Source organism: Malania oleifera, chromosome 6 (genome assembly GCF_029873635.1).
Source record: "Malania oleifera isolate guangnan ecotype guangnan chromosome 6, ASM2987363v1, whole genome shotgun sequence".
NCBI lineage: Eukaryota > Viridiplantae > Streptophyta > Magnoliopsida > Santalales > Ximeniaceae > Malania > Malania oleifera.
Genome location: NC_080422.1, coordinates 5687295 through 5759383, shown reverse-complemented (window position 1 = coordinate 5759383; position 72089 = coordinate 5687295). Strand labels below are relative to the sequence as shown.

The 72089-nt window shown below is 36.7% G+C and overlaps 2 protein-coding genes across 4 annotated transcripts; both read left to right on the top strand.

Moving 5' to 3' along the window:
• The first annotated feature begins 12311 nt into the window (after positions 1–12311).
• On the top strand, positions 12312–50079 carry LOC131157751 (uncharacterized). Of its 3 annotated transcripts, none has more exons than XM_058112108.1 (5): positions 12312–12665; positions 12813–12954; positions 13050–13476; positions 48531–48658; positions 49261–50079. In XM_058112108.1, the coding sequence occupies exons 2-5, from the start codon at positions 12874–12876 to the stop codon at positions 49729–49731; spliced, it is 1107 nt and encodes a 368-aa protein (XP_057968091.1). In that variant the 5' UTR covers positions 12312–12665; positions 12813–12873; the 3' UTR covers positions 49732–50079. The 3 variants fall into 3 exon arrangements, with proteins under 3 accessions (XP_057968091.1, XP_057968090.1, XP_057968092.1); XM_058112107.1 differs by having other exon boundaries at positions 12352–12665; positions 48513–48658; XM_058112109.1 differs by lacking the exon at positions 12312–12665 and having other exon boundaries at positions 12849–12954; positions 13036–13476; positions 48513–48658.
• On the top strand, positions 35185–36372 carry LOC131157752 (uncharacterized). The gene is made up of 3 exons (XM_058112111.1): positions 35185–35333; positions 35419–35678; positions 35822–36372. Exons 2-3 carry the CDS (start codon positions 35421–35423, stop codon positions 35966–35968), a joined length of 405 nt encoding a protein of 134 aa, XP_057968094.1. The 5' UTR covers positions 35185–35333; positions 35419–35420; the 3' UTR covers positions 35969–36372.
• Positions 50080–72089: the final 22010 nt, after the last annotated feature.

Genomic DNA, 72089 nt, shown 5'->3' with positions numbered 1-72089 from the left:
GTCACTTGCCGTCTTAGCCTCACCCGGTGTCAAAGTGAACACCCTGGCTAGCCGTATTCCTCTGCTGGACCCCACGTGGTGCCTGATAACCTCACCGATATGGTTTAGGAGCTAGAACTGCATTTGGTGGGGTAGGGTAGTCTCGTACCATATGCCCCGATTTACCGTAGCAATAACACACTGGAACTGCATCTGATGGGGTAGGACAGTCTCGCACCATGTGCCCCGATCTACCATAGTGGTAGCACACTATACCGCCAGCTCGACACTCCCCCCAGTGCCTCCTACCACAAATCTGACAGATTGGAGGACCCGACCCTGTCTACACCTCACGTCCTCCCGTCTCCTGACTCCGTCCTCTGCCATGATTACCTCTCCTCCACTGGCCCGGTCTATGACCCTGCTGGTAACCAGTAGATGTAGATCTCTTCTTCTGTCCCTGCTCCTCTGCATCAAGACGCTCCCCAATCTCTGCCAAAGCCACCCAGTCGACTAACTCAGCAAAGTCCTGGATCCGTAGCACCACCACCTGCTTGAATATACACTGCCTCAAACCTCTCTCAAACTGTATCGCCTTCCTCACCTCATCGGGAACAATATACGGGCCGAAACGAGAGAGCTCGATAAAACGTGCTGCATACTGTTGGACGGATAACTGTCCCTCCTTCAGACTCAGGAACTCTTCTACCTTAGCCTCCCTGACAGTAGCTGGAAAATATCTGTCAAAGAACATATCTTTAAACCGGTCTCATGTCATAGCTATCGGAGTCACCCTCTGCTGCTCCAATAGTCTCACTGCAATCCACCACCTCTCGGCCTCTCCTGTGAGTCTATAGGTGGCAAAGAGGACCCTCTGTTCCTCAGTACACTGTAGTACAACCAAGATCTTCTCAATCTCCTGCATCCAGTTCTTGGCGGCTACAGGATCAACTCCGTCTGAGAACGCGGGAGGATTCATCTTCGTAAACTTCTCTATGGTGCACCCCTGGCCTGCAGATGGACCACTCTACTCCTTCAAACTCCTAGCAATCTTAGCATAACCTGTTGAGCCACGCTACGTAATACCGCGTCAGAGTTGGTCCCAGCTGCACCTGATGGTCCTGTTCCATCACTGCCACTGGCATGGACACTATTTCCTTTCGGATCCATCCTGAAACAATGAACACAACTCAGAAATCCTATCCTTATAATTTACCCACCTATTCTCACCACTTATCTTAACATCTCCAACTCAATCTTAACATCTCCAACTCATTCCTAATCCTCAGTCCTACGTTCTAGGAACACAACCCGACAATAGCTTACTATGGTTTTCCTGAAATCGTCACTTTAGGAAAAACACAGAAACTACTATGGAAGTCCTGCCTCTAGACTGTAGAAAAAATCCTCAAATATTTTCCTAAACTCTGGTATTGTTTTTGCTGCACTCTAAAGTCTACAGAACCTAACAACCTAGGCTCTGATACCAAGCTGTAACGACCTGCATATTTTCCACATAAATTTTTTTTTCTATTAATAAAAATCGACATCACACATCTCATATTCCACATTCTAGCTCAGCAGGTCACAATCCACCTGACCCCGTGGGTACCAGAGATTTATCAGAACATACAGCAGAAGCCTACGCAGCAGAAAGTATAAAATCATATACATCTCATCATAATGTGCATAACACATACCAGAGTACTACAATCACTATCTCTCCGTATATACATCCCAAAAATGGAATCTAGGGACAATTCCCACAAAAACCTAACTGTCCCTATAAAAAACTTACCCTTCGCAGAGGGCAGATAAACAACACTAATTTTGCGGGGCTTTTCCCGCTCTCCTATCCGGGACTCCTGAAAATTTAATAAGATTTAGGGGTGAGACACCTCTCAGTAAGGGAAATAAACAAATACTAGTGTGTGGCAACATGAGTATTTCGTGTTCAACATATATCATATATAACACATTTAGTATTGTTTCATCAAATCTGGGAAAACATATATATAAATCAACATTGCAGAACATACTGCATTTTCATGACATATCTCATCTCATATCATAATAATAATAACATAAAACAATCCTAGTAGGTTAGCTAGTTGTTGTCATGTATTACCCCCACACGACTGGCTTGTGTGACCCGAAGGTGGGACCTAACAATGGTTGGCTGACTACTGTCAAGTCAATAGTCTAGTCTGTAGGTCCGATGGGTATACCCAGACTAGTCCGTACACCAGGGGCGATAACAGCACACTTCTTGAACATAACCACATCGACCATCCAATCTCACACCACTCCGTACAGTGGCGTTAACACAGATATCATGATCATAAGGACCATGGACACATAGCAACGATACCATGCAAGTGCTAGCCTAAACCATGCCGATCAGGTTCTGATACCATATACATATACTAAAATCGTGATACATAGATATCTTATATCATTCATTTTCACATCAATCATATCATTTCACACATATACGTGTATCATGAAAATCATCGGCCTGTACGCCGGTATTACACATTTTATCATAGTACGGCCCGTACGCCGACAAATCACATAGCACAGCCCGTACGCTGGCAAACCACATAGCACGGCCCGTACGCCGGCAAATCACACACACACACACACACACACACACATATAAACATCTCGGCCCGTACGCTAGTTTTTCATCATAAAAATCCATATAATCCACATTCCAAGAAAACAGCATTTCACAACATTTTTACTCATGCCACACAGTAGATTTTCCACATATTCAACATACGATCATTTTCATAGTATTTTGCAAATATAAATCATATATATTTATAAACATATACATTTTCCATAAATCAAATGATAAATATATATATATAAAAGCATTTTCCAAAACAGTACTAGCTTAATTTATCCCCTTACCTGATTCCTGCAAATCCCATAATAAAATTGCCCCACACCCGCAAGGTTCCAAACTCAACACCCTGAAAATGAAATTCACCAGAACTAAAGTTCAGTATTTTCATACGTACAACATTTTCTATAACTATCACTAAGTCAAATTAAGCTTAAAAGCCTTACCTCAACTTAGGGAGGATTCCCAACGTTCCCAATCAACACCCCTGGAAACGAAAACTTTCAATATTAAACTTTAATATTTTAACGTGTACAACACTTCTTTCAACTGTCACAAATCCAAAATTTGAGTAAAAAGCCTTACCCTGGGTTTGAAATGGAATCCAACTTCGTTTCCTTGATGATCCGCCCCGACAGACTTGTAGAGAACTCCGTCAAGATAGTCGTGGTAGCTTCGGATCGTTGATCCGATGACTGGTGGGGCCGAAAATGAAGAGAGAAGGGAGAAAGAGTCGTAGAGAGAGAGAGAGAGAGAGAGAGAGAGAGAGAGAGAGAGAGAGAGAGAGGAGAGAGAGAGGTTCTTAAAAATGAAATAATTCCCCGATTTTTGTATATATAAAACAGGGGATTTCGTCGACGAGCCCGTTCTTCATTGACGAGTTCTTCACAAATTTCATCGACGAGACCCTATGTTCGTCGATGAATCCCCTGTATTCGTCGACGAAGCCCTACTGACCCCCTTTCCTTTAGTCCTTCCAAAGTTCAATGTCGTCGATGAACGCAAAGTCGACAACCTCTTTCTGTTTCCGGCTTCCATATCCCTTTTCTTTTATTATTTAACTACCATTTTATTCAGGTCGTTACAACATTAGCCAATTTTCTAGCACTGAGGTTTTCTACCTCATTAAGCCTATTATTTACCTTCTCTTGGATCTTTGATACTTCATCTTCTTTTCATTTTTCTTTGAGTAATAACTTATTCAACCTATCCTGAGCTTTCTGAATATTTTCTGTCATGTTTGACAAAACTTTCGTCTCATTAATGTCTCCGAGGGCACTTTGAACCTCCTGTTCTTGTGCATCCTCATAGTCCTTTGCAATATATCTTCCTGATATACTGCTTCTGACTTGAGACGATTGATGCTCTTCTCCTTTACTGAGAGCTTGTATTTTGTTTTCATAACTGTTGACCCTATGGGTCATTCCCGATTTTAATAATGACAAATACTTTGGTATTTGATGACTTTCAAGTTTTAGTGCAGGATCATACTAAACTGGATCACATTGATAGCATGCAGTAACTTGAAGAAAAGGAAGACTCTGACATATTTATCTGTTGTAATTTCTGTTTGGGTCTATAATCTTAATTAAGAAAAGGTCTGTAATAATCTGCATATCATGCATGTAGGACTATAAGCTCAAGACCTTACAGACCGACGCCTAAAAAACACCATAGGACTAAAAAACACCTAGACTGACCTTAAGTCTCCCATACATGCATAAATGAGTGCCCTATTAAAATTAAGTTAATCATCATATGAATAGGGAAAGCATTTTAAAAATAAAAGGATCAAAAATGCCGAAATTGGCATGTTCGGTCGATCGAACTCAGTTATACTGAGATCTTCGGTTGACCGAACTCCAACCGGGTCAACAAATTGACCGCTTGGTCAACCGACCAAAAATATATAGGCAACGCCCCGATTGACCGAACCCTCACGTGGGAATTGCCAACCGCCCGATCGACCTAACCTCGTAGTTGAAATTGACCTGGTCGACCGAACCACGCGGATTTGGAAAATCACCTTTGAACCACTCATGTACGGTCGACCATCCTTCTAGTTCAAAATGCTCCCGGTTAACCAAACCCAGACACTCGGTCAACCGACCTTAAGTACGGTTGACCAGTACTCTCAGGTTGGCGAAAATTATTGAGGTTAAAATACTATTATTTTTTAATTAGCCTCATTTAAACATTTCAAAAAATGACAAACAGGTCCCAAATGGTCAAAAATTCAGGGGTGTCTATATATACCCCCTCATTTGCAAAAATTAGAAATGGATTAGCAAAATCATTAAGCCAAAATTCTTTCAAAATTTCCAAAACCTATTTGGCTCATACTACTCCCATTCGCTCCCATACACTTATTCCTTGATTGTCCAAGTATTGTGAGAGTTTCTAGATTGCTTGTCCTCCATTCTAAAAGTCCAAGACTCTCATTTGAAGTTTGTATTGTTTGATTTTTATCTTGAAAGCTAGGTTAGAGTTGTTCCCACTGATTTTAACAAATAAATCTTGTGTGGGAAAATTCAGTAGCTTGAGGGTCTTTGCATTGATATTGCAAGATTCCTTAGACTTATATTTTGTGTGAAAAAAAAATAATTTTTACAAGCTCGTTTTCAAACAACTCTTGTGCTTGCTACATTAAAGAAAATATTTTTGAATTTGTTTGAATATTATTGCTAGCATCTTTGAAACACTGATCTCACATTGAGATTTGGTATACTTGGTTTTCAAAGAATAGTCTACTTAAACACTCTAGTGCTTGCTTGAGAATAATCATTAGATTGAGTGTTGATTGCACACGTAGAACGCCGAACTTATAATTCTTACATGTTTGGTGTGCATTGTTTAGTGCTTGTTCTTAGTGGTACAAATCTACTTGTATAAGAAGCACATTTCCGGATACGTAAATTTATATTTGTTGTATTCCAGGCGTGAGCCTGAAGAGAGAGATTAGCCATGTTGAATAGTCCCGGATTAGTTTAAACCCGATTAGGAAAGTTATGTGCACCATCTTGGTAAGGTGTAGGTTAAGGTTAGTCCCGCTAATTGACCTGATTGTAACCAATGCCGCTCCACCCGTTAAGTGAACATTAGTGGAATTCTCGGGCTTGCGAGCTAGAGGCGAGGAACGTAAGCAGTATTTGCCGAATCCTGATAACATATCGTGTGTCTGTTTATATTTTCACAGTTTATATTCCTTCACGTGTATGTTATAGTGTGAATGATGCGTATGATTTAAATTTCCGCATATTATATTTATCTGTGTATTTGGAATTGTCTAGAAAGACCTTAGGTTGTGAAATACTACTAATATCTGGTTTAACCTAGGAATAAGTTTTAAAATTCTAATTCACTCTCCTTTTGGGAATATATCAAAGTTAACAATAACTTCTCAATACCTTTTTTATTCTATGAGAGATAGATTTTCCTTTACTCATTTTTCTAGACAGATAAGATCCTGGCCGTCAGATTCGTTTCCTAAGGTCTTGTGGAGTGCTTGTAACTGTCTGATCCTTGACTGATAGAGCTTGATCTGCTCCTCTTCAATCTTTGCAAGGAGTCTTTCTACCCCTGCTTTAGTTTTTCTTAGTTCAACTATCTAAGGATTTAAATCAAAATTAGCTCTTAAAGAAGGCAATTGATGATACATCTCTCGAGTCAAATCTTGCTAATTGCTCTCTCGTACAACTTTTATTACAGATAGAAGTTTGATGCGTAAAGTAAAAAGATTTAATTCTAAATATAAGTTGTAAGTCAATAAAATTTTCACTGAATAGACCATACCTCATATATATAACTTTTTTTTTCTTTTAAATTAAAAAAGTAAAATATGATTAGGTTATGAAGATCTTCATGTGGATCCGTGTGTAAATTTGGTCAAGGTCGCTTTTATAATTCTATCTATAAATAAAATTACTACACTTCTCTACATCCACAACTGTAAAATCAAATCATTTCATGAGAATTTAAAGAAAAGAAATTAAAATAGAAATCAAATCATAAAATTTTAGAACTACCCGCCTTGGACTTTATGACGCACTGCAATAATTAGCACACTGGCTAGCTGGCTGATAATTAATTAGTTAATTATTGCATCCATTTGTGGATGAGTTTTTTCTTAATTAATTAATTAATTCCATGTATATATTGGTCAAATATTTCATTTTCAGAACACTCATACCGAAAAAACGAAAGCAAGAAAAGGTCAATAGGTACAAATTAGGATCGATCGTACTTGGGTGTACAACTCTCATTAAAACCCCAACATTCAGGTAATTAAGTTGACTTCTCCGTGTGCATGCATGGCCACATGTGGCCGACGTCCACCGCCGCTCGCCCCCACTGCAATTTCTACCTGCTGCATGGATTCTGTCCATTCATTTCAGTCTTTCATATAGCTCAGATTTGTTGTTTATGGACTTTCTTTTATGACTGTGTTTGGATTAAAGAGGAAAGGAAAAGAAAGGAAAGGAACGGGAAGGAAAAGGAAATGGGGAAATTCATTTTTTATATGAAAAAGTTGAATATTAGTGATGTATAGAATTAAAATATTGTTTAAATTTGGTGTAATTTTTTTTTTCTTGATAATTAAACATAAAAATATGAATTTCTTGATATTTTCCTATGCTTTTCTTAGTGTTTTTTGAGTTTCAAACAAAGTTTCGGAGATTCATTAATTGAGTGACTCATTCGCACTAGAATTAAATCAAATAACATTTTTTTAATATATCCTTATGAAATTATTAAGGTTCGAGTCTTGGGGGCTATAATTTTTTATTTGAAATAATATCTTGGTGTTTAGGTGGAGAAATATAGAGGGATGAGCATATTACTTTGATGAATTAGTCCACTGTCCAAATGGTCTTGGATGTTTTCAAAATATATATATATATATATATATATATATATATATATATTTTTTCATTCTAAAGTCTATCTTTTTGTGACTAGCTCACGAGCTCACGACATGTTTAGCTTATAGAATGGAATGGGCTTTTGAGAAATAACTTCACTTTGCAATTTTTTTTGAAAGTTTGGTTTCATTGTTGTGAGATCCAAATAGGTTCTTAATTTTATCCACATACAACTAGAAATCAAGCAAAACATTTGAACACTTTGTGTTATATTGCGATGTTCATTTCATATATATATATATATATATATATATATATATGAGTAGGAGTTGGATTGAAATGGTGGTTAGATTGCTGCAAGTAAGTGTCTGAAAGTGGATGTTTGGACTTATGATACGCTTAAGATCATTATAAGAGCTTCCAAAATTTATTCTATGATAATTAATGAACGTTTGTATGTTTGTGCAATTAGTAGAGAAAATGAAGTTAATATGTTAGGTTTATGAAGTTGAGAAATACCATTTTCTTATCTAATCGTAGAGAAAAACTTATATGGGATTAGCTTTTTGGGAATTTTCCAAACTAACAATTTCAAAAAAATCTTTCAACTTCTTATTTTTACTATGTTCAACTTCATGTATTCCTCTATTCATAGAGTATATCGAATCTACAAAAAATGGCTTTAATATATTTTTTATTATTCATATTAACAGCTACTCTACGAGGTATATTTTTATGGAGTGTTAACGGTTTAATAACTTCGCAGTTCCATAACGTTTTAAAATTATTTTTTCCAAGAGATTTTTTTCCCTATTCAAGTGTCTAACAAATCAATTTTGTTCTATGGTAGCTTTTTGAATTTAGACTCTAAAATTATATATTTGACTCATCTTTTATTATTTAAAAAAAAAATTATTTTCCAACACTAGTTTGAATAGTATGTAATTTAGGTTTACATTACACATTTGGTCAATCATACTTTGGGTTTGTATTTATTTGTTTTGATTTAAAAACTTTTATATTTATTTATCCATGTATGTACGTGCAACTAGTAATTTAAAACATAAAATACTTAAATAATTGATGGACGGACCCAAGTAGGTGTTGATGGGCTTAGGGTTGGCTCGATGCCTAGCAAAGTAAGCTTCTTTTTTTCCATCTTGACCTTGGATCATTTGGAACCACTTATTGAAAATATTTTTAAAATTATTTATTTGAAAAAAAAAGTACTTATATAAAAGTAGTCTGAGGTTATTTATTATGAGTTTTTTTTTTCAAATAAATAAATTTTTAGAAAAAAAATAATCTTTTAAAAGATTCTTATTTTTCTTAAAATGAATTGTTAGAAAATTATTTCTTGCAATAAGTACTTATTTAAGTATTAAACCAAACACTCCTTATTAACAATGACAAACCAACAAAGACACTACTCATTAACACAAAAACTTACTTTAAATATTCTTTTATAATAAATACTTAAAAAAAAAAAAAATCCAAACAGGGCTAAAAAGGAAGAGCACTAGAGCTGACTGCATTTTCGGAAACCCACAAAAGTTTGACCATTTCCCTGAAAGCCCAGATCACAAATAACTCCAAACCAAGCCCAAGATATCTAAGATGGGCCAAGCAACCCAGTGGACCCATTCATTGACTAGTGTGAGTTTAAAAACATTGCCCCTAACTTTTGGGCCTACCATTGCTACATTAATTTAGTGGAGTATCTATTTGTGACAATTTGTTTTCACATTAGAATGTAATGGGAGATAAAATAATTTTTTTAAAAATAAAAAATAATAAGTAATAAATTTTATTTTATTTTATCTGATTATATTTCATTCACATTCACCAAATATGAAATTCTACATCGGGTGTGAACGTAGAATTTTGATGCCTCGGAGCGTAGTGAACATATGTGAAAATGCACAGTCTTTAATCTTTATTGTAATCTATAACCCTTTTTGGCTTTGGTTGAGTTGTTTGAAATATTAATCGCCTGCTTTGGCCTTTTAGGAAATATTTTAATAGTTAAAGTTCATAAATTTATGTTAGAGGTTTCGTGTTTAGACCTTAGAAGGAGTGTAGTGTCACAGGGGTGAGCATAATTCAGTTAAAACCGAATTAACCAAGTAAATTCGGTCGGTTCGGTTCGGTTAAAAATTTATTCGGTTTGGTTTGATTTTTATTTTCGTTGAATTTTGGTTTTCGATTTTCGGTTCGGTTTTTAGGTTCGATTAATTAGCTGAATAGTATAAATTAATAACAAATAATTATATATATTATATTAAAATATTTTATATATTGTATATATACTAAAATTTTATTTATTTATTTATATTTTATATATATTAAAAATATTATATATATATATAAATATTAAATTGGTTAAAATCGGTTAATTGATTTAACCGAAATTCGATTTGAACGGTTTGAGTTTTGAACGGTTTGAGTTTGGTTAAATATGAAACCAAATTCACTGAATCGACTGAATGCTCACCCCTCACCTCAGTGTAGAGGAGCATGGAATACAAGATAAGCTATTATTTCATAGCTCATGTCCGAAGCAAGCCTCCCAAAAAAAAAAAATTTATGGCGTTTCGGACTTGAATGCTTGATGTAGCTTCATATGAGCCCATAGCATAAATAATGGAATGGGCTGGACTTGGGATAAGGGCCACAGAGTGAGATTGGCTTTTGGGTCAGCTTGGGCTGGGGATTCAATCTTGGTATTCAACCTACTTCTTTGCCCAACTCAGCTAGAAGCAAGCTAGGCAAAACATTAGTCCAAACAAAAAGGGAAAGAAATGCCCCCGGGATATGACGCAATGGCAAGAGCGGTCTTAGTGTTGGCATCTCGGGATGTGAGGGCACAGGTTTGAAACCTACCACTGTGCTGCACATCCGCGTTTACATCCAGAAATGTGATGGGCTAGCTGCTCCTGGTGTGGGATTAGTCGGGCATATCCTCGAACACCCAGTGTTATCTAAAAAAAAAAAAAAAGGAAAAGCAATTGATTTGGTGTTGTTGATAACTAATTGAAAGAAATTCAAAAACTAAAAAAGAGTGAAAATTACCCAAATTAAAAGATTGTAGAGAGGGTTAGATAATGTTTGGGGAGGGTTTTGACTTGGATTTGTTTTGGATTTGGATAATTTGTAATATAAAATTGTATTAATATTTTTTAAAATTTACTCAAATCCAAATTTAAGGTTCGAAATTCATGCACTCAAACGTCGTGAAAATGTATTCAAAATACAAGATTATATTTGGATTTATATCGATATAAATAAATTAAAATATAAAATTATATTAAGTTCTATTTAGTTTTGCACAAAGTTAAATAATATCAACAATAGATAAATTTTCAAATGATCTTATAAGACCATATGATATTACTAATGTGTGTGAAAAAATGATACTACAAAGCTAAAATAACATCATGGGAAAATGTTTGTAAGCCCCTTGAAGAGGGTGGCCTTGGACAACTACTAAAAAATTTTAGAACTATCTTCACCGTAAAATTTTTCTTTCTTTGTTTATTTAAAAAAATAAATAAATTATGTTGAGTATTTTATGCACATCTTCGTCAAATTACTTGCGATGAAATATATCGCACTCTACAACTCTCAAAAAGTTTATTTTTATTTTGAAACTATTTATCATATTAATACCTATGATTGAGGAAATAAACATTTAAAAGGTATTTTTGAAATTCAAAAAATTACGCTAAAAGAGTTGTCAAATTACAACGAAAAGATTTTTTTTTTTTTCAAATGCAGTAATATCCTTTTCAATAAATCTTACTATTTTAGTTGGTAGAATACTTATATTTAAAAATTAAAATAAAACACTGAGGAAAAAACTTAGCCGAAATCATATCCAGAGGTGGGTTTTTCAATTTTTCTTTATTTTCTTAATAACATCTTCATTTAACTCATTACATTTATTAAAGTTAGGTTTTACTTCTTCCTGGGTTGTCACGTGTGGGATTTATGTTCATTCACTTGATTTGGCAGGTTCATGGTAGGTTTGAGTCGATTGGTGAGTTGTGCATGAAATTATAAAAGATTTTTTCCACATGTGTTTTTAAATTGGATTTGTGGCTGATTGGATCCAACGTTTAACATCTTCATTTAAATATAAAACCTGTATTGAAGTTGAGTTTACTTCTTCAAAGACTATTACTTTCTGCTCTTATAATTTACATGGATGTGTAAGGTTTTTTTTCTTCTTAATTTTATCAAATTGTATATATTTTTAAGTCACGATTGGAGCGTGATCGGGCGAATAACATCTTTATTTAATTTATGGCATGTATGTATTAAAGTTGAATTTTATTTCTTTAGGATCATCACATCTTGCTCTTATGTTCATTCACTTGTTTGAGTGAGTTTGTGATAAATTTAAGTTGGACGAGTGAATATAGATAATTATATTAGGGTTTTTTCCCCTTATTCAATCAAATTGTAATTTTTTTTTTTTTTAAAGTAAGATATGATAATTGATTAGATAAGTTTGTAAGAATAAGATTTTTCTTATTTAATTAACTTAACATATTTTCTAATTAAAAATGATATAATGAATCGCAAATGCTTATCTAGTAATTAATAAATGATGTCCCATCTCAAGACATCAAGTTAAAATCTTATCATAAATTCCACCATTTAATATTTGAGTATTAAAATAAATAAATAAATAAATACTTAAAAAAATAAATATAATATATTTTCTAACTTAAGTAGCAAATTATAAAGAGTAAATGAAACCATTCGCATTCTACTTTATTTTTTTAATAAAATTAAAAAAATTATTAATATGATCTCACTTTTCATAGAGGAATGCCGTGATTAGAAGACAAATAATTGTGAGATTACAAATAAAAAAATTAAAACAATCCCAAAAACAACCTAAACAACCAACCAAGACAAAAAGGTATTCTCCACTTGACTTGTGTCCAGTGTCCACGCATGGAAGGTATTCTCCACCTTTTCTTTACAAGAGATCTCATCTTTTGAAGCTTCTCTCCGTTTGTTTGTTATCTTCATTTATAGTTTAATTTTTTCTTCGCTTGACTTGACTACATTTCTAATTTTACTGCTAACCCCACAATGCATCACGCTTCTGTTATGATGAGATCCGATGGTAGAGTAGTCATGGCTAATCCCTCAAGTAAGCCACTTTTGAAGACTCCAAGGTTAGTGATTTCCTTAATTCTTTTATCAGTTAGTAATTTCTTTTCCATACCCAGAAAATAAATCGGAAAACAATAGGGAAGTTGTTCATAGTTCATACGTTGTTCATCTGAAAAACCAAAATTACTCTCTTTTTGTTTGGAATCTAGGTTCCGGTGCCATTAACATAGGCTTCTGATTTAGTAAGTGGAAGTGGGTTTCTGCCAAAAGATGGAGATGAACCATGCTCTGGTGGTATTGTTTCTGGGTCTACTTGTGGGCGACTATTGTTCCTCTGGTGCCGATTTAGAGGTAAAAAGAACTGATAGGAAGTATAGTTTTGATTGAATGTGCTTGATTCATCAAATTGGGATAGTATTTTATCTGTTTTAGGTTTTTGAATTTAGGGGAAATCAGCTGTAAACACTGGGTTTGATCCAAAGAGTCCACTGAGTTCAAACAAGAAGAATAGTTCAGATGAGAAAATGGGCAGACCAAAGCCCGTTTTGGATTCAATGGTTAAAGAAGACAAAGTGAAAGAGGATGAAAATCCAGCTGGTAAATTGAAGGATGGGGTCGAGAGTTCCTTGGGTAAGAGCAATTCGAGCAAGCAATTTGGGGTGAAAGAAACTAATGATGTGCAAACAGACAAGTCTGCTGTATCAAGTGAGGAATCTAAGGATAAACACGGCGGGGGGTTAAAATCTAAAGAGACATCCATCAAATCAGCACCATTGAGGAAGGAGAGTGCTGAGGGGGAAGAATGTGATTCATCTAATAAGTGCACGGATGAGAAGAAAAGATTGGTTGCGTGTTTAAGGGTTCCTGGGAATGGTATACATTTGCATCCTTTTCAATTTATTTTCATTGAAAAAATTACACTGAGAGTCTGAGATTGTGTTTAGGAGCATTGATTTCGGGCCTAGGATTTGGATCCAAATACATACAAATCCGAATCTAAGGTCTGAATTCGAGGTTCCTAAACATAGGGTAAAATTTTTGTTATAGGTGCTTCACATGTTTTGATTGTGATATTCTTTGGTTTCTACTTATATGTACATTTATAGCCAACTTTTTGAATTGTTTTTTCTTTATTCAAGCATTGGGTGCAGGGTGTAGTGAATATGCTATATCTATAGCGATGCTAAGGGAAAGAAGTTTGATAGAGAGGAGTTTCCATGAAAACACTTTTTTTTTTCCTAATTGCCATACAATGGGAAGGAAATGTGATCTTGTAAAGGATGGGAATAGAATTATTATGCCTTTAAACTTTAATATTTTGTCCATCAGCAGGAGAATTAAATGGATGGATTACTCGTAGTCAACTCTAAGATCCTATGGACATCATGTTATAGGTCCAGTGTTATGGCTATTTACCTGTGTTGCTGCCAAAACTAGCAGGACTAAACTGCATTCTTGATAACCTGCGAAGAGGAAGAAGCTCGGAAGACCCATATGTACTCCTGGATCTCTCCAATGCTCAAGTTAGAGATGGAAAAAGAGGTGATAGGGAAAGGCAACGGTGTATAGAAATGAGTTTATCCCGTAACTCTCTTAAAGTTTTCTCCATGCAATTGATGTCATGTGTCTTTAAGTTGGAGGGAGTTAGATTGCCTTGATTCCAAAGGGTTGCACTCCCTCTCTCCATAATTTTGGTGTTGCACCCCTTCACTTCCCCACTTATTAGGCTTGAAAATTAGGCTGGTAGTTTACATCTTTATTCTAAGGTGACCTCTCATTTCCATTGACCAAGATTTCTTGACCAAGTTTTAATTGAGCTATTATTTTTTTTACCATTAGATGCCTCCTGCTCCTAAGCTTTGGAAGCCACTTTCAGGCTTAATAGTGACTCACTTCTAAAAATGAGTAGCATTAGGGCTATCTCAAATATAGGAGTTACGTCGTGTAATAATTAGCCCAAATAGGCCAGACCGTCTCCACGGGGAATGCAAATTAGTTCTAAACTAGCGCGAAATAGGAGACGAAAATAAGAAAACAAATTTTACTGAACATGGTTCAGATTCGAAATCTTGGGATTTTTGAAAGTTTGTTTTGAAATTGAAATGACGCAAAACCTAAACTAAAGATTTAACACGCATAAAACCAACCAAACAACTCACTAACTAAACAAAGATAAACTAAAATTAAACCTCAATAATGACTTAAGATTAAACACCCAACTCAACACAATGATAACTTGACTCCAAAAAAATAAGCAAACAAGACTCATTAAAAAACAAACTAAACTCAATATGATAATAACTTAAATAAAGAAATAAAGCAAACAAGATCTTAAACAAAAATAAACTAAGCTATATGACAAACTTAAACAAAATGATGAAATAACAACCTAACAATACTAAAAAAAAAATGCTCAATTCAATAGCTAACCCCAAAGTAAATATTAAAATAAGTGTGGCAATGATAATGAAGTAAAATGCAGCAAGACAAACTCAACACGTAATCTAACTTAAACTAAATTTACTGGCATTAAATAAAAAGGGAAACAAACTGACTTTAATAATAAGAACAACTCAAATAAAATTTCATTCCAACAAAAATTTCAAATAAAGAAACAAACTAAACTTAATAATAAATATTAACTCAACCAAACACTTAAGATTCAAAACAAAAGAGAGAATTAAAGCAATTAATATAAATAATTCAACTGAAATTTAAACTCAATAGTGACATTAAATAAAAAGACGACTAGATTTAATAGTGCTCCAACATGTATTAAAATAAAATAACTCAAAGAGAGAATGAGGGAGAGAGAGAGAGAGAGAGAGAGAGAGAGAGAGAGAGAGAGAGAGAGAGAGAGAGAGAGAGAGAGAATGAGGGAGAGAGAGGGGAGGCTGTGAGCTCAACACAGCAGCGTAGCTGCTGTCCTCCCTTTGCTGCGGCGCAGCTTTTTTTCAGCCCTCAACAGCAGCCCTAAAAACCTCCTTAAGAAAACCCTACCCTCCCCTACACTCTCCTTTTTAGCTAATAAAGAATCCTCCCTTTTCTTTTGGATTTCCCCCCTTTTTATTTTCTGCTACACTGCCAGCTCATTTGCTCCTTCACGCGCCAGCCCCCCTCCATACAGCCGACTGCCCTCCTTTTCTTTCACACAGCCCTTTTGCATATAAAAAAAAAAAAAAAACCCTAGTGCTCCTTAGTTGCTGCTACCGCCTAACTCCAGCAAACACACACACACACACACACATATTAGGCTTGCATGGCCGGGTCACATCAAAGACCCGGCCCACTCTATTTTTTATTTATTTATTTATTTATTTTTTGTTTTCTTGTTTCTTCTTTTTTTCTTTTTTATTTCCCAACGCACAAACCCAATTTCGACCTTCTTATAGTCTGTAACTCTCAAAGCTCAAAACACAAAAGTTGTAGATCTCTTTTTCAGCTTTCCCCAGAATTTTGAATCGTCTCGATCGGAGCTCGGATGAGAAAGTTACGCCCAGATTACAGAATAATGCCGAAACAGTCCATAAAACAGCATATAGTAACTTCACGTCCGATTTTGACCTTGATGCAGCTAGTATTTCTCAAAACGCAAAACATGAAAATTGTAGAGCGTTTTCTTATCTTTTTACAGCATATTGAATCATCAGAATCGGAGGTCGGATGAGAGAATTACGCACATATTACGAAATACCGCCAGTTTTTAGCTTCCAATAATTGCCCTGCGATAAAAAATACAAAAAATTCATAATTTACTCAATGAAACCCAAATGTTATAAATATGACACAATGCTAATTTATTGAGATTAATTAGACATTTAATTAAAAATATAATTCGTAATGCATGAATTAAAACACCTAATTATGCAATTTAAACGCGTAATCAAATAGTTATTTCAATCGGAGCCGATTAGTGGCTATTTGGTCTAGACGACCTGACATGCCAACCTCACATCATCCAAACCAAGCAGCTCTAAGCCAACCAGAAAATCCTAGCTGACTAGAGAATCCGAGTTGAATAGAAAATTTGAGCCAGCCAGTGAGCTAGAAAATTCAAGCTGATCGAAAAATTTGAGCTAGCCTTTAGTCCCATTTGAGCCGATTAGAGCAACATTTGGCTAAGCAAGCCATTGTCCTTTGGTCATTTGAGCAAAGCATGACTACACAGAGTTCAACATGTCTACTTAGCTATTGTTTACAAGCGAAGCCCATGTGTCAATATATGAGCAGAACCCAGCAAGTTATGAGCAAAGCTCATTCGTTTACTTATATGAGTAGGGTTCTTCTATTACTTATAAGTAGGGCTTTACTAATAAGCAGAGCTCATTTGTCAAGTCATTTGTTAAAGTTTGATATACATTGTTGGCCCACAAGATAATAGCTTAAGCTTTTAGGTAAAGTGGTATTCTAACATGGTATGAGAGCTGGTTACCACGAGGTTTTGAGTTCTAGTCTTGTTGCTTGCATTTATTGTGTGGTGTTTAAAAAATTATTGTATTCCCTTTAATGGGTGCTATTTATTGTGTGTTTATCGTTCCATGCACTGTCGAGCTACACATGTAGGGAACTGTTACAACTTGATATGCATTGTTGGTCCACAATCTAATGGCTTAAGCTTTTAGGTAAAGTGGTATTCTAACATCATTTATTACTTGACTAAAGTTCATCTGTCACTTATGAAAAGGGCTAATTTGCAGAGCTCATTTGTTATTTATGAGCAAAGCTCACGTGTCAAGTCATTAGTAAAGCTCATTAATTACTTATATGGGGAGACCTTGTTTGTCAATTTATGGGTAGAGCTTATTTGTCAATTTTATAAGAAAAGATCATCTGTCACTAATGAACAGAGCTAAGATGTCACTTGTCAGTAAATCTTATCTTCCACTTATGAACAAAACTTATCTATCAATTTTATAAATAGAGCTCATCTGTCAGTTATGCGCAGTTCTAATTTGTTACTTGTGATTAGACCTCATCTATCAATTTATGAGCATTGCTCATCTGTTACTTATGAGCTAAGATCATCTGTCAAATTATTTTTGAGCAAACTCGTCTATCAATTTTATGAGTAGAGCTCATTTGTCACTTATGATTGGAGCTTATCCGTCACCTATAAGTCATTTATGATTGGAGCTTATTTGTCACCTATAAGCAGAGTTCATGTGTCAAGTTTTGAGTAGAGTTCCTTTGTTACTTATATGAGCAGTTCATTTGTCAATTTTTATGAGTAGATCTTGTCTATCACTTGTGAGCAAAGCTCCTCTGTCTGTTTTTGAGCAGACTGTCAAATCAATCAAATCACCTTGACATACCCTGCTAAGTCTCGAGATTCTTGGGATTCTTTCCTTCCATTCCCAAGATGCATTGAGGATTGTAGGGTCTGTTAGCTTTGGTGCAACCCCAAGAGGGGGGGTGAATTGGGTATTTAAAATTTATCACCAAGGTCTACTGGTTTTAACAACAGTATAACACAACCTAGGGTCAATTTATGCAATTTAGAAATGAACATACACGTGTAGAAAAGTAAGGTGCGGAAAAGTAAACAATACACGCGATATGTTATCGGGGTTCGGCCAATATTGCCTACGTCCTCGCCTTGGCCACACTAGCACAAGGATTCCACTTACTACTCACTTGACGGGTGGAGCAGCACCGATTGCAACCAGGTCAATTCAAGGGGCTGACCTTAACCAACACGCCTTACCAAGATGGCGCACCTAACTTTCCTAACCGGGTTTAAGCTAGTCCGGGACTATTCAACAGGGCTAGTCTCTCTCTTTAGGCTCACACCTGGAATACAACAAATGATTTGAAATTTTTGTACACGGAAATACGCTTCTTCACAAGCAGATATGTACACTAGCATAGCTCAAGCAATATTGCAAGCACGAATGATATGTAAATATGCTCAGTGCTCTAATGTATGCTAAACACTTAATCAAGTATGATAATCAATCAAGATCTAGAGTGTGTATCTAAGCAAGATTTGAAACACAATACGTGAATAACACAAGATCAGATCAAGGTTTCAAATATGCTTAAGCAAGTTGATTCAAACAAACTCAACAAGATATTTCAATATACAAAGCGCAATGGAGTGTTTGAAAACTAGCTTTTGAAAAGAATTTTGCACACAAAAATATAGGTTTAGGTATCTTGCAATGACAATGCAAGAACCACAACTAAGTCGTCCCACACAAGATTTATCAAGTAAAATCGGTGGAAGAACTTAAGGCTATACTCTCAAATAAAATCAATCAAACAATATACCAAATGAGAGTACTAGCTAGTAAGATTAAGCACAATCAGTTTAGAAATACTCACAACACTTTAAAGATAAAAAAAAATGGAGTGTACAAGTGTTTGGGAGTAGTATAGGTTAAAAAGAGATTTTTGAAATTGAGAGAATTTTGGCCTTAATCAAAATGCTAATCCTTGCTAATTATGACAAATGAACAGATATTTATAGGCAAGGATAAATTTTTGACCGTTGGGGACTCAATGGGAATAATTAAATTTGTTTTAAAAGCCATTAAGAAAATTAACCCAGTTTATCCTATTAAAAAATTGGTAAAAAATATTTTAACCCGCGAGGTTCGGGTGCCCGGCCTGAGGTTCGGGTGCCCGAACAGACTCACTCAAAAAATCATTTTAAAAGAGTTCGGGTGCCCGAAGAAAGGGTCGGTCGGCTGAACAAAAGTCAGTAGCATTTTGTTCGTAGGTTTGGGTGCCCGGTTCCAAGTTCGGTTAACCGAACTGATCGATTCGGTCGCCCGAGCCCATTTTGAACGTGATCGTTTGGGCACCCGAGTAGTTGAAAAGGAACCTGACACATGTTCGGGTGCCCGAGGGAGATATGCTCAAAAGTGGTTCGAGTGCTCGACCACAAAGTCAACATGTTGACTTGTTCGGTTGCCTGAGCCGTTTTACACGTCTTGGGTTCGGTCGCTTGAACCCTCTCAAGATTTTCAATTTAAGTCCATTTTTGTCAAATTTAATTCCTCTGATATGAAGATGATAATGAAGACTTATTAGTACATATGTCTTGGGATCTAAGGTCTTTTCAAGTACGCCTAAAAACCTAGCGTCGGTCGACCGAAGGGTGCCCTAAGGTCATTCGGTCCCTAAGGTCTTTTTAAGGTCTGTGTAGGTACCTAAAGTCCAACTAGGGTCGATTTGAGCATACCTACCTATCATGCATGATGCAAAATATTACAGGCTATAGGGTGTACAGTCCATAATAAATATTACATCCCAGAATAAAGAAAATGAAAGATAAATGCAAATACAACACAGAAAACTTCATTCTTTGGCACGAACACCGCACGCCATCATGGTATGTCTTTCAGTTCGAGTACGCGCAAGGTGAACTTGCATGCAAGCCTTAGTACAAACCATCAGTACTAAGAGTATTTGTCATGATTAAAACTGGGTGTGACCTATCATGTCAACAGGGTCTTTTCATAATCCAATATTTCCTTTCCCAAGACGGCTCCTCTATTATAAGAAGACCTTCCATGCCTTATTTCACTTCATTTCACTCCAACAAACGAGCATTCTCTCCTCACTTACGCTTTTCCTCTATTTCCTTCACGCAATTTCCTTTACATTTTCTCTTAAGAATTATGAATAATCCTTTGAACGTTTTTGAATATTTTCGATTAATCATTGAATGCTCTTCAATGATGTTAAATGTTCTTGAATAGTCATTGAATGTTCTTTGAATGTTCTTTAACAAAACTACGAATCATTGTTGTTCTATTGTCACAACTTCACCTTGATTGATTTATTTTACACAGGTTCACAAAATTTTACTCGTTTCCCCCACATGCTTCATCACCAAACTCCACAGCCTTGTAGAATCACACACATCTTCCCTAGCATGTTTGGTTGACAAGGCATGTTCCTGTAGTGAGGAGGACTTGGACCACCTCCACACCACCTATGGTATTCCTCCATCAAGCATCCTGTACCTGCCATTGGTTAAGGAGCATGCCCGCTAGGCTCAAGAGGGTGAAGTTTGATTCTATGAGGACTTCTAGAATTCAATATATGGCCACTTAAGATAGAGAATGAGGATGAGGAGGACAATGAGGAGAGGGCCTTGGAGATCAATAGTCTTGCTTTATGTAGCTATCTTTATTTCAAAATGACTATGGCCATGTACTAAAAAATTAGATTTAATGAAATGTGATATAGATTTTAGTTGTCATTTTTTTACACTGTTTCTTCTAGTAATCATCATCTCATCTAAGTTGATACATTTTTACACTTGAGCCATCAACTCTCCCATATCCATTGGAGGCTTTTCCCCTAAATATGCTAAGAACTCTTTGGACGTAGAGCTGCTGTCATAGTAGAACCATCCACAGTTCCACTCCGCGATCTAAGCTCATGACCTCCAAAGTGGCATGAGTAAACTGCTACATGAACTCCTTCAACGACTCCTTCTCACCTTGAACTAAATTCATAAGGTGAGCTGAAGTCTTCACTACTTTTCGGTTGCTTTATGTCCTGCAAATCGCTGCTCTCCCTCAGGGATCCAATTGATCTTGATTTTAATGCTGAATACCAAATTGTGCTGGTCCTTCTAATGTTGCCATGAAGGCTCTGTGCACGATAGCATCTATGCCTCTTGAAGCTGCATCAAGGTCTTAAATGAGTCAAGATGATCTATCAGATATGAGGTTTCATCATAGTTACCAAAACTTGGGCATTTTAAACTTCAATAGAAGAGGTACTTATTAGCAATGCATCACAGCTCGGCACACTCAATGAGAGTGATGTCGTCGATGGTTACATCGACGGTTTCTGGCAGAAACAAACTTAGAAGGAAGTCGTTGATAGTTTCAACAAACCGTCGACAGTTTTTGTTCAGACCAAAGTGATACTGTTGACGGTTACATCAACGATTTCAGGCAGTAGCTAATTCAGAAGGAAACCGTCGACAGTTTCATCAAACCATCGATGGTTTTGCCCGCTGCAGATTTAAATGTCGAAGATCCGAGGCAAATCATCATAATAAAGTTTGAGGGGCGTCAAAGATTTGAAGTCAATCGTCATAATAAAAAATCTGAGGACCATATATGTTAACAAATCAGAGCCTATTGATTCAAAAAAATCTAAGGAGCATATATGTCAACAAAGCAGATTTTATGGACTCCAAATAAAATTTGTGAATATTTCAAAAAACCTGTGAGTATTGTAGATTCTATGGGATTCATAATCCCTTTATCACAGATTTCATGGGATTTATGATATCTCTTTGATTTGCAACTATATCATGTAATCTTGTTTAAATACCCCTTATTGTAACGTGTCATTCATTGTAATCAGAAATACTATATTGAGACAGGTGAAGTCCATTGGTTGTTGGCGTGATTTCTATGCCAAGGAAGTGATGGATTGGACCTAAGTCTTTCATTGCAAACTCACTTCTCAGTAGTTTAATGAAATTTGCAACAAGTGTTGGAGTAGATACTGTGGCAATATATCATCCACATAAAGAAGTAAAATTAATGAGCCAATATTAGAGTGAAAGATAAATAATTGAGGGTCAGCTAAACTATAAAAGAAGCCATATTTTAGAAGAAATGCACTAAATCGATCAAACCAAGAACGTGGTGCTTGTTTTAAACCATAAAGTGCTCTTTGTAGTTTACAAATGTATATTGGATGTCGCAGATCTGCCATTCTTGGTGGTTGCTGCATGTATAGGTCTTCAGAAATTAAACCATGTAAAAAGGCATTTTTTACATCTAGTTGACGAATAGGCCACTGCTGAACAAGTGCTATAGTTGTAATTATGCGAATTGTTCTAGGTTTGATAATAGGAGAAAAGGTTTCCGTGTAGTGTACTCCATCTATTTGATGATACCCCTTTGCAACCAAACGTGCTTTGAGTCGATCTAAAGTGCCATCGGGTTTAAGTTTTGATATGAATACCCATTTAGAACCAATGACATGCATGTTAGATCCACGTGGAACAAGTTTCTAGGTCTCATTTTGATGTAGAGCAGCAAGCGCTTCATCTATGGCTGCTTTCCAACCAGGGAGTGCTAAAGCAGTTTTTATGTTGTGAGGTTTACGGGGTATGTTGGCAGAGGTGATTGTGGTCAAGGCATACTTAGGATTGGGTTTTACCACACCTAGTTTGGATCGAGTGACCATAGAATGTGTTTGTTCTGAAAAGGCAGGTTGATGGTGAGGTGATTCTAGTGGTACATACACGGGCTGTGGGACTACGACTTGGGATATTTCCAAATTTTCAGATGTGTGTGACTCGTGTGGTGGTGATGGTTTTGGTGAATCTGTGTTGTGAGGTAACTCGTGTGGTGGTGATGGTTTTGGTGAATCTGTGTTGTGAGGTAAGTCGTGAGAGTCATTTGCAATATTATATGCTGTGTTATGAGATACTATGCTAAGGGGAAGCAGAAGCGAAGGTTCGTGTGACATGGAGTTTTGTGAGGATGATGCTGCATCCTGGAGTGGCAGTAGGGCACTTAACCATGGGGGTGTGGGAGAGTTTGAAGATGTCCCTGCAGAAGGGTGAGTGTTAGTATGTGGCAACCAGGTTTTGAAAATACTAATTCCCTGTGGCTTTGCTGTTGTTATGTGGTGGTGTTTGTAGACTTATAAGGAAAAACTAACTCATCAAAGACAACATGCTGGGAGATAAAATTTTTTTTTCTTAATGGATGAAAACATTTATATGCCGTGTGTTTTTCACTGTAACCAAAAAAGATGCAGAGGAGTGTTTTAGGGTCAAACTTGTGGTGTTGTGTTTCCCAAGTGTAGGGAAAACACTTAGACCCAAAGGTTTGAAGTGAGGAGTAAGCTAGATGGGTTCCATGCAATGCAAAATATGGGGTTTCAAAGTTGAAAGCTGATGAGGGCAGTCGATTCATGAAATAAACGGCTGTAGTGAAAGCTTCTACCCATAAAAATGATGGAGAACCACAGTGAAACAACATAGTCATACCTAGTTCTTTTATAGTCCTATGGCGTCTTTCTTACCATTTTGGTCGGGAGTATGTGGGGTCGATACTTGATGAATAATGCCCGTTGAAAGGAAGTGAGTTGACATTTTGGAATTGATGAATTCACCACCTCCATCTGAATGGAAGATTTTTATTTGCTTGTTGAATTGTCTAGCAACATATTTTTCAAAGGCTATGTATGCATTGAAGAAATCTGATTTTTGTCGTAAAGGAATTATCCATGTATACTTAGTGAAGTCATCAACCAAACAAGCATAGTATCTGAATTTTGCGATGGAAAGAATAGGAGCAGGTCCCCACAAATCACAATGAATATTTTCAAGACTACTAGTACTTGAGTGTTCTGAACAAGAAAAAGGTAAATTGAGCTTTTCTAGTTGACAACTATCACAAAGATTTTGAGATTTTGATGTCCTTACGACATCAATTAGTCCCTTATTTTTCAGCAATTGCAAAGTTGACGACTGGGGGTGGCTGAGGCGTTAATCCCAAACTTCTACAGTGCTTGATTTGAATCGATGAGAGAGATATAGTTCTGGTGAAGTGGGTAGGACATAGAGATCACCCTTGCGTTTCCGTGTTATCATTACGTGTCCTGTTTCCCGTTCCTTAACACAAAAACCAATGTGAAAATTCACAATTAATAGGAAATTGAGTAGTTAGTTGACTTACAGAGAATAAATTCTTTGTTAGGTTTGGAACTAATAACACATCATTTAGAGGTAAGGCAGAATTTTTTTTGCTTTATATAAGAGTTTCCAATTCCGAGAATTTGCATGGAAGATCCATCTCCAATTAGCACTGCGTTGGAACTGGAATATTTTCGAATGTTAGTTAACATACCTGGCTTACCTGTCATGTGATTGGAGGCCTTGGTGATTGAAGTTCATTCTATGTTTGTAATGGTGGTGTCCAATGTTAATGCCACAAGTGCTTGTGGAATTTCATCTTGAGAAGCTGGTTTTTTTGGTACCCACCAGCATATTAGCAATGTGGCCCATCATGCCACAATATTGACACTATTGGTCACGGTACTTGTCCCTTTCAGCAGGTGTCATGCGGCGTTCACCTGGTGGTGGAGGGCGACGCTGTGTATTTGCAGGAGAGGACTTATTTGTGTAGAGTTGACTTGAGTCCTTGTTTTGTTGTGCCTGGAATCCACGTCTAGCTGACGTGAAGTTTTGTGTTCGTCCATGATAGCTTGACGAGTTCGGCTGGAAACATTGCTGTTGTTGTCCATAAAACGCCACTTGATGGGTGAGAGATGAAGCTTGGACATCGGTGTGGCTAAAGAACCAATTTCGCCTTTGATCGAAGTTTTGGAGTTAAGAAACCAACTCAGAGTAGGACGGCCTTGGGGGCTTCAACATAGTAGTTGTGAAGATTTCATATCGCGGACCAAGGCTGGTGAGAAGAAAAAATACTTTTTCTTGGTCTGAAATGGGCTTCTCGATTGCTGCTAGATTGTCACAGAGACCTTTGAAGCCTTTGAAGGTGCGAATATGTTCTGTGATTGTTGTGTGATCTTCTTTCCGAAGGTAGGTGATCTGTTGACGTGAAGTAAATTCACATTCTTACGATTCTTGAGCATATGCATTTTTGAGGGCCTCCCACACTGCATGAGCTGTGTCAAGGCCAAAAACGAGTCCGAGAGTTTCCTCAGAGAGTGTTCCAATGATCCACCCCCGAAGGAGATGGTCAGACTTTCGCCAGGCTATGAAAGCATTTGTTAATTGAGGAATGATGTTGTTTGCATTTGTGGAGTTGCTAGGGTTTGGGATGATGTATTTGTTGGGTGCAGGATCTTCATTTGTGAGATGCCCCACTAATTCTTGGCTCTCGGCAAGAGCCAATGCTTGCTCACGCCAGCAGGGATAGTATTTGGGCTAAGCCTAAGAGTGATGAAGTTGCCAACATTAAGAGATAGTGTAGCCATGGTGAAAAGAGGAAAAGAAGAACGGAAGATAAGCAGGAGGTGTATGGATGATGTAGGAGCTGTGATTTTTTTTTTGCCTAGTGTTCACAATGGCTCTGATACCATAAAGAAAAAAAAAATGAGAAGAAAGATAAATAGTATTTCTGATTACAATGAACGAAACGTGAACACTAGATATCTTAAGGAGGATACAAGAAGGGGTATTTAAACAAGATTACATGATATAGTTGCATATCAAGGAGATATCATAAATCCCATGAAATCTGAGATAAAGGGATATTATGAATCCCGTAGAATCTGAAATATTCGCAGATTTTCTGAAATATTCACAGATTTTATTAGGAGTCCATAAAATCTGCTTTGTTGGCATATATGTTCCTTAGATTTTTTTTTTTGAATCAATAGGCTTTGATTTGTTAACATATATGGTCCTCAGATTTTTTATTCTGACTATAGACTTCGGATCTTTGACGCTCAAACTTTATTGTGATGATTTGCCTTGGATCTTCGATATTTAAATTTGCAGCGGGCAAAACTGTCAACGGTTTGATGAAATTGTCAACGGTTTCCTTTTGAATTAGCTACTGCCTGAAACCGTTGATGTAACTGTCGACGGTTTCCTTCTGAGTTTGTTTCTGCCTGCCGTCGACGGCATCATTCTCATTGAGTGTTTTGAGCTGTGATGCATTGCTAATAGTACTTCCGTCAGCTCCTAAGTGAAAGGAGGGTTCAAAAGTGTTTAGTATTGTTCGCCGATGCTGATTGCTCCCGGAGTATTGTTTGCTGATGCTGATTGCTCCCAGACTCTTTCAACATTTTCCATAAATGATTATCTATCTTCTAAACTTTTTTGCAAATTCCAACAAATGACGTTCATCAGCATTCACACTATCAATATCTTTTATGCCTACTGTTTTCTTAATTTGTTCTCAAGGAGTTTTTAGACTTCGCTCTCAATGCATAGGTGTCGCAACTTCCTTGCCCTTGACTGACAGGATTGGAGGTGGAGTTGTTGCGTGATTCTGTAGTCTGTACCACCGCAGAATCCCTGTTTTGCTATAAAATCTCACCCAACATAGCCTCCATTCATCTTCAAAGGCCAATAATTGTTCCATTGGGACCATTCCCTCTTGGGATGGGACACTGGGCTGTGGCGATCGCACCAACATTTGTTCCCTCCGAGTGGCTGGAATTGGAGTTTATGGGAGTTCGACATGTCTTGGCCTCCTGGGACAAAACCTCTTCATTCCTAAAGCAAGGGCAGCATCAAAGAGATACAAATTTATCAACCTACTTTCACTTCTGAAATTCAAATTCATTAACCTACTTACAAGTTACAAGATGACTTTCACACACTATTTATAATAAAACCTCCGACGATGAAATTACACATATACCCCTAAAATACATGGAATTACAAAGATAACCTAGGATACATAAACTACAAACAGGCCCCCAAACACACATAATGATTAAACTAAATACATAATAAACTATAAACTAAACCCAATAATCCTTTGGCTCAATTCTTCCTAATTATTCTCCAACATGGATCTTCTTTAAGTCTTGCAATGATGGGGGATCAAAAGTAAGAAGCAAACTTGGATTCTTCTAAAGCCAATGGTTGAGTGATATAAAAAACCAAGCTCCATTGGCAGTACTATAGACTTGAATTGAGAATTAGCATCAATGAACATATTAGGGACGGCAAACTTAACAATAGGATGCTTGAGAGACGCTGGATGTCTTCAAACACATGCATTTCCTTGCTTATAGTGTCTTCAAGTTGAGAAATTGTGATTAATTCTGTGTCTTTTATGGTTGGTAGTGCGGGCTTCAAAATGATCATCTTACCATTATACTGGAAGACATACATGTTCTCATGTCCTTGAGTGATGCTCAAATTATAAGCCGAGGGGGGCCAAGGAATACATGGCCAATATTCATGGATATGATATCACACGAAACATTATCAAAATAAGCCCCCATTTGCATAAGGTTCAAACATCTTTCTTAAATATGTAAGGTAGTGTTATCAATCCAAGACATCTTATAAGGCTTTGGGTGAGGTTTTGGGTGAAGTTGCATACGAGTGACTATTTGTACAAACCATGTTCATAGGGCATCATCCATCAATGATGATTTAACAAACATTTTCTCCACACTTGAGAAATGTGTGGAAAAGCTTGTGTTGGAATTGGTGTATTCCCAATAGGGGGGGTGAATTGGGTATTTTAAAATTTTCTTCCTAGGTCAACTGACCAATAGCAGTATAACACAACCTAAGGTCGTCTAAGCATTCCCAATAACACAAATAAACTATTGAGCAAATATTTAACCTAATAAACCAATTTTAGTATTATCAATCATTCAATGCATATATATAAAACTATTAAAGCAATAAATAATAACATGTAGGTGCGGAAAATAAATTGTGGAAAAATAAAAGCTGCACTAGATATGTTATTAGGGTTTAGCCAATACTGCCTACGTCCCCGCCTCAAGCTCACAAGCAAGAGGATTCCACTTTGCTCACTTGTGGGTGGAGCGACACCGTTTACAACACCTTACAGGCTGGTGTACCTAGTTCTCCTAACCGGGTCTGAACCAGCCCGATGCTCTCCTAACCGGGTCTGAGCAGGTCTGGGACTATTCACAGGGCTAGTCTCCCTCTTCCGACAACCCGTCGGGAATACGATCAGTCAGCACAAATTTTGTGTACAAATTATATGCTTCTTACACTAAGCAGATGTGTACAACAATATAACTCAATACACTTAAGATGATATGAATTAAAGTTCAATGTGAGTATGTGTATTTTTCACTCAAAAATATTTCTCAATAAGTACTGAGTGTGAAAAATAATTTTCTTACTAATAAAGAGTAAGAGACCTTCCAAGCAAAGATATTAAATGCTCAAGGTACTCTTTTTTCAATATGCCTAGAATTTTCTCAAAGCTAGTTTTTCAAATAAAGCTTAGAGGAACTAGGATTCTTGCTCAAAAATAATTTTGCAATGAGAACAAGTGAGCTCTTAGAATCTTGCAATGGATGTGCAAGGATTCCCAAGTTAGAATAAGGTTTTTCCCCAAAAATATTTATCAATACAAATATATGGGAGAACCTTTTGGCTTACACTCAAGGATGATTTTCAAAATAAAACCGGAAAGTGTATGCTTTGGATGAAGAATGAATGCCGAAATAAAATCTCTCTTTAAAAGATTTTCAATGCAATGAGTATGGAGAGTATAAAGGAATAAAAAAAATCAAAAATATTTTTAGAGGATTTTCAATCTAATCTCTTGTTTAAAAAATGGAGGGGTATATATAGAGTCTGAGGGAATTTTGACTGTTAGGGACATATTAGGGATTTTAGAATTTGTTTAATAAAAAATTAACCCTAATTACCACTGTAAAAATGCGCCAACCCGAGAGGTTCGGTTGTCCGGTCCTTAGGGCCAGTCGCCCGAATAGACACAAAGAGTGAAAGTAAATTTTTGGGTTTGGGTGCCTATGGGTGAGTCCGGTTGGCTGAAGCCAAGGCAATTTCCCAACCTTTGTAGGTTTGGGTGCTTGGTTCATGGTTCGGTTTGCCGTGCCTCACAATTCGGTCATCCGGGGCCTTTTTGAACTACAAGTTTGGTCGCCCGGCGACAGTGGAAAAGTCAATGACCAGGGTTTAGTCGATCGTGGAAGCTATGTTCATTTTGGTTCGATCACTCGAGGCTTGGTCAATTGTTGACCTCTAGCCAGTTCGGTTGACCGAGGCATTTTATATTGCCAAGGTTCGGTCGCCCAAAACATCACAAAAATGGCCTTTATGTCCTGTTTGGTCTCTAGTGCAATTTCAACCCTAGCGAAAAAGCATGTGGCATTCAAGTGTAAGGGTCATGGTTCCTATTGTCATTCTATGGCCTAGGCTTTTTATTAAGCCCAAAAAATCCAACGTCGGTTGACTTGCCTACGGTATATTGATTTCCCTATGGTCAGACTATGACCTTTGAGCTCATTCATATCATGCATGCCATGTATTATTACAGACCCAATTAAAAACAACAATGCATTTACAATAAAATACATATGTCTTCTTCTTCTTCTTTTGCTCCTCGGATTTGTCATGGAATACGCTAGATGGTATGGTCTTTATGTTCCTCCTAGCTTCCATCTCTTCCTTATGTGTGCGCTAAAGTATTAAGCCTACTTCAAGCATTGAATACACACATAAGTAACTTGCGGTTTGTTATTATCAAAACCAGGGATCGGACTCAAAGAGTCAACAGCTTGATATTGTGCCTAAGCTATGATAAATGGCGTTCTTTTTTCCAATTATTTGTCGCCATATTGCTTGATTTGTACATATATATAAATATATATGCACACACACGCACACACTACAACTTTATATCACGAATATCCCTTAACACAATTTGCCCTCAATTCTCAATCTGATCATGCAAAACCACAACTTTGACTCCTAATTTCTCAAAAACCACCTTCAATTCACATGTAGTCTTGATTGTTGTGCTGCATTGAGACAATTTCACTTAGAAAATGCACAAAATGCAGCAATAAAACTTGATCCTCAGTGTTGGCAGTGGCTATTTCTTGCTTGTATCAAATTATCATGCTTACTTGCAAAATAAAAGATCCACTATCAAAATATCATGCTGCAGATGAAAATATCATGGAAGAAACCCAAAATATAGTGGCTGAAGGCAATTTCTTGTGAAACTGGCAGTTGCAAGGGGATTTCGGCAACTTGTCTCACGCATGTTGCTAGCACATGAGTCACCGGTTTCAACTTTCTGGCCATGAAATTTTGGGCAAAAGGAGGTCAGGGGATGAGGATTGCAATGGTGGTGGTGGTGGTGTGATATGAAAATGACAGGAAGTTTAAGTTCAAGAGGGGCCGGCAGCTGGAGTTTTTTTGGCTTGCCTGTGAGGGTCCTTTCGTGGTCGTGCGGTGAAGGAACTTTAGGGACTAGGGTTTTGGGGGGTTTTATTTTTGTTGGTGTGGACGGTGTTGTAAAATCTTGGCTGGAAATTATGGTTTCGAAAAATGGGGACATGACTGAATTTTGAAAAGTGTTCAGAATTGCTTCTCGATTGTTCGCTGAAACTTCAGAAAAAAGAATGAGAAATCAGAATCAGAGATGGAATGAAGAGAGAGAAAAAAAACAGAAGAATACAATAAGAAGAAGTAGAAGAAGAAGAGGAAGAGGAAAGACAGAACAGAGAATAAGCAGAGCAAAGAAGAGAATCAGTTCAGAAGCTGAGCAGGGAGGGAGAGAGAACAGAAGAAGTAGAAGAGGAACAAGAGGAGAACCTGCGAGAGAGAGAGAGAGAGAGATAGAGGGGAAGAAGAAGGAGAAGAAGAAAGAAGCAGCAGCAAAGAGGGAGAGGAAGTTATAGAACAGTGGGGAGTAGGAAGAAGAGAATAAGTGAAGGAAAGAAGAAGAATGAATGGGAAAGATGGGGGAATTGAAATTAAAGAATGAGATTTTGGTTGGGCTCTGATACCAAATGACGCATGGGCAGCATCAAGGATCTGCAGCCATGGGAGAGATTAGAAGAAATTGATGAGAGGAAGGAAGGGGAAGGGAGGGATATGAGATACAAGGGGAAACTCATGTTCACTTCTCAAATTCAAATTCATCAACCTACATACAACATGGCTTCACACGCTATTCATGAGAAAAGCTTCTAACAATGAAATTACACATATACCCTAAAACTGCATGGAGTTACAAATGTACCCATAGAATATTCAAATACTACAAACAAGCCGCCAAATAGTCATAATATTATACTTAACTAAACTAAACACATAATAAACTATAAACTGCACCCAATAATCCTTTGGCCCAATTCTTTTTTATTATTGCCCAACAAGGATCTTCCAAAGGTCTTGCTTCTTGTCCTATATCACCTCCCCTACCTGGTGTGAAAAACTATAGCTGTCAAAATCCGCAGGCCTGATTTGAAGTCTTGATAACCTGCAAAAGAGGAAAAAGCTTGGAGGACCTAGGGGATCTCTCTAATGCTCAAGTTAGAGATGGAAGAGGTGATAGTGAAAAGGCAACAATGTATAGAAATGAGTTTCTAGTCCCATGCCTCTTCTAAGAGCTATCCTTTTATAGAGAGGTTGCCCCTTACAATGACTGTTATGTGTCTTTAAATCAAAAGGAGTTAGATGGTCTTCATTCTGAAGGATCACACCCCTTTACTCTCCCTTCATAATTTTGGAGTTACACTACCTCAATTCCCCCGAATCCCCCCATAATTAGGTTTGTAAGTTTGGCTAGTAGGTTACACCTTTATGCTAAGGTGACCTTTCATTTCCATTGGCCAAGCTTCCTTGACCATTTCTTTATATAGATATTAATTTTTCCCCCACCAAACTATTTTCTATTATCTAGCTCTTTCACCTTGAACTAAATAAGAGAAGCGATAATATATAGAAGGCCAGTTTTTTAAAAAAGAGATGCCATACATGTACTTTTCCTTGTCTAATATAAATGGCATTGTTGCGGGAAAAAATGTGGAATGGTCTCCGATGAACTTTCGGATCTCGATCACCTGAAAAGGGATGAAACAAAAGTGGCTTGGAGGACTCGGGGTGTACTCCGGGGGATCACTCTGATGCCTAAGTAAGAGATTGCTTTAAAGAGGTTGTAAGCAACATTAAAGATGGGTTAGAATGAGATACCTTTGCCTCTTCACGATACCCCCTTTTATACTGGTGAGATTTAACCCTTGGGGGATTTGCCATTATGGCACTCGGTGTGGATCACTCTGGTCATTACAGTGCCGACGTGAATCACTCTGGTCATTATTGGGTTGGCGCCAATTACTTTGTTCCGAGCAATTGACTTGGGCGGTAACTGCCCTCATCAATGCTAGGCTTTAATCTCCCTTATACTCTTGGTGGTTGATATTTTTGAGGGTATCAGTTACCCCCCTTCAGTTTTGAATTTTTGGAGCTTGTTTCCCAAGTTCGAAAGTTGCATTTCTTTTTTTAGCCATTTTCTGATACACGACCTACCCAGCCATAGTCGTTGAGTGGTCAGCTCATCCGAGCCGATATCTCCGCGTGTGTGGCTTGCCGAGCCGATACTTGCCCCAAGCCATTTTTCTGGATCGATGTCTGACTCGCATTTCTTCGCTAATCCGAACATGTTGCGTTGTCGGCTCGTCCGAGCCGATATCCACACATGCGTGGCTTGCGGAGCCGATACCCGCCCCGAGCTACTTTTTTGAGCTGATGTATGACTCGCGTTTCTTCGCTGAGCCAAACATGTTGCATTTCGGGCTCGTCCGAGTTGATATGTGCAAGTGTGTAGCTTGTCGAGCCGATACCCGCCTTTAGCTGCTTTTCTGAGCCGATGTATGACTTTGAGTTTCTTTGCCGAGCCGAGCCGAGTTCGTTGCGCGATTGGCTCATCCGAGCCGATGCTGCTTTGTGTGCGGCTTGGCGAGCCAAATTTGTTGACATGCTGGTTTATCCGAGCCGATGCCTCTATGTTCTCGACATGTTGAGCCGGGTTTTGCTGCCTTGCCGGCGTACCCAAGCCGATAATGCTGCATGTGTAGTTTTTCTAAGCCGATATTTTATCTCTTGATTCGAGCAGCTTTTCGCGGTAATATTCATGCTGACCAGCTCTTTGGAGATACTATGTGACGAGCAGCTCTTTGAGACGTATTTTGTGCAGAGTAGCACTTCGTGGGGCACTTTGTGTCGAGCAGCTCTTCGTGAGTCACTTTGTGCTGAGCAGCTCTCCGTGAGGCATTTTGTGCCAAGCAACTCTTCATGGGGCACTTTGTGTCGAGCAGCTCTTTGTTGGGTACTTTGTGCCGCGCAGCTCTTCATAGGGCACTTTGTGCAGAGCAGCTCTTCGTGGGGCACTTTGTGCTGAGAACTCTTCGTGGGGCACTTTGTGCCGAGTAGCTCTTCATGGGGCATTTTGTGTTGAGTAGCTCTTCGTGGGGCATTTTGTGCTGAACAGTTCTTCGTGTGGCATTTTATGCCGAGCAGTTCTTTGTGGGGCATTTTGTGCCGAGTAGTTCTTCGTGGGACATTTTATGCTGAGCAGTTCTTTGTGGGGCATTTTATGCCAAACAACTCCTCTTTTGGGCTGGTTTTTCTTTGCCTAATGAGCTGTACTCATCTTTTGGGCCGTCTTTTGGCCTAATAAGTTGTGCTCATCTTTTGGGTTGTCTTCGGGTCTAATGAGCTGTGCTCATCTTTTGGGCCGTCTTCTAGTCTAATGAGTTGTACTCATCATTTGGGCTGGTTTTACTTTGCCTAATGAGTCGTGCTCATCTTTTGGGCTCTCTTCAGGCCTTACGATCATTGCTCGTCAGTTGGGCCATACTTGCAGAGTTTCGACGTCTGTCATCATTTCGGCCGTACCTCCAGAGTTTCAAGATTTCTTGTTATTTGGGCCATACCCACAAAGTTTCAAGATCTCTCTCGAGGCTCATGGTTACGTCTGTTTGGTGTCCCATTTATTTGGGATGCGTGTTTACACGGAGTCTTGTCAACATGCGTTTGTTCAGAGTCTGTACGTGATAGGATATGTATCTTCTTGGGACTGCGTGCTTGTACGGGGACTTGTATTATTTCCTCGAGACGCAAACCAATTAATGATTTCACGCATTCTCTAGATGTGTGCTTTTTGGAGATTCGAGCCAACTTTTATTTATAAAAGGCGTTCACTTGCTCATTCTTTCCTTGTCTCGACCGAAAGGTTCCCTTGTCTCTACTAGGTACGCTTCTCCGTCCTCCTTTCTCTTTGTGTCTTTCGTTGCTTTTGTTTGTTTTTCTTTGGCATTGTGTGTGTTATTTTGGCTTTGTCCTTTGCACGTTCTTAATGTTTTTCAAATTCTGTTTGAATGTTTTTCATGTTCTTTATTTCCTTCGAATGTATTCCTAGTAAACTGTTGGAGATAGGCATTGTTGATCCAAATCTTTGAATAGCGTAAGTTGTTTTTCTTTTTGACCTTTTAAAGCTCTGACCCTCATGAAGTCATCTGAGGCTCAGTCCATGCCTCCGACTACTGTAAGGAACACTCGATCAAACCTCTCCCCTGCAAACATGCATACCGTGCGTCGTTTATTTGCCATCCCTGACAATATCCAAATTAGGCTGCCCACCAGCTCTGAGTCCGCTGAAGAGCTAGGTCCCAACGAGATTTGCCTATATACCGACTTCCTTGACTTAGGTCTTAGGTTGCCCTTTTTTCCTTTCTTTTTTAATGTATTTTGTTTTTACAATATAGCTCCTTCGCAGTTGGCTCCCAACTCAAACTTCTTGTTGGTGTGCTTTGCCATTCTCCTCATCAAAAGAGGTCATCAACTCATAGTGCCTCTATTTCGGAGCTACTTTCAGATGAGAAAGCACTCTGTAGAGAAGGATCTATAGTACTTCAATTCCCTTTCTGATTATAAGCTATTCACCCCTGGTTGTTCTTCCATTCATGACTAGAAGTTCTGGTTCTTGTTTGCATCTGAGGAGCTAAATTATCATGGGCCCGCGTCTGGTCTACTCCTCTTGATGGTGACGTTCTTCGCTCTATCCTTTACTTATTGTGCGCGTGCATAGGTTTTATATATTTTTTATCTAACTCTACCCTTTGTTTCAGTCCGGCTGCAGCTCTTGTCTCCCACTCTATCCCCCTTAGAGCAGGCCATCCTTTAGGAGCTGCGAACTAGTGCCCGACAGGGGATTGTCTCCCATGGCGAGTTGCTCAAGGAGCGAGTCCTTATGCAGTGTGGACTTAGTCTTGTCTCCGTAGGTCTTTATGAGTTTTATAGTGTACATACATGTATCTTGCTCTGCTTGATTTTCCTTACCCCCCCCTCTTTTCTTTTTGTAGATATGGACTTCAATCAATACGAGGCCATGATGGCTGAAGCGAAAAAACAAAGGGCGAGTAAGAAGAAGAAGAAGAAGAAGAAGGGAGACTTGCAGGGCGATTCTTCTCAGATGGAGGATGCCGCTGCAGCAGATAACGAGCCTCCTTTAACTCAGGTGATCCCCCCTGCGGCTATGTCTTCTAGGGGACCCATATTTCATGATCCCACCCTTTCTGGTCCCGCTCTTCGTCGTGCAGTGCACCTTGAGAACCTTATGGAGGTGAAGCTAATTCTCCCTGAAAATCTATCTTCCAGTATTCGACACACTTCCTATCAAGTGGCCTTATTGACATTTCTTATGAGTATGAATTTATTTTTTTTAAGCTGCTCACCACTGCATATTGGCTTTGATATTGTTTTCAGCTGGCGACCATGTCTCTAGGTATGGAAGAAAAAGTGGCTGAGATGTACCGGGTTTCTACAGAGTCGAGGGAGAAATATGTTGCCACACAAAATGAGCTATATGAAGCCCGGGCCAATGCTGCTCATCGGGAGAAGGCTCTTCAATAGGAAATCATGAGGATTCGGAATGAAGAGATCCCTGCTGCTGCCAACGCAGCGGTATCAGACTATTGAAACTCCAAGAAGTTATCCTCGATACTTCTAAGACATACCGAGCAGGCTTTCAGAGGTGCTGAGAGCAAGTTAGGAGGATGCATCCCGATCTTTCTCTGACTGGTGTATGCTCATATGGTTATGGCAATGAGAGCCCAGAATCAAAGGAGGAGATGGATGAGACCCAAGAGTTTGAAGAGGAAGGTGGCAAAGGTAGTAAAGTTGGTGATTAGAAAGTCCAACCTGACATTTTATTGCTTTTTCTTTTGTAATTTGGCTTTTCAAGCCTTTGTAACTCGTTACTCAAGGGTACAACTTATGAAATGGAAATTTAAGAATAGTACTTCTTCAACATATCAGAATCCTATGTGTTCTTTATCTCCTTCCCCTAAGTCCTTTAAAGTGCATGCTCTTGGCTTGATCTCTGATGCTATTTGGTATGGTCCCTCCTAATTGGGCTTCAGTTTGCTTGAATCGGGTTCTGTGGGGTTGCTTCGCACCTTCCTTAGGACTAGTTCCCCCACATTGAACATATGCGCCTTAACTCGAGCATTGTAATACCTTGCCACTTTTTGTTGGTATGCTGCGATGCGCTTGCTCTTGTCTTTCCTCCAGGAGATCCAATTATGCTTTTAATTATTCATTGTTGTTCTCCTCGTTAAAATGTCGCCTTCGCCAGGAAAAGATTCCGACTTCTGCCGGGATTACCGCCTCTGCTCCAAAGGCGAGCATGAAGGGAGTTTCCCCCATAGCTGTTCGTCGGGTCGTATGGTACTCCCAAATAATGGACAAGAGTTCTTCTACCCATTTGCCATATGAAGCCTCAAGCCGTGTTCTTAGACCGTGCAAAATTGTCCTATTTATATTTTCTACTTGTTTGTTACTTTGCGGGTGCGCAACAAGGCGAATAGTAGTTTTATGCCCAGGTCAGTGCAGAATTTTCGAAGTGGTCATTGTCAAACTGTTTCCCATGGTCAGTGACTATAGCTCAGGGGATGCCGAACCTGCAGATCACCGAAGTCCATACGAACTTGGTGATGTTGCGCTCTATTATGTGGGCCAAGGCTTCTACTTCTACCCACTTGGTGAAGTAGTCAATAGCCACTAATAGGAACTTCCGTTGTTCCGTCACTTGAGATAACGGTCCTAGGATATTCAGTCCCCATTGGGCGAAGGGACAAGGACTCGTCAGGGGGGAGAGAATACTGGCCGGCAGGTGGGGTATGTTAGCGCAACTCTGGCATCTGTTGTACTGTTTAACCATCTCGATTGCATCCTTCCTCATGGTGGGCCTATAGAACCCTTGCCGTAGAGCCTTGTGAGCTAAGGCTCTGTTGGCCAAGTGATTTCCGCATATCCCCTCGTGAATCTCCTTTAACACATATTCTCCTTATTTGATGCCTAAGCACCGCAGATAGGGCAACGTCAAGGATCGCCTGTACAACTCTTGGTTTATGAGTATGTACCTAACTGCCTTCCTTCTTATCTTCATGGACTGCTTCTTGTTGTCTAGTAAAGTCCCGTCCCGGAGGTACTATATCAAGGGGGTCCTCCAGTCCTCTTCGTTAACTTCCAAGTAAATGGCGTTCTCCTAGTCTGGCTTTGAGGTTGAGGCCAATCTTACCAGTGCATTAGCCTTTGTATTCTTTGCTCGTGGTATGTGCTCTATATTGAACTGAGCGAATGTTCTGATGTACTCTTGTGCCCTCACCAAGTATTTCTTCATCTTTTGATCCCTAGTCTCAAATTCTCCCTTTACCTATTCCACCACAAGCTGAGAATCACTTGAGACTTGAAGTCGAGCCACCCCGAACGATTCTAATAGGCGTAGACCTGCTTGCAAGGCCTCGTATTCAGCATCGTTTTTAGTTGTTGCGAATTCCAGCCGTAGAGCATACAAAATTTTTGAGCCGTTTGGCGCCGTAAGGATCAATTTTGCTCCTCCCCCGGCTCCATTCGACGATCCATCTATGTGAAGCATCCAAACATTTGGCTCCTCTGTTTTTTGGTAGGACTATTCTACCATGAAATTGGCCAGCACCTGAGCTTTGATTGCAGACCTTGACTTGTAGTGGATGTTGAATTCCCCTAACTCAACCAACCACCTCACCATTCTCCCCGAAGTCTCCAGCCGCTGGAGGATTTGTCTCAGCGGTAAGTTGGTCAGTACAGTTACCTTGTGCACCTGAAAGTAAGGTCTCAACTTTCAGGCTACACAGATGATGGCAAAGGCTGCCTTTTTCGTTGTATAGTTGATCTCAGCACCACTTAGAACTTTGCTCGTGTAGTAGATGAACTTGTGTTGCCTTCCCTCTTCTCTAACCAGGACCGCGCTAACCGTATGCGGAGTAGAGGCCACGTACAAGTAAAGGTTCTCTCCTGTTTTTGCCTTTGTCAACAGTGGTGGGGAATAAAGGTAATGCTTAAGTTGTTCGAAGGCCTTACCTTGTTCCTTTCCCCACTCGAATCCTCCTGTTTTCCGCAATGCCTTAAAGAACGATAGGCTCTTGTCTCCTGAACAAGAGACAAATCTACTAAGCCAAGCAATCCTTCTGATTAGGATCTGGACCTCCTTTTTCGTTCGGGGGGCTTTCATTTCCAGCAGCGCCCACAGGGTTGGCTTCTATCCTCCCTGTGTGTCATTATGAACCCTAGAAATTTTCCTACAGAGACACCAAACACACATTTAGAAGGATTTAACCTCATTTGGTACCTACGCAGCAGCTCGAATGCCCCTTTTAAATCCTTGCAATGCTCCTCTACCTTTAAGCTTTTCACGAGCATTTCATCAACGTATGCCTCCATTGTTTATCCCAATAAATCTTTAAATATCTTGTTCACCAGCCTTTGGTACATTGCTCCAGCATTCTTTAACCCAAAAGGCAATCACCCTATAGCAGTAGAGCCCCCTTTCGGTGATGAACGACGTTTTCTCCTCGTTTCCAAGGTGCATACGGATTTGGTTATATCCTGAGTATGCATCCATGAAACTCAAGAGCTTGTGTCCGGATGTAGAGTCTACCAGCTGGTCGATCCGTGGGAGGGGGAAGCCATCCTTTGGACATGCCTTGTTCAAATCTGTGAAGTCGATACAGGTCCGCCACTTTCTGTTTGGCTTCTTTACTAAGACCACATTGCTGAGCCACTCTGGATAACTGACTTCCTTGACAAAATCGGCTTTCACTAGCTTTGTTACCTCTTCGTCTATCACTTTGACCTGCTCCAAAGCGAAACTCCTCTTCTTCTGTTTCACAGGCTTATGATTTGGATCCACCTGTAATTTGTGCTCCATGATCGCAAGGTCAATCCTTGGCATATCATCAGCCGACCAGGCAAAGACGTCTGCATACTCGCTTAGTAGCCGCCTCATCTCTGTTTTCAAAACCTCTGGTAAGCGACTTCCAATCTGGACGCACTTCTCCTGATCACCGTTTATTGGGATGCTTGTGAGATTTTTGTCCGGTGTGCTGATTTGCGGATATTCTCCCTTACCTTCAAATCTTCGACCGTCAAGGTCTCCCATGCCTCTTTCTTACCTTTCAACGCCATCATGTAGCAATTCTGAGCCGCCGTTTGGTCTCTTTTGACCATTCCAACCCCAAGGGGGGTAGGGAATTTCACCTTCAAGTGGTAGGTGGAGGTTATGGCCCTGGCTACATTGAGCGTTGGGTGGCTCAATATAATGTTGTAAACTGATGGTCGATTGACTACCAGGAAGTCCATTATCAAGGTGACTTGCTTCGGAGATGTCCCCATTGTCACGGGGAGCGTTATTGTACCATTGGATGGACCGTGTCTCCTCCAAACCCAACCAATGGGGTGGAAATGGATTTTAGGCGTTCTTTCTCCACTTTTATTTCTTGTAGCACCGACTAGAATATTATGTTGGCCGAGCTCCCATTGTCTATCAACACTCTTCTTATTTTATAGTTGGCCACCAGCAGTGACACCACTAGGGCATCATCGTGAGGCTACTGTACACCCTCCTCGTCTTCTCTATTGAAGGTGATAGCCTCCTCCTGCCTTTGTTTCTTGTAGTTTGGCTCCTTTCCTTGTGTTAAGAGCACCTGTTTGACATACCTTTTTCGGGCACTTCCGCTAGCTCCTTCGCTAGAAGGTCCACCGAAGATTACAACAATCTCTCCGACAATTTGTTCTATTTTTGGTCCTTCCTCAGGTTTTCTTTGTTCACGAACCTCCATTCGGCGGTTCTCTCTTTTCACGAACCCCGACAGATGCCCTCTTTTTATCAGGGCCTTGATTTCATTTTTGAGGTGAATGCACTCCTCTGTATCATGCCTGTGATCCCTGTGGAACTAAAATAATTTCGACATATTTCGTTTATGCGAGGGTGTACGCATAGGCTGTGGCCATTTTACATATCCCTTCTCTCTTATATGCATTAGCATGTTAGTTCGAGGTGCGTTTAGGGGAGTATAGGACTGAAACTTACTTTTCCGTCCTGACCCCCTGGAGCTGTTTTGTAATTTGCTGCTCTCCTGCCTTTTCCCTGTTCTAGAAGCTTCGCCGATGTCTCTCAAACTCTTTTCTTTTCAACTCAGCTCGGTCTCCCTTTGTGTCCATTACTTCCTTTAGGTTGATATATTTATGTGCCCTTACCATTAGCTCTCTCATGCCTCTTTCCCAGTGAGTATAGGAAATCTCTAGGTTGGAAGGTCGTGGTTAAGGCCGCCAGTGCCACCCCGTGATCCAAGTTGCGAATCTCTAGGGTTGTCGTGACAAAACGATGTATAAACTTTTTCAATGTCTCCCTTTCTCTTTGAACCAGACTCATTAGATGGGTTGAGGTTTTAGTGATCCTGTGGCTACTGATGAAGTGCCCGGTAAACTGCTGTTCCATCTCAGAGAAGGAGTTGATAGATCTTGGCTTCAAGGTCCGGTACCACGCCCTGACATTACCTTTAAGGGTGGCGGCAAACGCTCGGCCCATGATGGTATCAGGTGCGCCTTGCAATTGCATCAACACCTTGAAGGTATCCAAGTGATTAATTGGATCGGTCGAGCCTTCATACCTGCCGAAGGTTGGCATTTTGAACTTACTTGGCAGCGGGACCTCCATCACTTCTTTGGTGAATGGAGGATCTGAAGACTTCAACAAGGTATCTGCACAAGATGGGTTGGTTCGAGCCTCTTTCATCTTTTCTATTTGGTCAATCTTCTTGATCCTCTCCTCCAACTCGCTTAATTGTTGCTCATTGAGCCCTATGTTGGTCGCATCTTCCACCTTTTTGGCGGGGTTGGTTTTTCCATTGCTATCCTTCTGGTTCGCCACTTTTTCGCGTGATTCGGGATCAATTGGTTGATGGTGGGGAGCAAGCTCTTCATGACCCCTTTGCTGTAGGATCATGTTGAACATGTTTTCCATCTTCTTTTGGGAAGCTGCCATGTCCTCCATTTTCTTTTGGAAGGCAAGGAACTCCCCCCTTGTCACTCTTGAATGATCTCCGAGCGTAGAGTGAATGGATTGGGGTGATTGATCACCCGCAGCAGACTTTGACCTTGAATTGTTGGTTGTCATGACTCAAGGATCAATGATCAAAAATAAGATGAAAACCTCTCAGAAGCGTTCCCACAGATGGCGCCAACTGTTGCGGGATAAAATGTGGAGTGGTCTCCGATGAACTTTCCGATTTCAATCATCTGAAAAGGGATGAAATAGGAGTAGCTTGGAGGACGCGAGTTGTACTCCGAGGGATCACTCCGATGCCTAAGTAAGGGATTGCTCTAGAGAGGTTGTAAGCAATAGTAAAAATGGTAAGAATAAGATACCTTTGCCTCTTCGCAATACCCCCTTTTATACTGGAGAGGTTTGACCCTTGGGGGATATACCATTATGGCGCCTGGCGTGGATCACTATGGTCATTATTGGGTTGGCGCCAATTACTCTATTTTGAGCAATTGACTTGGGCGGTAACTGCCCTCATCAATGCTGGACTTTAATCTCCCTTTGACTCTTGGTGGTTGATATTTTTGGGGTATATTAGGCATCAAAACCAATTTCCTATGCAACACATCATAAATGATTGCTAGAATCTACAAAACACAATTGTAGTAGTTTTGATCAAATTTATCAATACTTATGACCATTTAAATGCACAAAATCAAGTGTCGAGATCTTTCTCTTGAAAAAATCCGATATACTAGCTAGGGCTTCCTATCCTTCTCTTTTGTGAGGGCCTTTCAATGGGGCTTGCTTCAAGTCTTTGAAGAATGTTGTGTTCTAGAGAGGAGAGGAAAATAGCGTTAAAGGTATATCCAAACTAGAATCAAACCCATCAAAGACTCCAATTTGGTTTAAGTTTGTTTGCTTTTCTTATCAATTCCATATGTAGATTAAGCAACTGACATTCTATTTTAAGTTGTAATTAATCCTATTTTTCTAAAACCCAAATAATTATAGTCAATGTAAGCCCAGATAAGGAAGTGGCTTCCATAATGATCATTTGCTTCTCTCTAATTTCATGATGGAGATATACTCTTTTTTCCCCTTATTTTGTATAAATACAATGGTATATAAAATTCTTATCATTGATACTCTCTAGTTATATAGGTATTGAACTAGGCAGTAAAGTACTCCTTAGCATTACCACTATGAAGTATCTGAAAGGAAAATTAAATTTAGTCTTTATTTCATAACAGAAGGGACAAATATATGAAACAACTCATAATGATCCTTTATTAAATAAAGACAAGTCAACCTTGAATAATCATCAACAGTAGTTACAAATTACCGAAAAAGTCAACTTTGACACAATTCGACTGGGAACCCGTAACAATGGACTAACATAAAAGGGCTTACTTCTCGTTTATTGACTTGGAAAACAAATGGAACACGATGATGTTTTCTCGACTTTTAAGATGCACAGTCAAGAGTGGACACAAATCTCAAAGTAGGAACTAATTTATGAAACAACTCATAATGATCCTTTATTAAATAAAGACAAGTCAACCTTGAATCATCATCAACAGTAGTTACAAATTACCAAAAAATTCAACTTTGACACAACTCGACTGGGACCCCCAAACAATGGACTAACATAAAAGGGCTTACTTCTCGTTTATTGATGTGGAAAACAAATGGAACACGATGATGTTTTCTCAACTTTTAAGATTCATAGTCAAGAGTAGACGCAAATCTCAAAGTAGGAACTATTTTTTATTTTTTTATTTTTGCAAAGCTCAAAGTAGGAACTATTTTTTTTGACTTGTCTAATGAAGGATGACCAAGGCAACAATGGATTTGGAGTGACATAGCAGCAGTAGTGCAGGCAATACAAAGAGTTAGTGACTCAAAGTAGTGAAGTATACTAGTCTCATGTCATTCGCCAATCCATCTTCATCTTCAAATCCTAAATGATGAAAGAATAAGGAAGGATATTAATGAACAATTCATGGATTTCGTAATCTTGCTAGCTGATGTGGGATTTAAGGGAAACTTTTGAATATACAAAATAGAAGAAAGAGAGATTGAGGAAATGGGATCTACTATCCCTATTAGTGGACCCATTAGCAAGGATAACACAAGGTAAGATTTCAGAATACTAGAGAGAGGAAAAAAGAAATTAGTTATACTTGTCATATGATGAGTAGTGGCTGAATCTATAATACAAGGATTAGCGAGAGAAATATTGGATGATAAGAAAGTTGTAGGGTTACAACAAGAGATGCAATGAAAAGAGAAGCTTGGTGGGATGCTTGATACTACTGGAGCTTGGAATGCTCTTTCCTTACCATAGATACAATATGCTTATCCCTGCTTGAGCTTGAAAGGGTGGAACCAGTGGTGGATGCATTGGTGATGTGTGATGTTTTACCATGAAGATCCCAATACTGCTCAAACGCATGTCCTTGTCCTTAATGAGTGCACTTGTATGGGGGACCACAACAATGTCCATCCTTTCCACCATGATCACTCAAACCACCTTGAGAACTTCTGTGGTAACTTGGTGGAAAACCAAAATCACTTTGTATAATGGAAGCAGTCTTCTCAACGCCAGGTTTGAAGCATCAGAAGCAAGGGTTGAGGAATGTGTACTGGAGCAAGCACAAAGAACGTGAGAATAAACATCAGCAAAGGATGGCAACTCTGCACCATCAAGCATCTAGGACTGCCTTAAACTTGAATATCAAACACACTAGGACCTGAACTGTTATGGGTTGCAGAATGCTAATTTCCTCATGGATGCACTTTGTCTCTCCAAAGTACTCTATGAAACCCTTGTCCAATGTTACATAGAGTGTGGAATGTTCCAAAATGGGAACGGGACCATAGTACGACACATGCTGTAAAATATGGAACCATAGGGGTATACTTGTATAAATATATTGGTGAAAAATATGGAATACTTGTTATATATTTTAGAGAGATGTTGAGATGTTTCTAAATCCAGAAGAGATTTTCTTTACTGAAATGGGTTAATAATGACCAAAAATAGAATTACCATGCTATTGTTCCCCACTTTAACTAATAAAAGAATATGTTATGCAAAAAATATTGAATCAAAACTTTGGATTGTTAGATTTAGCATTTTGGAACAAAAATGTACTATGTTTCAGAATGATTGTATCAATTCTCAGTTCGCTAGGGTGTTAGTGTCTTTTGGTAATTGTGCTGCAGTCCCCTAGTTGTAGTTAAAAATCTCCAGGGATAGATCGTACATATGTGAAATGTTACTTGGTATATATGGGTTTGACATAATTCCAAATCTCCTTGCGTACATCTAGATGCATGAACATTTGTGCCATATGGGTTCTATTGAGTTCCACAATATAGAGCCAATTTATGCATCTTCCTGATCCATATTTCTTTCTTTTGTCGTCAGTAGCCTCAGATTGAAACAAGTGCTTAGATTTACCTTAGCCTGTCAAATAGATCTTAATATCCTTAGACCACTGTGCATAATTCTTTCCATCCAACTTCTCATTTGTTGTTTGCGGCGATGGTGAAGGGAACGTATATTTAGGATTCGTGGACTCTACATCAACACTTAAAAAATGAGATCAATGAACATGGTCAATGGAACAATTGGAACAACCACAAACAAGGTGATAACTGAAACGACCATGAATGAGTTACGAACAAACTAGCATAACACCACTATGACCCAAGAAACTGGCAGACAACCCTAAGGATAGCAGGCAACAATTAGCAAAGCACCATGAGTGAACTACCAATAAAGGTAGGATCTTAGAACAAAAGACATGATGATAACTCAATATGTGGAGTAGGGAGATTTTCAAGGCATTTGGGAAGAAACAAGAGCAAAAATAGTGCTCAACGAGCTCTCACACACATATTTGTTAGAATCTTATGATTCATGATTCGATTCATACGATTCATGTCAATTCCACACCAAATTGATTCGAATCTTACTAGCAAATCTAAAATCAACTGAATCGTTGTTGGATCTATCAATTCACCCCGTGAATTTATTGAATTGATTTGAATCTATCAATTTACATGATTCTGGACCTATCATATCCCGACAAACCCGATTAGTTTGAAACCCCCAAAGTAGCATTTCTTTCTTTTTTATTGCTTTTGTTTTTACATGATTACCTTCCATTCCTTGTTTACCTTAGTTTTATGCTTTTAAAAGGAGAAAATAGAACTTTGGATCTTATGTTACCTTCACAAAACCATTCTTCGCTCTAGGAGTATAGTGCTCTACCATTGAGCAGAAGGACGGAACACTCACCGGGTAAGGTGGTACTCATGTTTTGTTGTGCTGCTAAGATTTAAAAGTTAATTCTTTTAGTGGTTTGTTCAATTATTATCATTTTTTTAGGTTAGCTATTTTTAAAAATTTTTAATCCACTAAAGAATATGCATGAAATATTATTTTTTTCAATTGTTGATACACACCAAAAAGTTCAACTTTTTTATGAGTTTTTCTTGATTCGTTCCCTTAAACAGCATAAAGTTCACTATTTATCAATATTTCCTAACTTATCCTTTTATTTTTCATTTATTTAGGGAAAGCATACACATGAAATATGATTTTTTTTATTATCAAAATTTAAATGTATTTTATTATTTTGCTTTTTTTTTTTTGCTTGTTGATTGTATATATACACGTGCCACTTAGAATTGATTTTGGAAAATTTACTGAATCTTACAATTCAATTTGATTCTTGATTCTCCCAAAATTAGAATTTTGATTCATGATTCAAATTTTGATTTGACAACTATGCTCACACACTAAAGGGATTTTTGAAATTTTGAAATAGAAAGGATGTCTGGGAGTTTTTCTGAAGACCCCCTAGCGTTGTTTCTGGTTTGGTGATGTGGATGATCCTCCTATACTGGCACATCCTCGTAGGATTATGAGATTTAGGGTTTGGTTTGTGAGCAGCTATGCACTTGGGGTTAGGGTTGGATCTTGCTCCAATACTGTGTTGAAGTATACGATAAATTGGAAGATCTAATCACAATGTTAGGTCTCTCCCTCTATCTGTTATATATGCCAAGTACATGACAATCACAATAATAACTTTTCTAACTTTTGCTTACTAACATAACAATAACACATGGTGATAATGCTAAATGAGCAGTAACACCAATGATTAGATTACCCAGACTTTTTCCTCTTTTTGTAATTTGAAGTTTTTTTTTTCGTGAAAATAAATTTAATAAAAAATTTATATGACAATGTAGTAATTAATGCAAGAATTGTAAGTTAGATATGACACAGTAGGCCTACAACAATTCTATTTGGGTTCATTGGGTATGAACTAACTAGACTAGAGTTGCCTTTTCCCTCCTATTGAATTAGCAAATTGCAATTTGGAATGTCCATTTCAAAATGTGGATCATCAACAATTTGGTAAGTGATTTTCAATGTTCCAGTGAAATGTATAAGAAAAATGTAATTTCACTATTTTTATATATATATATATATATATATATATATTTATTTATATATTATTGGATTGTTTACAAATGTGCTAATTAAATAAAATAAGAGGAATTGAATTGATGAGGTCTCTCAAATTGACTCTCCAAGACACCATGGCACTGTATTTGCCTTTTGTTATATTCTATAGTGGATTTAGTTTGTAAACTCTGACCTCATTCGCATTCCGCAGGGATCCACAGTCCAGGTAATCTTGAAGTCAGGTACCATTTGTATTTGTATCCTGGCAACATACCATAATTGAGTTATTTTCAAAATTAGTATGGAAGATGCATTACAAATGAAAGCTGTTAGGATGATTAGGGAACAGAGAATTCTGAAGACTATAGACCCATTGTTGTCCACCCCTTCCCTGGACGAGGCTGCCCTTATTAGAATTATGATGGCTACTGAGTAGCAGAAGCTATACAATCGTGCTATTCGTCATGGGTGAAAAAGTCATGGGCACCTTTGTGGGCCATTGTGGCTTGCTAACTTTTCAAACTCATCTGCTCTCTCTTCTTTCTCCTCCAGTTATATTATTCATTATTTTTTTTAAAAAATAATTTTGAAAATAATAAAAAAATAAAATAAAATTGCAGCTCTCCCATTCCCAATCTGTCCTGACTCCTAACACCCAACAGTGGAAGCTCTTCACTGCCATGGTCGGAACTGTTTGCCAAATGTCCACAGTTCAAGAGAGCAGTTGTGGCTGCTGCTTGGAGAAAGCCTTGGCTGAAGGCAAGCTTAATGGCATCTACTGATTCTTCTTCTTGGAGGGGAAAAGAGCTGCTGCTGCTGCCCTCCTCACCGTTGACACCATTAATGCCGAGGGGCCGAGATGACAGCTGCCTCCTTCAAGCAATATTTCTAGATTAATTAAAAAACAGCATGAATACACACACACACGCACACACACAACAGAAAAACAAAAGCAGCAGTTTATAAGGGGGGAGGGCAGCATGTGCTGGGTACAGTGGTCATGCACCCGTGATTCTTCCCATGAAGCTGTCCTGTGTCTTTCAGCATTTTTGGATGCTATATGATCAATATATTTGTTATCTGTGACCCCTAAATAGGGGGAACTAAGATGAAGTTGCTCATAAAATTCAACAGGAGGATGAAATAGAGAAATATTGTTGGAATTGTGTTATCATTTAGTTCCCTGCTATCAATTTAAAAGAAAAAAAAAATGGGTTACAAGATAAGGCTGACCAAGCTTTAGTTTAGAAAATGGTAGCTATGGTTTGTGGACCATCATGTTTGGCTGATGCATTTTATTCATCTTCTTTTTGTCTATTATTTTGGTTTATGACACCAAATTTGGTGATTAACAAGGGCCAGGATAACGTATCCCCGGTTGATAGTTTTGTTAGTGTGGAAATCAATACAGAATTGGTGATCTCTGCACAGTTCATTGCAATATGAAAATCACTGACAGAATTTTTTCTGAAAATTATAATCCACAATTCAGTTGTTTCTTGATGTCTATATGTGAAATTCCTCACTCCTCACTGTGTGTGCACGCTTTGTCTCTTTAATTTATTCCATTTTATGCATGTTGAAAATTTTGAATGTAACAGTGATTATCAATTTCCCAGAATCTCCAGATCTTTCACTTTTGATTCAGAACAAAGGGAAAGGCCCTCTCTCTGTTGCAATTTCTGCTCCTGATTTTGTTCACCTAGAGAAAACAAGCATTCAACTCCAAGAGAAGGAAGACAAAAAGGTACAGAGTCATTTTACTCCATTGAAACAAAGATGAATGGGTTCTCTTTTCTCATTGAACTATTTGTAATCGATGTAATTAATCTAGCTGGGCTTTTCTTATGGCTGTACTAAATGACTGATGTCCCTCTGGAGCAGTTTTGGTATAAAAAGCATTAGATCAATATTCATGTTGGTTTAATAAACTGGATGTTTGCAACTTTGCCTGTGGACGAGAACCCACATTTTTCAAAAAGTACAAGGAGGTGGTGGTCTAGGAATAAAGGGAAAATGAACAACAGGTTGTGATTTTTAACTGTCTTATCCTAGGAATTATTTATTATGTTGTTTTAAACTCTCAGTTTGTGCTGCAGGCACAGGATTACCCTTGTAATGCCGACATGAGTACTTATGTTGGAACAATTATTATATTTATTTTCTGAACAAGCTTGGTCTCTTTCAGTTTCATTTGATTCTTTCCTTTTCCATTAGTGTAAAACAAACTTTTTTTGTGGCAAAATTAAGCCTTTGAATTGCACCCCACGCCCCACCCACAAAAAAAATTCTTATTACTTCATTTTGGAGAGAATAATAAGTGCTGGGAAAAAAATTTGGACGATGCAGGTGAAGGTTTCTATTGGAAATGGTGGAGCTGGCAGTGGCACGATTATTCTGAACGCGGGAGATAGTAGTTGCGTTCTTGATTTCAGAGATCTGTTTGGTCACAATACCAGGAAGGAAAGTGAGTATATCCCAAAGCTCACTTACACTAGCTTCCTTACACGAACCCCCTCAATTGCGTTTGTCTTCCTTGCTGCTCTACTATTAATGGTGTCAACTTGGACATGTGTTTGCTTCCGACGAAAGCATTTTCCCACCAGTGGCTCAAAATATCAGAAGTTGGACATGGTGGTTCTTCCTGTTTCAGGGGGGGTTGAAGCTCAGTCTGAAGTTAATGATGGATGGGATAACAGTTGGGGTGACAGTTGGGATGATGAGGAGGCACCGAAGACACCCTCAATGCCCGTCACTCCAAGCCTCTCATCCTCGGGGCTTGCCTCCCGACGGTTGAGCAAGGAAGGGTGGAAAGATTAGTTCCCTTTTTTCATTTTTCTGGATCATGTTGTCCAAAAATTGAAGATGGTTGCCTCACGGATGACGCATGAAGACAAGGGGAAATTTGGAGGGGAAATATAGGTTTTGTATTGAACCAATTGTCTGTTTAGCTTCTGTGGTTCTTCTTTCCCTTCCCCTAGCTATGAAATTTTTAGAGAAAAATGCATCTTCTGTGTTTTGATCCAATTGCCTGTTTGGCTTCTGTGCTATTGGGATCCTTGTCCTAGCATGAAATTTGTACCTTAGGTTTGTGTGGATTTTGATAAAATGGTGCTTCTTTCAAATTCACAGAAATTTAAATTAAAGCCCGATATTCATGTTCTCAAACACTATCTTTGCAGTCAAATAATCAGCTTGAGTGAAGCCACATGCACGTTAATCAATTTGAATGATTACTTGGACTGAATCGCTAAGGTGGAAGCTTTGAAGTTTTATTAAAGCCTTGTTTTGGAAAAGATCTAATAACTTTTAATTTTTAAAAATTTGTAATCTTAAATTGACTTATATTATTAATATATTTTACCATTCTAAGGGAACAAAAATGTGAATTTCATTCTTCAAACACGACTTCATTTCCATGTGCTCGATTTGGGAAGTGGAATTAAAGTAAGAAAAGAATTGGGGTAGAAATGGACTCAAGGTAAGAGCATAATTATTGCTGGAATCTCTAATGAAATGAGGAAAAATCTATTTAAAAAAATATTTAAAATATATGACTTCAATTTAACATTTTTCTTTTTTTAGAAATTTTCTTCATTTTTAGTTCATATTTTTTTTAACATTTTAAATAATAATAAATATATTTTTGTTTGGATTTTCTTCATTTTAATGTTATTATTACATTGTTGTTGTTGGTTTCTTGTTATTTTTATTATTAAATAATAATAATTTTATTATTCTTAGTATCATTTTATTCATCATTGTTGGTGTTGCTTATTACTATTATTACCACCACTACTACTATTTTTTTTTATTTTTCGATACAGTGGTGTTTGATGTCCTTTAGATACTTGGTTAATCTATTGAGATAACAGACCCGTCCCTATTTTTTTTCACTTAAATATCAATGCATTATCTCAAAGGAAAAACTATAACCTCAAGACTCAAATTCTGATCCATTTAACTAGAAATGTCTCGAGTTTACCGCTTGAGGCACTCTTAGGAGGCTATTACTACTACTATTATGATCATCATCGGCGGTTAAACGACTGAGATATATTCAGCTAAATTGGTCTGATTAAGTGAAACGCAAGAGAGAGTGAATTATGGGATCAAAATTTCATAGAAAATTATTTTCCAAGTGCATTAACTAAGATATTTTACATAAGCAAATTTATAAGAACACCTAATCAAATCACACACTCAAGAACACAAGCAATTTCATTGGTCAAACAACCTGTCCAACACTAGTGTTTTGAAAACCATACAAACAACTTATTTGAAAAGCGCACACATATGATACAACAAAATAGCTAACCTATATCAAAATTTTATTTTACCGAGAATTATAATTATCGTTACCTTATGTTGAGAGAAGTTTTGAATTTGAATTTGTATTGAATTTGGATAAGATTTAATAATAAATTATATTAAAAATTATTCCTGTAACTATTTATAATTATTCCAAAATACTCTTATAATTATGTCAAATTTATTTCTATAATTGCTTATAATTATTTCAAAATCTGGCTATAATTATTTACAACTATCTCAAAATGACCCTACACTATTTAATTATTTATTATTTTCATAAATTTTTTTAAAAAAATTTAAAATAGAAAGTCATGCACCATAGTGCATGCTGATGACTCATTCTCATAACAAGTGTTTTATAAAACAGTTAAAATGACCTCCTTTCCATTAACAAATTTTAATTTATCTGAATCAATCATTATTGGCCCAATTTTAAGGGTTTATAACTTGAATAAAAATGTACTTATTGTCATTATAAATTTTATTTTAAACAAAAAATATAAATAAAATAGTCAAAATAATCATATTTTTTTATTACCGGGTTTTAGTTTATTTGAATCAGTCTCTGTCAAATCTAATTTTAAAAATTAAATGTCAATGGGCCGAGTTAAGTAAATTAAAAAAAAAATTTCATACTCTTCATTTGAAACAATAACGGATGGACAGTCGTAAATTATTCGATAAAGTTCTCTCTCAAAATTCAAACTAATAATTTTTTTTCCATAATTTTAAATATACCACATTGACGTCAAACAAGAAAGCAAAATTCAGAAATAATATTAGCTTATCATTCCGAGTTAGTATAAATCACATTTTTTATTCTGCATATTAATTAATTAATTTATAGGGTAGGACAAAAAGGACTCTCCCTTAATTGCATCTCTTAAATTTTTTCAACTTTTATTATTATGCATGGTCGGTCTTAAAATTAAAACAATATTAAACTAAGGTTCATACGCAGCGAATGGATGGATCGTTAGGAGCATGTGAGGTCCAGCATCGCAAGGCGACACGTGGCTTTCATTAGTTGGAAGAGCCGACGGGGCACGTGCGATGGAGCAACGGCGTGGCTCTTGCGAGTGGGGATGTTCCGGGCCCACTGAGGGAAGAATCACGTGGTGGTCCCCACGTGGATGTCAGAACGCACGAGCACTCACATGACCGTTGGGGTTTTAGCAGCCGCCGTGACGACAAGTGGCACCGGTTTCCGGAAGTTACGGGCATAGATCGCCGTTGATTGCGATTGGAGACGGATTCTGGGGCCCACCGCATCGTGGGTTACGGAGGCTTTAACGGCTCAGATATGCCGTTGTGACATTCTGATCGTATTCTCCTCGTTCTTTTATTTATTTGTTTAACTTCGCGCTTCACGTCCGCCGACGGAAAGATTTGACTTTTGACTGCTGCGCGCGCGCTCCCTCTCTCTCTCTCTCATAAAAATTTTAAAAACAAAAATATTATATAATTGTCATAATTGACCCTAAATTGTGTTTTTTTTTTTTATTTTTAAAAAATTATAAAAATTACCACATATATTTTATTTTTCAGGAAAAACACTAACCTCTCTCTTAGGTTTTAATAAAAAAGAGAATGATTTCTCTTGAGATTTTAAAAATTTGAGAGGCCTCCTCTAAGATTTCAAAAATCTTAGGAACTTAGGAACTCTCCTTAAGGTTTGTCACTTTTCTTTATATTTTATAAAAAAATAATTTTTTTAAAGAAAGATTTACATCTCTTTAATAAATTTCAAGGGAGATCTGTAATATTTTTGAAACTTCGTAAAATGTTTATCATTTTTGATAAATTTTAAGGGAAATTTTTGAAATTTCAAGAAAAGTCTCTATCTTTTTATTAAACATTTAAGGAGGTGAGTGTCTTTTGCCTTTTATTTTTTAATATTAATATAATTTATTTAAAAAAAGTAAAAGATGCCTTTTACACTTCTTTTACAAAGAGGGAAAAAAATATAAGTGAGAAACATTTTTATAGTTGACATTTTCAATTCAATATATTTGTGAATAGTGAAAATACCAAACTTTTTGCATTAATAACAAGGGTAACAGTTAAAGTCAAAAAATGAATAATTTTGTGTACATGACATTTTTATTATAGTATTTGTTCAAGAGTACAAGTAGGTTCATTTTTGAACTAGTCAATTCTTAACAAGCTAAAAAATGTTTTATATAATTTAATCTGTAATTTAAAGCTTTTTTAATTGTCACACGATTTTCTGTTAATCATTTGCATGTACGTGAAATTATAAAAATAATTGAAAAAAATATTATGCACTATACAATGAGAATGGACAAACAATTTCAACTCTTAACTATTTTTTTTTTCTAACTTAAATGTCAAATGGATGAATTTTTCTTAAACCAAGACTTGTACTGTGTTTGGATATGTCTTTAAGTTGACGTTATATTAAAATTTGTATAAAATGTATTATAAAATTGTATTAAAATTTGTCCAAATTCAGTTAAATCTAAATCCATAGGTATGAAATTCATGCATCTAAACAAAGTGTATTGTATTTAGAATCTCACCCTTATGAATGGGTTTTTCTTTAAGTTTTTTTCCCCTCTCCTTGTTAGGGTTATATTTGAATCAAGAATTTTGATGGCCAAGAAAAGAAAGGAAAAAAGAGAAGAAAATTCATTTTTCATTATATTTTTCTCTTTATATCAAATACTACTAATAATAAAAAATTTGTTTTTAATATGAAAAATTGAGAAAAATTAAATGTTAATGTATAAAACCCAAATTTTGTTCATTGACTTAATGTATTTTTATTTTTAAAATTTTTTTTCTTAATGACCAAACATGAAAAATTAGATTCTTTTAAGTTTCCCTTTCCTTTGTTTTCCTTTATATTTTTTGAGTTCCAAATAAAACCTGAGAAAGTATTGGAGTATGCTAACCCCACTTATTAGTCATCTTTTGTTATTAAAATTCACGATGGCCAGAGACTGGTGTTGAACATAACTCGTATCTAATAACGTCTATCTAAAAGTAAAAAAATTATATTAGTCTTTAATGTCATTATTACTTTTTCCTATTTTTAAAATTCTCTTTTTATTTATTTATTTATTTCAATTTCATGTGTTGGCATAAAAGCTGAAAAAGAAATAAGAAGAGAATCAAAATGGGCATACATTCACAAAAAGATTGGGCCCACAAATCCAGTGCAGATACTGGGCACCTAAGGCCACCCACATCCTGCATGCATTCCCTCCTCCCTATTTCAAATCTCCTTATCACCTTGATATCGCCACTCTACTTTTTGTTTTTATATTTTATATTTTTATACCTTTTATATATATATATATATATATATATATATATATATATGTATGTGTGTGCGCGCGTGTGTAAGGGTGAGCATAATTCGATTAAAATTAAATTAATCGAGTAAATTCAATTGGTTCAGTTTGGTTTTTATTTTCGTTGAATTTTTGTTTTCAATTTTGGTTTGATTTTTGGATTCGTTTAACTCGGTTAACCGTATTAACCAAATAATATAAAATAATTATGTATATATTATAATAAAATATTTTATATATTATATATATACTAAAATTTTATTTATTTTTTAGATATTACATATATTATTTATATTTTATATATATTAAAAATTTATATTATATATATATATTTATATTAAAATATTAAATCAATTAAAATTGGTTAAACGATATAATCGAAATTCGCTTCGATTGGTTTTAAGTTTGGTTAAATATGAAATTTCAGTCCGTTCTGCTGATGAGATTTTTTAACTGAAAATTTTTGATTAATTCAATTAATTAACTGAATTCACTGAATAGACCGAATGCTCACCCCTATTAATATATGTATGTATGTATATGTGTGTGAATAGTTTAAGGCGTTGATTTCTTTAAGATTTAGAGTGTGTTTGGAGAAAGGGCTTTACTTGTACAAATGAAAGGAAAGGAAAATAAGGAGAAAACTCATTTTCCATTATATTTTTCTACTGCATTAGATTCTATTAAAAATGAAAGTTTATTTTTATACGATTCAAAATTAAGAAAAATTAAATATTAATGAGAAAAAAGGATAAGTGTATTTGAATACTATTTATATTATTTCATGTGTAGTAAAGAGAAAAAAACAGAGGATAAAATAGTCAATTTATCATAATTTTACTTGGTTAGTTGACCATAAACTAACAGAGATGTATAAGCGTCTCGAAAATCAAATATCAAAAAAGATTTATAGAAATTTCTTCAAGAAAGATCCACATTTTGTTATCAAATTTCAAGTAAATTAAAATTTTTGATCTAATAATATTTAAGAAAAATGATATTCATCATAAACATTGCGACGTGACCTCGCAAATTGACGTTGCGAGTATGGGCTCCACTTGTATCGTGCTCTATCTTCTGACATATCGGTTTAGCATAAGTCAAAGTTCAACCCATGAGATCATTTTTTTATTTTTATTTTTATTTTTATTTTTTACATTTTCTCAAAATTTGCATACTTGCAGAAGAGGGTACAAATTAGAGTGACCCAAAGGGATTTGGGACAGTGTGCTTCTTGTGGGGTTCTCTAAGCTTCCAAAAGCTGTTCACAGTTCTTTATCTTGAGTGAGAGTCCATCATGATTCATGTGAATTGTGCAACCCTTTTTTCTTCCATTCATATCTTTTATATACATTTTAAGCTTGTGGGTGATAAATAAATGTTCATTTTATTTCAAAATAAATAGATAAAGGGAGATTCATGTGAGTTTAGGCAGAAAATATATTTATTTTTAAATAATTACAAAAATATTATATTCTTTTTAGCTTTTTAAATATTAATAAAAAAGATTAAAGATTAATCCTAAAAATTAATTCCCAATTTTTGTACAAAATTTTAAAAAACTAAAAAATAGCATGATATTTTATTATTGTTTGGGTAAAAGACACTCACCTCACCTGAGGTTTAATACAGAAAGACAAGGATCTCCCCTCAAGTTTCAAATATTTCATTGAACAAACCTTACATCAAAAGATGTATCTTTTGCAAAATATAAGAGGAGGTTTATATCTTTTTGGGAGGTTTTTGGAATTTTTGAAACCTAAGGTGAGAGATCCCTCGAATTATTGAAACATCGAGAGAGGTTATTGTCTTTTTTTACCAAAACAAAAAGGACAAAGACTTCTTTCGAGGTTTCAAAAATATCACAAATTTCCCCTTAAGTTTAAAAAATATCACGAACCTCTCCTAAAATTTGCCAAAAAGACCCAAATTTTTTCTAAAAAAAGTTGTCTATTTGCAAAATGTAAGAGGAGTTTTGTATCTTTTGTCAATTCTCAAGGGAGGTGCTTGAAATTCTTAAAATTTAAGGAAAGATCTATGATAATTTTGAAACTTCGGGGAAGCTCATTATCTTTTTACCAAAACTCGGGGGAGGTCAGTGTCTTTTGCCCTAAAAATTAAATATTTAAAAACCACTTTTCTTAACCATGCATGCTTAAATTATACTTATAAATGATTTAAAAAAATCATATAATTAATCATCATCTTTAAATAAAAGAATAGTACTTTAATTAATTTTCCCACCTTGCAAATGACCTATATGTCCAATCCAAAGTGCAATTAATATGCTCATCGCTCATGGAAAATTTCATTAATGTATCAAAATTAGATTCATCATTTTTTTCCACCCAAACAAGACTCTGCACGAAATGGAGAACGGCTTGTTGGTGACTTAGAAGGAAAGATTGAAGGACCACTCCAAAGCAGCTCGTCTCCTTTTGTCTCCATCTCTTTATGAAAACATGGGTATGTCTCCCCTGCATCATCCTCGCTGATGCATACCCTTTTCTCTTTTCCTTTGTAATAAAACACAGAGTGGAAACTTCACTGCATGCGCTGTGGAGAGTGACTGTTTGCTTTTGTTCATGCATTCATTCCATGCTTCTCGCGCTGTGGAGAATGACTGTTTGCTTTTGTTCATGCATTCATTCCATGCTTCTCTTTTCCTTCGCAATAAAACAGAGAGTGGAAACTTCACTGCATGCGATGTGGAGAGTGACTGTTTGTTTTTGTTCATGACTGAGGTCATGGCTTTAATGGAGGATCCTCATGGTGGGGCATACCCATCATGTTACAACAAATAAATAATAAGATTTTGTGCGGGAGAATGAGTTTCGAGTTTGTGAGTTTAGTTAAATTTTCATATAAGTTTATATTATGCGTTTTTCATATGTGCATAAGTCTAAAATTAATGTCTAAACTTCAAGTCCCCTAAATACAAGTAAGTAATTTTTCATGCTATAAACTTGCATTTAGGCGTTGTCTTTTTTCTTTTTTTTGGTGAAATCAAACATATATTTAAGGGGATATTTGCAATTTTTAAATTCTATCATAGGACTAGCTAGTAGGCCATGGCTATATAATAGAAGATAATCCGTCATGCATCTCATGCTAATGGACAAACAAAGATTGAACGCAGGACAGGACCCCTTTATAAAGACAGATTGCACGAATCAAGGCCAAGATTGAACAGAGCACATCTACCCTACAATCAAGCAAGATCATTCAAAATCAATTTTATATATTTTTGTAACTGCAGCATTAACTTAGACAAAGTTGTAACTGCTGCATAATTTTAGCAAAATTGATGTACATTGTCGTAAATGGTTTTTCCCAGCTGTGTATATAAGTAAGCTCTTATTGCATCAATAAAGTGTGGAAAAATATTCATTGAAGAATAGCAGTATTATTTCTTCTATATGGTATCAGAGATTGATCGATTTCCACGCTGAATCAAGGTGAGTTCCTCCTAGAGTTGCATAGCCCATGTTCTTAAACGGCTAGCATATAACGTTTTGCGTTTATTCCAAGCCTTGTGTGATGTTTTTCCTGTGGCTATGAGCGGTGTAATTGTGGGTGATGTAGAGGCTAGGATGGCACTGAGGATAAGTTTGTCCTGTCGAACCCAATGAGTTTGATGGAGTTCGGTAGTTGAAGTGCCAACGGGAGAAAGGCAGGAAGATATGCCATTGACGTAGCCAAACAAATCATAGCCAATAAGGAGGGCTTCAAATTGAGCATGCCATTGAGGGAAAGTGGAGGGTGTTAACTTTTCATTGATTTGGGTAGTGATATTGAGGGCGATAAATTGTTTATTAGTGCCGGAAAGGAGATGGGTGTTTAGTGGGAGGTGAGCTAAGGAAGATGACATAGTTGGGATCGTTTGCTCTGTAGATGAAATTGCCATCATCGATTATCCAATTTCCGATAACGATTTAACCCTCTATGTCTTGAATGGGTTAAGGCCCGATTTTCGTGAGATAGCTGCACCGATCCGAGCACGGGAGAAGTCATTGGTGTTTGAAGAGCTACACGGCCTCTTGGTAGGTCATGAATCCTATCTCCGGCATCTGGAGGCGGCTACTCAGCAGATGGTAATGATGACGAACTACACAAATAAAGGGAAACCTTCGTTTGGAGGTGACTTCTCAAAGAAGTCTTACAAACCAAACATGTCTCAATGTAACTGTTGACCTTATAGGTCATACCTGATTTTGATTATGACAAATACTCTGGTATTTAATGTTTGTCAAGTTTATGTGCAGGTTCATATTAGCAAAATCTTTTGATGGCATTTGAAGATTTGAAGAATAAAGACCCATAAGATTCATTTATTGTAATTTATATTATGTTTGATTTGGGTCTATAATAGTAAAGTAGGAATGGTCTGTAATAATTGATGTGCATCATGCATGTAGGAACCTATAAGCTCAAGACCATAGACGGACCTTAGGGATCACCCTTCGGTCGACCGACGCCAAATTTTTGGGACTAACTCAAAACGACCTTAGAAAATACCCTAGGTCCTTGCACATACATATAAGATAGTCCCCAATATCACATATATTATCAGGGGAATTAATTGAATTAACTCAGGGCTTAAAAGGCTAAAATAGTGAGGCTTCGAGCGACCAAATTATGGTGTTCAAAACACCTCGGGCGACCGAACCTTTAATCAGTCAGTGAATTGACCTGACTTCGGGCGACCGAACCCAAAAGGACTTCACCGTCCATGGTCGACGGAACTTGTACCTTGTACTTTTCCATTGTCCTCGAGTGCTCAAACTTACAGTTCATTTTACCCTCGGGCGACCGAACTTGGTAGTTTGGTAAGTTGAACTATGGTTCAGACGACCGAACCTCGGAAAAAATGGAAATCGCTTTTGGTCAGCAAACTGAACCTCGGACAGAATGGAACCGGTGGCTGATATTGCTCTCTAGAGTCCTTCCAGTTCTCGATCCTAACAAGTTGCGCTATACCTCACAGCACTGTCGAGACATCCATATCATCCTCACTGGAAGTATCCATGTGATAACTCACAATAATGTCGAGACATTTATATCATCCTCACTGGAAGTATCCACGTGATTATCCCCTCCAGCTACGATGTCCTTTCCCCTAGAATCCATCCTGAAGATAGGATAGAATCCGACTTAGAAATTTCACATTTATCATGGTTGATGCAAGTATGGAATGAAGAAATTAATGTAACATATGAATTCTTAGTTCAAAAGAATCATTCACGCAACCCTGACACAAAACCGTCGACAGTTTTACAGAGGGTCCCCAAAACCGTCGACGAAAAACATGAATTATAGAGGCCTCTTTTGAAGAAAACCGTCAACGATTTTATATTCCTCCCAAGAAATCATTGACAGTTTGCATCCTACAAACCATAATACCCTCCGTTGCTTGCATACACTTAGTCATATTTAAGTATTGGTCTTTAATCACAACACCGAGACTAACACATACTTACCCGACCTAACATTCCTACTTAAGTTTCCAAGTTCTAGTCTCTCAACCCAGAAGCGAAACCATCGATGGATTTACTGTGGTTTTCCCAAAATTGTCATTCTAGGAAAAACACAGAAGACGGTCAAAAGATCATCGTCTCTAAGCTTCCAGACCAAGACTCGTCTAATCTTTCCACTCATCTCCTTATCTTATTTCAACCTATACTCTGGTAATCATCCACTATCAAAGTCTGCAGAACCTAACAAACCTAGGCTTTGATACAACTTGTAATGCCCCGACCCATCACGTGGGGTCTGGGGTGCTACTTTAGTGACATATGTGTTCCTTGATATCATATTTATTATATAAATGCAGCGAAAATAAATGATACATCCTTCAAATACATTACCAGAGTTCTAAACTACTAACATACATAGAAGTCTCCCAATATCCATATTACATCCCAACCAAAAGAAAGAAAACTAACTCATTCCATACGACCATATTACATATCCAAGGACTTTAAACATAACTTAATACATTAGAGTTCTTACAGACACTCACACACAGGAACTAGCTATCACCTTGCCCTAGAGTTTGCTAAGCTCGATCTCGATATGGTCCTAAAATGATTATTTGTATTGGGGTGAGACACTTCTCAGTAAGGCAGAATAAGTTAATATTAATGTGTGGCCAACATGAGTTTTAACATAAACAAAATATAGCTATTTGTAAATCAACATCAACTGAGAAAACACGTGCAGAATATATATTTACACACACATAAACATTTATAAGCGAGAGTTTTCGAGGATAGGGGAGATTACACGCCTAAACATGTAACGTCCCTTTGCTCTGATATTATTTGTAACCTTGCCTTTTTTAATTGGGTGAGGCTACAACCAATACTTATCAGGCAACTCACCTTACTTACTAAGCCCTCGGATGGAGAGTTTTACTTCACCATAAACATTTGTGCATTTTAATTCACATATATGTACTCACACCTTTACAGTTGGAAAATATGCATTTGCTTCCTCAATATAAACCAGTTCAATAAATAATAACACCATTTACATAAATCAACATATATGCGTAAAAGATACTCTCTGAGACTAACACACCATTTACTTCCCCCATTGTACAAGTTGTGCGGCCCAAAGGCTGGACTTATGCCCTAGGGAATTAACCTAGACACAGTCAAAGTAACCATCTACAAGTGCGTCTGCAGGCATCCACAACCCAGTTGCAGGTTTGATTTCCTTACCACTTCCTGGTTTGGACCCCAGGGAAGGTACTTCATCATTACGCAGGCCAATCGGCTGAGACCACTCTACACCTCTCACTATAGTGTGAGCGCACATGGCCAAATAGCAATTCTCTAGCAATGGAACCGTGCTCACAATACAACTGGTCCTTAGGGTTCTTAAACCATATTATGCAAGTAATAAAAACTGTAATATAAACTCATTTCATATAAAACCTGCCATTTAATAAAACCCAGCCCCCGGCCGTCAAATAAAACATGCTTGCAGCCGTTAAATAAAACCCATTATTTTGCAAAGGCAGTTCCAGTATTTTCACAAACCAATCAATATTTTCACAACTAGTGTAAATCCCCATTCTAGGATATATTTTCACAACCATACTCAAATTCGGTTATACAATAAACCATATAGATTATTCACCTGCCACACGATTTCAGTATTTGAATATAATCCAATAAACAATTGAGGAGTACCTCGTAGTATACTAGTTTGTAAAGTAAAACCAAGTCTTTCACTGTTCATTTTATCTAAATACCGTATAATATATCCTATGTTTGTAAAGTCCATTTTGAACGGTCGATTTTCGAAATAACCATTGAAATCAAGTATATACATACATATAACACATTTTAATCGGTTCAAACTTAATAAAAAGCTGACTTAACTTAATCCCCTTACCTGTTCTTGAAAAAGAAACCGATTTCGTTCAAAAAACGGAAAACCCTAGCTTTTCAATCCCGCCGCTGAAAACAAACTGGCAAGCCGAGAAAGGAGAGGAAAGTGATCAGAGAGTGATCACAGGATCCGGGTAAGCCTAAGGGAGAGAGAGATCCACGAGAGACTGAGAGTAGAGAGAGAGTCCAAAACCTAATTTTAAAGAGAGAGAGAGAGAAAGAGATCTTTGTTATGTTTTAAAAATACCTTGCTTACTACTTAAGTAAACTTACCTACAGGAAAACTGTCGATGGTTTTCCTTGCCTTAATAAAAAAGTCGGCGATTTGGTAGCTAACCTCCTCAGTTGACTGAAACTGTCGATGGTTTTTTCCCAGCTCGGTGAAACCGTTGACGGTTTGGGCCTTGCCAAACCAATTCTCTTCTTTTACCTTTCTTTTCCTTTATTTCTCTCTTCCTGATTTATTTTCTCTTATTTTCCGGGTTCGGGTTCCTACAATCATAATTGACAAGGAGAGCATATTGATTTTCTTGAGGGGCAACCGAATGAAAGGAATGGTTCTGAAGTCTATAAACCATTTGATGATGAAGGGTTGCTGCTATGGAATTAGAGATCTTAGGTGCTTCAATAATTTGGATCTGTACACATCCGATGTGGGACCGTAACAGACTCTCCTGTCCGATCTTTGATGCTCTCATCGGAGTGGCTTATAGCTCTGTGTAGGATCCACCCACAAGATAGTACCCCCAGGGTAGCTCTGATACCAAGTGTCGTGTAACAGTCCTAGGCCCAACTCCAGTGAGGTATTGTCCACTTTGGCCCACTGGCCTCACGGGTTTGTCCTATGAAAGGCACCTCACAGAGTCTAGACCATTTTTATAAGTCTCAGATCTCCTTAGTATACATTCGATGTGGAACAGTGACATTAAGCCTATTACATATATTATTTAGTGGCTTTATAAGTTGAGTGAGGAGCTATATATATCCTACACTCAAATAAATATAGATATGTTTTTGCTCCTCCATTGTTAAAATCCAAGACCTTTATGTTGTGTTTGAGAGCACGAATTTTAATAAATTTACATTTAAGTGGATTTGAACAAAATTCATATAATTTAAATTATATTTTATCTAAATTCACAAAAAATCAAATCCAAGTCCTCATCCAACCATAGGGTTAAAATGTCCCTTCAAAGTCATATGTTCCTACTTTAACAACTTGGAATGTCCCAAAGATAATCGGTGGATAAATTTGTGGTTATACTCTTCCATTATATATTTCTAAAAATGAACAAATAATTTTTGATTAAAAACTAAAAACTAAAAATTAAAAATAAGACATGACTGTTAACTAAATACCACTTTTGAGCTTCATAATTAAGTGTTAAAAGTGGTATTAAACATAATTACTACTAATTTTACTGCTAATGATGGTACAATCATTATCAAAAAATTGATAATTATATAATTTCATGTGATAAAGCCTCATAAGACTGCACTGATTTATTGGAAATTGAAACAAAAAATACAAGAAAGAAAATTAAAATGGATTACCTTTTACTTAGTTAATCATTACAAAAGAAGCAAAACGAAATGATTAGCAGATAATTAAACACATAAATTTTATTTTACATGTAACCTTTACTTTTTTAAAAAAAATTAATGCTTTTTAAACAATTAGAAAATAGATAAATAATAATAATAATAATAATTATTATTATTATTATTATTATTATTATTATTATTATTTTAAACTAGAGATAGACTGCATTAGCAATAATTTTAATAAAAAAAAAAACAACAACTACAACAACCATAACCTTTTTGGGTTTTACAAAGTGTGAAGTTTAATTTCCATGAGATTAAGATAGTAGAGTGGACTGATGTAATCAACTCAAAGTTTGACCTAATTAATGTCAATGATGATTTTATATGTTGGAAATCATTATCATTTCAAACATCAAGATCGATCATAAGCATTTATATGATTGTATTTGGGCTTTTGTTGACATGAAAAAGACATTGATGTGAATTACAGGAATGAAATCAAAATCTGCATGCATGTTTGTTTACTGAGAAAAGAAAGTTGATCATGATTGCATGTCAAAATAACATATATGATTGTCAATGTTTAGAGTGTTGTAGTATGTGACTCATATCGAGTGGAACACATATACAAAGGGAGTAGACTAATACCATAAGTGAAGCGAAATGGAGTGAGGGGAGCGTAGCGTACCGAGCAGAATGATGTTACTTGTCCTTTTGGACTTATAATTTATTATTTTATTGACTGAGATGATTAATAGATTGGGATTGCCCCTGCGGTACAGTATATGGGTATTTGAGGAATTTTCCTAATACCTTTGTACGGTTAAGGTTAATATAAATACATATGATGTAACCCTATTTTTATAGAGTAAAATGCAGCTGTCACTCGTTCCTGTGAATGTAGGCATACTACCGAACCACGTCAAATTTGTGTATTTTTGTTACTTTATCTATCTCTTTGTTTTTCCATATTATTCATCATAATTGTCGCAGATTATATAACGTAGATATTTTTAATCAATCATTTGAGTTTACCATTGTCTAAGATCTCAGTCAAACTTTTTTAGGGTGCTTTTGACGTAATTTATACACACAAACTTTTAGTTGCAAGTTAAAATTAATTGATTAGGTCATTTGATTTCATCTCTCAATTAAAACAGGATATAAATTCCTCTAAATTGATTAATGTAAGTAATAATTTGAAGGTACAGGATGATCAATCCTAAAAGACAATTTTGAATCAAAGATTCTTAAAAATTTTATGACTGAATTATTTTTGTAGTCTATAATCACTTCAGACTTGCAAGAACAACTTCAAACTAGATAAAGTTTATGGTTAACAGTAATTTTAACATGCAGTAGCAATTTAAGGGAAATATTAAATAAAATCAATTAAAATAAAATTATTTTATTCAATCATCTAGCTAGAAAAAAAAAATAACAATTCTGTTTTCGTATTTAGTTTTCTGTCTAAAATTAAAGTATAACTAATTTTTAAAAAATATAAACTTACATTTGGAAATATTCAAGTTTTCAAGAGAAATATTTAAGGTTAATTTTTTTGTAGATTGTTGTATATAAAATTGAGTAGTGCCAATATTATTATTATTATTATTTGATAACCCAGGAACTCCTGTCACCATCACGCCTCATTAAACACATGGTGCGGCACCAAACCCGAAGGAAACATTCTTGCCCCAAAAAAAGAGTGAAACATTCATGCCCTAAAATTGAGAATATTTTGATTTTCAATAAATTTGAAGCCAATAATAATTTTTAGAAAATAAATTAGTTAATCCAATATTTAGTATGTTCAATGTTATGAATAAGAAATAGGATAAAATAAAATAAAAATTATATGATGAATATATAAAATTATAAATTTTAGATTCATTTCACACCATTCTCAAACAAATTATAAATTAATTGTTAATAAAAGAAAATAAAAGTTGAAAGAGCTAGAATATCATAATTATTGAAAATAGTGTAATCCCAAGAGGGGGTGAATTGAATTTTTAAAACTTTTTGGTTAATTTAAACTAAGTGTCGATTCACCACATCATATCTCATTCAAAATATACACGTGTATGTAAAACAATTGAACACACCTAATTGGTCTCCTTTAAGGGACGGAGACACCCTAGTTCAATTGATGGGCTGAACTAAACCGGTCTCACTTACGGGGTTAAAACTCCTTAATTCAATTCCGAGCTGAACCCAACTGATCTTACTTACGAGGCTGAAACTCCCCAATTCAATTAACGGGTTAAACCAAACCTGTTTCACTTACGGGACTGAGATTTCCAGTTCAATTTATGAGTTAAATCCACTGGTACAATAAAAATATTTTTGTACATATTAAACACTTCTAAACACAAGCATGAATGTACATATTAAAAGTTCAAATACATACACTCTCTGATGATATGAAATTATGCTCACTAGAGTATGGGTGTTTTTCTCAAAGTGATATTGTCAATCTTTAAAGAAAATGCATTTAATATATACTTCAAAGATTTGGATCCTAATAAAATATTCTCCCAAAAATATTTTTCAAAGTATAATCAAAGAACCTAGGGTTTTGGTTTTTCAAATGATTCTTGTAAGATAAAATTTTTCTATGAAAGTATAAATGCAAGAAGACCTTTCCAAGCACAAGAAAATATGAATGTAAAAATAGTACTTAAGTCTTTCAAAAAATTTCTCCAAGAATATTTATCAACAAAATAAACGGGAGAAATTCAAAGCTTGCTCTCAAAATGATTTTCAAAAAATAAGGAACAAATGAGAGTAATATGTTTTGATTAACAAATGAATGCCCAAAAAAATAAAAATAAAGTACTCTCTTTCAAAATAATTTTGAAAAGAATGAATGGAAAGAGAGTATAAAGATTTTTCCCAAAAGATTTGCAATAAAAAAGTATTTGGGGGAACTTTGATTAACAATTTTGTCAAAAAGATTTGAGAGAAAATTATGGCTAGTCAAAGTTGATAATTTTGGCTAATGAAGGGGTGTATATAGACTTCTTAAAAATATGATCGTTTGGGGACACGTTTGGTATTTTTCAGATTGTTTAATGAAAAAATTAAGCTTAATTAGCGCTGGAAAATAACTTAACTCGAGAGGTTCGGTCGACCACTATAATACGTTCAGTCAACTAAGGCAATTTTGAACTGCAAGTTTGGTCGACCAACTCAGGGTGTTTCTGAACCCTTCGTGGGTTCGGTCGACCAAGGTAAAAGGCTAGTTGACCATTTTTGAGGTTCGGTCGACCAAGTTGGTGGAAAAGTGAATTTTTATAGTTCGATCGACCGAGGAATGTCAATTCAAAAATAAAGACAAGTCAAAAGTTTGACTTTTCCCTATTTAGTCGACCGAGGCATTTAACACTCCAAGAGGTCGGTCGACTGAGGCTTAGTCAACATTTTGAATTTTGGGCCAACAGAGTGTTCGGTTGACCAAGCTAATTATAACTAGAATGGTTCGTTCGAGCAGGGCTAGTCAAAAACACAATTTTGACCCTAATTATGACCCTAAGTTTTATCCCTATTTGTATAAATGTGACATTTTAACTTAAGAGATTTTTCATGAAGTGCTTGGGGACCCAAGGTCAGTCTATGGCCTAGGATTTTTAATTAAGCCCAAAAAATCCAACGTCAGTCAACCAAAGTCTTTGTCAAATTCATTTTAGCCCAAATTTTTTACCTTAATATATTTTGAAAACTGTTGTGTGATTTAGGCAATTTTGAAAATGGTTTTATGTGAACACTTAGGTCCCTAAGGTCAATTTACGGTCGTATGAGCAAACAATCCATATCATGTAGATGCATGCATTATTACGGACCAAAAAATAAAAATTAAATGTATTACAATAAAAATCAAAATGTCTTCTTCTTTTACTCTTCATAATCCATGGAATTCGTCAAAAGTGTGTGAGTTTTATGTTCCTGCTAGCTTCTATTTTTCGTTGATCTTACGTGTGATTTGAATTATATACTTATTCATAAGCTAAGTACACACATAAGATACATGTGCTTTGTCAGCATCAAAATAGGAATTGGACTCAAAAAGTCAACCATTAATTGCACAAGCTCAAATAATTCCTATTAATAGTCAATAGAGCATGTCTACCACATCGTCAAGGATTCAAGCTCGCTGCTCCTTAGAGCATACTCAAGATATTAACCGGATGTTGGTGGTAGCGTCTGCTAAACATCTTTCGAGTTTGGTGTCGCACCATAATGTCCAATGTGGCGCAATGGTGGTTGGAATCCCTAATATTGACTTTTTTAGTCTTATCCCGTTTTAATAATGACAAACCATAGCATCTCATTTGTACTTTGAGTATATTCACATGAATGATCTTGAGAAAGCACAATGATCAATGCAAAATGGAAGTCATAAAGCACTCAATGACACAACACTTGGCACATTCCATGAAGTAATTATAGAATAAAGATCGAAGACTTAGAGAATTTTCAGTTGTATTGCATTTAAAATATTTGTAAATGCATGTCTTATTGAATTTGAAGTGAAGCTCATACCTAACCCTAGATGGACCTTAGAGACTTAATTTTTTTATGGAAAACTTTCTTATTAAAAATGATTAACTACTTCAAAAGGTTTAAAATGAGTTTGAACTTGAAAAGGCCGAAAAACTCAATTTTATAAGGCAGTTGGCCGACCGGATGTGAAGCCCAGTCCACTGAATTTCTTCGAGTATGATCCGACCAACCAGATCATAGGGGCGGTCGACAAAAAATCATGGAAATCGCCTTTGGTTCAGTCAACTGAACCTCAATCCCGTCGGCCAGAACTCTCGGGAAAAACCCCGAATGGCTAGAAAATGGTCATATTTTTTGAAATAAAATATTCTTTAAACACTCCAACGGTCATATAAAAAATATATTTTACATTTGTCTATAAATACTAAGCTTAAACAATTGGAAAATACTTTTGCACAATCCTTGAATAATCTTGAATCCTTGAGCTTCATTTATACACATTTCTCACATCAAAGTTCTCTTATTCTTGCTATTCCAAAATTCATTTTAGAAAACCATGCTAAATCTATTTGAGCTTCAATTCTTATTCTTTGAGAGTGTATTAGATTTGCTATTCCATTTCTTAAAGGAGTACTCATTGTACACAAATTTTCTTATCTTCATTTACTTTAACGTTTTAGGTTGGAATCATGCCAAGCAAGGGTTTTTTCTTGGAGAGGTGTCTCCACCTATAAGGAGGGATTGTAAAAGGTAACTTCGTCTTGTTGAAGGAGTGTATAGTGGAAATCCTCAAGTGATTGTCTTGAGGCAAGGATGTAGACGGGTATTGTAATGACTTGCTTATTTTACCATATATATTTTTTTATAATAATATCCAATATAATAATTTTGGCAAATCATAATCAACCTGGTAAATCATAATCCACTTGAACCCAAGGGTACCAGGGGTATACCTGAAATACAATACTGATACTTAAGCAGCAGGAAACGTAAAATCATATACATATCAAATTGTCCAACCAACACAATACCAGAGTCTTACTACAATTGTCATATATATACACATATCCAAAAACATCCAAAAGTGCCTCAGGTCACCACCAAAAAATCTGTCTAACTCTAGCAAAATACTTACCCTTCAAATAGGGTAGGTCAGTTGAATCCTAACATTGCGGAGCTCTATCCACTCTTCTATCTGGGGCTTCTGAAATATTTGTATAGCTGGGGTGAGACACCTCTCAGTAAGGGAAATAAACTAATATCAGTGTATGACAACATAAGTATTTTCGTGTTATACATATAACTGTACATAAACATACTTGATAAAACTGTCTATATCATATCCAAGAGAAACATGTTTTATTATATCATGGTATAACATAGTGAATTTCTATACACATAAATCATCTCATACAACTGTACATAGAAAACATCCTGGATGGTTAGCTGAATGGTGTCATGTCTTACCCCCACATGACTGGGTTGTGCGGCCCGAAGGCGGAATCTAGAAATGGCTGGCCAACCACGCTAGATCAAACAAAAGTCTGTAAGTATGATGGGTCTGCCCCTCCTCGTCCGGACACCAGAGGGACGTCTGCGCTACAAAAAACCACATTGACTGCCAATCTCCCACTGTCCTATACGGCAAGCGGTAGCACTAACATAAACATGATTGTGATCATATAGCTACAGTATCGTGCTTCATGAAAGCCGAAACCAAACCAACCAGGTTCTAATAACATATAACATACTTACAAATAATGATACATGACTACTACATAATCATATCTATCATGTTAATATTTTCATACATCTTTGCATAACATATCATCTAAAATTTACGGCCCTTACGCTGACATTTTGTATTTTATAAATCACGACCCGTACGCCGATATATCATATAGAAACCTTGGCCCGTACGCCAACATATCATATAATAACCTTGGCCCGTACGCCGATATATCATATAAAAACTTCGGCCCATATGCCGATATATCATATAAAATTCTCAGTTTGAAAAATCCCTATGTCATTTTAACATTTTCCTGGAAGCAATGAAAACATACTATTTTTGTAAACATAATATTCCATCATCATAATTTTCCATGGTAAATTTTACTCATGCCACACAAAAGAGGTATTAATCATATTTTTGTTCAACAACATTATTCCCAATATAATTCTATAACATACATATTTATCTAAAATTAAATGTTGTAAAATAATAAATACATTTTCATAAAATTCTGATTTAGTTTATCCCCTTACCTGACTTTTGGAAAGCTCCTAAAATAACCAGTCCTGCACCCGTAGGATTCCCCGTTCAACACCCTGTAAACAACATCGCCCCAAACAAAAATTCAATATTTCTTCGAGTACTACCTATTCTGTAATTGTAAGAAAGTCAATTACTAAATAAAAAGTCTTACCCTGAACTTGGGATGAAGTTCAAGATAGCCCCACCAACGATCCACTCAAGCAAATTTGAAGAGAACTTTCCTAGGAGTGTCGTGGCGGCCTCAGATTGTTGAACCGACAAGAAACCAGCCCAAAATCTTAAAGAGAAGGGAGAGGGTACGAACAGGAGAGAGAGAGAGAGAGAGAGAGAGAGAGAGAGAGAGGGTTCCTCACATAATTTTTTGCAAAAAAATCAAGTTTATGCTATTTATATACTTGCACTCGTCGACGAGCCATGTCACTTCATCGACGAGGCCACGAAGGAAGTTCGTCGACGAACACCTATTCCTCATCGACAAAATTCAGAACTGAAAATAATCTCTCAGTATCTTCTCGTCAACGAGACACGTGTCCCCGTCAACGATCCCAATAAGCCACTTCGTCGAGGAGGACCTACTATGACCCCCCTTTTACAATTTCTATTTTTCTTCCTCTTTTATTATTTAAATACCATAATTCTTCAGATCTCTACAAGTATAGTCAAACCTTATAAATCTTGGTCTTGTTTTCTCTATCTCTACACTCTTTAAATTTCTGCACATGTATGTTTATATATATATTGTTGTGATTGCTTTTACATGTATTTAACTTTAGCTTGATAAAGATTGTGAATCAGTTAAATAGTTTGATCAAAAATATTAAATATGCAATTCACCCCTCTCTTGGGATATCACCAATTCTAATACTCGGAGTCATAAAAAAAATAGTCAATAAAGCATGTCTTAGCACATTTTAGTATTTTACTAAGACAATTAAATTCAAAATTAACAATGAGTAATTAGGAAGAATTAAAAGAAATGATAACAAAGCAAACAATTGAATAATTACAATTATTCATATCACTAATTATTTTTATTCATTTATATAGTGAATTTTATGATAAAATTTATTTATGAAAATATCTTTAAATAATGGCTTAATTGGACTCGATAAAATAATTCAATCTACTCTTTAAAAATAACAAGCATAATATAGATTATGAAAGTTTAAAATTTTCTATAAGTATGTTTAAGATTGAGTTAGAGGCTAGTTGGACTAGTTGTGTAATGCCAAAAAAAAAAAAAAATTATTATAAGAGGATGCAGTGATTTCAAAAAATTAATTAATTAATTAATTAAAATTTAAAATTAATTAATTATTAATTATTAATTAACTAATATAATATAATATATATGTATATAATATTAATATAATATATTATATCATATATGTTAACTTAACAACATCCTGAAGTTTCTTTTGAAGCTTCAGAAATTTGAAATTGAGGAGCTTCCTGCGCAGGTGTCTGCTTTTCTCTCTTCTCACGTCTTGTCTCTCTCCTCCGCCACCTCTCTTTCTCTCTCCTCGATTTTCTCGGTCAAACATGCGCTAATCGGAGAATGGAAAATACCCCTGAGTTCCATACTCTACTAATAACATTTTAACTGAAGTGGATTTGTCATAGGAGTGTTGTAGGTACCACTCTTGCGATAAGATAAAATCTCACTCTCTCCTCAGTTTTTTCTTAAATCTTTAGCCAAATCGACGATCGGACACCACCACAAAGTCCTAACTCCGATCCTCATCGTTTTAATCAGAGTAGATTTTTAATTTGGATTTCCTAGACATCACTCCAAGGTTAGGGTGAGGATAG

What these genes read in the sequence shown, in the direction of transcription:
- LOC131157751 (XM_058112107.1), top strand. Translation starts at nt 12,874, where the DNA reads ATGGAGATGAACCATGCTCTGGTGGTATTGTTTCTGGGTCTACTTGTG. An exon ending in CCTCTGGTGCCGATTTAGAG is followed by an intron (nt 12,955 to 13,049) that starts GTAAAAAGAACT and finishes TTTTGAATTTAG; the next exon opens with GGGAAATCAGCTGTAAACAC. An exon ending in AAGAGAAGGAAGACAAAAAG is followed by an intron (nt 48,659 to 49,260) that starts GTACAGAGTCAT and finishes TGGACGATGCAG; the next exon opens with GTGAAGGTTTCTATTGGAAA.
- LOC131157752 (XM_058112111.1), top strand. Translation starts at nt 35,421, where the DNA reads ATGGACTTCAATCAATACGAGGCCATGATGGCTGAAGCGAAAAAACAA. An exon ending in ACCTTGAGAACCTTATGGAG is followed by an intron (nt 35,679 to 35,821) that starts GTGAAGCTAATT and finishes TATTGTTTTCAG; the next exon opens with CTGGCGACCATGTCTCTAGG.